We start from the raw sequence: 72,089 nt of genomic DNA, 5'->3' as shown, positions 1-72,089 counted from the left end.
GTTCAGGCCTGAAACGTGCTGCCTGAGTGTGTGAGGGAGGCAGGATTGATGAAGGGTTTGGGGTCTCGAACATTCCCCTGAAAAAGCAGTGCGAGCAAATTCAATCGGGAACCTGTGGAGCAGAGTTCAACCAAAATGGAAAGGGACACTCCAATCCTGCGGCACTTCTTCAATACTAACCCCTGACAGTGCGGCACTGCATCTCTACCGTCCTGAGACAGGACTGTACTAAGAATTCGATAGTACAGCACTCCCATAGTAGTGATCCTTCCAACAATACAGCACTCCCTATGTACTGATCCTCCAACAGTATGGTGATTCCTTAGTTATGACCCTCCAACAGTGCAGCACTCCTTCACTATTGAAGTCATTTGCTACCTTTCCTGTTAATTTATCTGCCCAGTTTACCTTCGCTGTTCTGACAGTCATCTCATTGTAATTGATTTTGATGCAAATTCCTCACTCCCAAACTGAATATTATATTCTATCATGTTATAATTGCAGCATCCGAGAGGATCTTTCACTCAGAGGTCCTCCCTTGAACATGCCCCATTCCCATTTTCAGATCCAGTGTAAACCACAATAACAAAGTCAGAACAAGGAGCATACAGAGTCCAATTGGCCCATTGCGCCTGCTCAGCCATTCAATTACATCATGTCTAATCTTTTCATGGGCTCAGCCCCACTTCCCACCTTCTCACCATCGCCCTTAATTCCTTTACTTTCCAAAAAGTTATTTATCTTCGCTTTAAGACATTCAATGAGGAAGCTTCAACCATTTCATTGGGCAAGAACTTCTATAGATTCACTGCCCTCTGGATGAAGAAGTTCCTCCTCAATTTAGTCCCAAATTTGCTCCCGCAAAGGTTGAGGTTTATGCCTTCTTGTTCCAGTTTCACTTGCCAGTGGAAATATTCTCTCTAATTTGATACTATCTATTCACCTCATAATTTGATATGTTTCTTTTAGATCCTCCACTATTCTTCTAAGCTGCAATTTATATATTCCCTGTCACCTCCGCCTTAGTCATAGGTCAATCCCTTCAACTCCAGCATCAAACTAATGAATCTCTTCTGCTCCCTCTCCAGAGCTAGTACATCCTTTCTCAATTAAGGAGACCAAAAGTACACACAGTGGCGTCAACAGCACCCTGTAGCATACACGCCCATTTGCAATGAAGGACAAAATTCTAAATTACCTACTGGACTTGTATATCAACCTTCTGTATATCTTGTGCAATTCCACTGAGGTCCCTGTCCGCAGCAGCTTGTTGCAATTTTTCCCATTCAAATAATAATCTTTTAAAAATGTTATTCCTACTAAGTTGGATGACATCACGTTTATTATCGTGCATTCTTTCTGTCAGATGTTTGTCCAGTCATTTAAACCATCTTTGTTCCTCTGCAAGCTTTCACGGTCTTCTGCACACGTTGCTCTACCACTCATACTAATGTCCTCTGCAAACTTTGACACACTACACATGGTTCCCAATTCCAAACCATCTATACAAAGTGTTAATATTTGTGGTCGCAACACTGATTCCTGAGATGCAACACTCGTCACTGATCACAAACCAACAATGCTCATTTATCACCACTCTGCTTCCTGTTAGTTAACCAATCCTCTGTTCATGCTAACAGATTGCCCATAACGCCACACAACCTTGTCTTATCCAGCAGCCCTTTGTGAGGCACCTTGTCGAATGGCTTTTGGAAATCTGGATACACTACATCTACTGTGTCCACATTGTTCACAGTGCTTGTCATGTCTTCATAGAATTTCAGTAAATTAGTTAAGGATGATCTGCCTTTCATGAACTCATGCTGCATCCGTCCAATGGAGTAATTTATATCTCGGTGTTTTGCTAATTCTTCCTTGATAATAGATTCAAGTATTTTTCCCACTGTTGAAGTTAATATCACCTCCCTATAATTCCCCATCTTTTGTCCACCTCCTTTTACAAAACAAAATCATTGTCACATTTGCTGTTCTCCTGTCTTCCGGAACTGCCCTTGAGTCCAGCGAATTTGGGAAAATTACCAAATTCTGTCCCTATCGCTTTTCGTACCTTAAGACGCATTTCATTTAGGACCAGTGGAGTTGTGTTATGTTTAGCTTCATTAGCTTCACCAACACTACTTCTTTTGTGATAATGATCGTTTGTAAGTCCTAACCTGCATTACCCTCCTTGACAATTACTGACATGTTATTCGTGTCCTCCACGGTGATGACTGACAAAAAAAGCTTTTCCATGTTTCACACATTTCCTCATATCCCATTATTAAATCACTCTTCTTGTCTTCTAAAGGACCAATGTTTACCTGAGCCACAACTTTTCATTTTATATACTTGAAACGTTTGCTATCAGTCTTAATATTCTAAGGTAGTTTACTGTCATAATTTATCCTAGTTTCCCTTATAACTTTTTTGTGGCTTTTTGTTGTCCTTTGATATTTTCCCAATCTTCTAGATTCAGGCAGGTCTCTACCACTTTGTATGCCTTCTCTTTCAATTTGATAGCCTCTCTTTTTGCCTTTGACATCCATGGCAGGTTATCACTTTTCCTCCAGTCCTTCCTTTTCGCTGGTATATACCTTTCATGAGCACTTTGAAGAATTGTGTTTGAAAGTCCTCCACTGTTCGTCAACTGACCTCCATTAAAGTCTTTGCTTCCCGTCTACTTCAGCCATCACCTCCATCAACCTATTGTAGTCTCCTTTGTTTTAGTACGTGATCTTGATGTGGGATTTTATTTTCTGAGTTTCCATCTGTATTCTAAACTCAACCATACTGCAATCTTACCTACCAACAGGATCTCTGACTCGGAGATCATGAATTATTCCTGTCTCACTGCACAGGACCAGACCTCGGATAGCTTGTTCCATTGTTGGTTCCGTTACTTACTGTTGAAGAAAACTATTTTGGATACATTCAATAAACCCCTCCTCAAGTCTACCTTGATTGACCTGGTTCAATCAATCGACATGTAGATTAAAAATCCCAGAATACTTACCATACTCTTTTTACGGGCAAATGGTACATCATTGTTCGTTGTGTACACCACTATGATGCTATTATTTCGTAGCCGACAAACTATGCCTTTCAATGACTTTTTAGAATTTCTAATCTCCACCCAAATGAATTCAATCTTATTCTCCACAGAACGTACATCATCTCTCACCATCGCCCTGATCCTTCAATATGAAAGCTACATTACCTTCCTTACCTTCTTTTCTGTCATTCTGAAGCGTCTGAATCACCTGGATATTAAACTCCCAGTTGTGATCATCGGCAACCATGTCTCTGTAATGGCGACTAAATCATATTCCTTCTCAATGATTTGTGCCATTAACTCACCTACCCTGTTTCAAATGCTAACAGCATTCATGCAAAGTGCCTTTATGGTAGTTTTTATAACCTCTTTTTGAATTGTAACATCTCTATTAATAATATCTCCTGAGCTGTCCTTCCTTTCAACTTCTTTCTTAGTTAAACTCTGCGTAGTTAAACGCTGCGTAATTAAACTCTGCACGCATGCACACATGCGGCTTCCCTGTCGTTTGCCCCTCCCATCCTCCCCACCAATGCACTCGTGTGAATTCCAAGTGACCACCCTATTTGTCCTTTTCGCTGCAACACGGGTTCTATATGGGTTCAGACGTTGACCATCCCTTTAGGTCAGATTCCCTCGTTCTAAAATTGATAAAAATACCCCATGAAATGGAACCCCTCTTCCCACACCACTCCAAAAGCCATGTGTTTCCTTGTTAATTTTCTTATTACTAAGCAAAGTTGCAAGCGGTTCAGGTAGTAACCCAAAGATTATAAACTTTGAGTACCTGATTCTTAATTTATTTTCGAGGGCTTGATAATCCCCAAACAGATCATCCCGCTGAGGCATGCCTATGTTGTTGGTCCCAAAGTGGACCACAGCAACTGGATTATCCTCCTCCCTCTTAATCTCCTTTCAGGCCGGTCAGCGATGACCCTCTGCCGAACTAGGGTAGGCAACAGACCGTATGACACCTGTGATCCTCCTTACAATGTATACCACCAATCCCCCAATTAAAAATCCCCTACAACTCTCAAATGGCTTTCGCTGCCTTCTTTTTTCTCTCTGATTTCTCTCCCTTATCGCTCCTTTCACTCATGATATTGATACAAAGCATCCATTGAGACCACTACCGCCATCATCTGGTTTCAGATACGAATGATCACAGTGGTCCTGAATGCAATCTGTTTTTCTCTGGGTTTGGTTGTCTCCTGAAAGTTCCAATAAAGTTCATAGATTTTCCTTTATTTTCACAACATTGTTCTTTCATGTCCTTTATAAGTTCTGCTGTTTTCAGCGCACAGTATTGACGATAAGGATGTGTAGAAAATAGTGATTTTAAGGGTTTCACGATTTTTCTTTAATTGAACATCCTGGCATGTACTCTCCTCACTTTATTCTTGAATGTACAAACTTTCTGACACTTTCAGACTTGTCGAGAAAAAGTCTTCTTCCTGTCCCCTTTGCCAAACTTCACATGACTTTATTTAAAGCAGACTTCCCCTCATTTAGAACTTCGATTCCAGACCGATTCTCGTCTTTTGTTTTCCATACAAACTTGATAAAAACGCAGTCTCTAATCTCCAGCAAATGCAGTTCTCACTTTTTCCTTGATTATAGTGGATTTGTGAACTACAAGATGTACTTTAAGGATTCTCCTGCCTCTAAGCCATTCACGTTATCATTATTCCAATTAATAATCGGAAAGTTGAAATCGCCTAAACAGATCCATATGAATTTGACAATTCCTGGAAATTTACCGACATATATACTCATTTGTTTTCCGGAAATAATAGAGGGCATATTGTACATTCCATAGTGATGTAATTACTCCTTTTTGGTTTGTTTTTTTATTAACTTTTAATTGGATAACTTAACTTAAGGAAATTCTTCACGCTTTATCATTCTGTTCTCGTGGGAATTTATCACTGATCAATATTATGACTTGCCCTCCGAGTTTTACTCCTTCTCTGTATCGCTGGAAGCCGGTACATTCTGAAAAATTGACCTACCTATCCCTCTGCTTGCCTTCAGTGACATTAATGACTTCAATCCCTTTCTCTTAACTTGTAATATCAAATTCTCCGTCTTTGTTCTTCAGACCCCTTGCTTGAAAATTTGTATCATTCAATCTTAACAATTTGAATTTTGCTTCACCGTGACTGGCTTTCTACTTATTAGAACCTCTTAATTTATTTACGGACTCTCTTTTCTCGATCATACTCTGTAACTCCCCCTGATGACTCATCCGTCGAGATATCTCCCCTAACCATCTTAGTTTAATCCTACCACAACAGAATGACCAATCATTACTGGAGGGATTCAGTTCTCATTCTGCTCAACGTATTTTTGGTATGGCTTTGCTGCTACCGGACCAAAAATTGTCACAATGTCCCAGAAAGCAAAATCGCCAAGTTGTTTTTTATGCAGACGAAAAACAAAAGTAAGATTTATTCTTATCGAGAAAGACCTATGATGTACTTTCATGGTTTGCAAAACAATTTAAGACAAATATAAATAAAATCTATGAGTAGTGCAAAGAACTTGAAAGGACTTGAGAGATAAGAGGGGGGTTAATGTGAATGGTCGGGGGAATATTCATCCTATTAGAGCAGCCGACCAACTGAACAATCCTTAGAAAAAGGATTCTTGAATGATCATCAGATAAATCATAACATTTAAGTCTATGGATCACATGCTCAAAAGTGGAAAGAGTTGGTAGACCGTAGTTTTGGCAGAGTAGCCTCGATGGTCCAAAGTCCTTATTTTTTAGCGTGTGATTCGATGATTATGTCTTATGATACGAGGTAACCCCCCGACCCCTCTGGCTCGCTAACTTACACTAGCAAGACAGATTAGATTTATCCCATGTAGTAATATGAACATTTGAGATGCAAAGAACTATCGCAAAAGTCACGACTAAAAGTAAAAATTAGCATCTTGTTTTAAGTCAATCAGGGAACATTAACTAACAACTGATTACAACTCATTTATCTCAGCGTATCGATTACCTTCCCCTCTACAATACTGGTATGATAAAAACACCTGATTAAGCTTTGCTGAAGAATTCAAATTTCAAAAAAACAGCCAGTTGTTGAATCTTCTCTTGGCATCTTCCTCTGTAGGTTTGCTTTCCGGGTCGGTGTTGATCTTTTTTTACTGTGCAATTCCTTCTCCAGGCAGGTAGCTCTCAGAGACTTCTGATGAGCAGCGTACATTTGCTAGTATTTTGGCAATTCTCTCTCAACTGATCAAGTTTCTTTTTCTGGTTTTATATCCCAAAACATCAGATCACTTCAATGTTTTAATATTGTCAAAATACCAAGTTCAAATTGCATTAGAATTTGGTGTCTTGGGGCATAATGCAAACTGACTGGTTGAATTTGCATTTGCTTTTGTCTCACAGCAACTCAGTCCGTGCTAGTTGTGCTGACCAAGCGTTTCATTGTTATCTTGTTCTGGGCTCTGTGCCTCTCTAAGTCCTTGCTAGCTTTCAACTGTCTTAAAGGTACAGCACCCCTTACGTCATTAATGATTGCAAAAGAATAAAAATCGTTACAAGTCAATTATTTTTTCAGGAATGTGGAAACCTACAATATTACTCGCTGAAATCACAGAAACCCAAGCTCACACGGATGTTATGTATCATACTTCATATTTAATATAGCACATAATTTATTCAACATGTAATACGTATCACACAGTTTACATTTCAACATTTTGCAAAGGTGTCCAGCACACTGGCCAGCATCTTGGAACAGCAAACTACGTTTCAGTAATGTTGTAAATAAAATATATCAAGTTGCATTTCAGCTTGATGAATCCCCATTAGAATTGTAAAATGTTTGAGATATCCCTTTTTTTAAATGTGGAAATGGAGACAGGAAGAAACAGTAGAACAAAGGCAAGAAAAGGGCACAAGGCTCTGGTAGAACAATGTTGCTGGTTATTATGTGTGGTGTGGGATGAAAACACAACAAAAATATCTGGAGAAAGTAATATTCTCTGGAATAGAGCAAATTTGCAGGATTCTTTCCTGGAACTACTAAAGGTTGACGTGAAATTTGATACGTCCAGTGATCATCTGTGTCACAGGGGAACTTGTCTCATAAGAAGTCTTCTTATAGAGAAAATGGCATTGTATACATCATTACATCTGTATCATTAATGCACATTAGAATTGAAGTGTGCCTTATGAGACTTGACAATCCAAAATCCAGTTTCAAAAACAAATTTTTCATAACCTTTGGTTTTCTACAAATACCGTGTAGTCACTTGGCAATGATTCCTCCTTGGTCAACATAGAGCTCCGTTTCATCAAAGTTTTCGTCATTTCATTCCCGCCAAAAAAATTGTAAGTTCTGAAACAAAACAACAAATTCATGGCCTATTCCATAGGAGAATATAAAGCTTAGAACTTGGGCTGGCGTGATCGGTCAGGGGTTAGCATTGCTACGTCACAGTGCCAGGCAGCTGGGTTCAATTCCCGTCTCGGGAGACTGTTTATGTGAAGTTTACACATTCTTCCTGAGACTGAAAGTGTTTCCTCCCGAAATCCAAAATATGGGCAGACCAGGTGAATTGTCCATGCTAAATTACCCGTAGTGTTAGGTGCATTAGTTAGTATTAAATGAAGGGAAATTGGTCTGGGTGGGTTTCTCTTTGGAGGGTTGGTGTGAGTTGTTGGTCCAAATGGCCTGGTTCCACACTACAGTGAATCTAATGTAGAAAAACACATGAAGGCCCTTCAGCCCACTGTGTGTGTGCTGTCCATGTCGTCGTAATAAACACACACCATTTGTCTGCATATGGTCCATTTGTCAATTCGTTGGCTTTTCATTCATCTATCTGAATGATTCTTTGGTGTCCCTATCGTACCCATTTCTAACATTTACCGTGGCAGCATATTCCAGGCCCTGTTCACGTGCTGTGTAAAAAGATTTTTTTATTGTAAATACCCCTTAAACACTTTACTCACCCCTAACAACTAACGTTAAGCTATGCAGCCTATTATGTGACATTTCCACCCTGGGATAAAGGCTCTGACTATCGAACCTATTAATTCATCCCACCATTTTGCAATTAGATCAGGTTTTCCCTTGGCCTCCGAACCCTCCTGAGGTCATTAATCCAAGTACATCCCTCTTCTACTGATAACTAATGGTTTCCGATCCATGAAATATCCTCGTAAACCTCTTTTGCACGCTTTACAAAGACTTCATATCCTTTCTTATATTTGCAAATGGAACTGCATGCAATACTCCAATGTGGCTCAAATCGAACATGCTTACACGATGACTGGCCAACTATCGCAGTGAAGGATCATACCGATGTCAAAAAGGATAGCATTTGCCTTCTTTACCACCTTATGCACTTGCATTGTCACTTTCGGGTACAAATGGTATTTATCCCATCTAATACTTCATCCAACATGAAAAAGGAAATCTGAAGTAAGTTTGAAAAGCATCAAATTGAATTCAATAAAATCTACAATTAAGTTTAGATTTAAATAAAATTAAACTAGTTTGATGGATATCATGTACCAATTTAAACCGCTGAAAATAACATCGAGTTTACGAAAATGCTTCTTCGAAGGAAATTTGCCTGTCTTCCCGGGCGTGGTCTACATGTCATTAAAGAGATATAAACATTCCGGTTGATTCTTAAGTGGTCTTTGAAGCAGCTTGGGAAGCCAGTCATGTGTGCGAACAATTGTGAAGTATAATAGGCTTTGAATTGCTCATTGAGAATTAAAATATACATTTCTAGTGTGTGGTATTGTATACATATCACCTACGCATATAAACATAAAACTCAATCTATTTCTCGGTCACAGTTAACTGTCAGAATCAACATAGTGGGATAATTAACAATCGTAGCCGCAACTTTTTATGAATAGTATATACACCATTATTGGCTTCGTCGGAATTAATTATTTTCTGACACATTTGACGTGAAAAATTAATTTGAAAATGATCACTTCTAATCTGGAAGTTGTGCAGCTCATTAAGCACGCTGACATTGTTGATTTGGGTTCGGAGATGTCACTAATGTCGTACAACCTCTGAACATCATTGGTCATCATAAATGTGATAATTCCTCATTTATTAAGATGTAATGCGTCACTTGGTATGGTTGGACTGAGCACATTGGGCTGAGGAACACCTGAATTGGCAAGGTGTGATAATTGTAATCCCTATCAAGCATAACAATCTTGTCTGATTCCTGCTTTGACAGTCCTGAGACTTCCCGCTGGCTGCAATTGATTTAAGATGCATTTGGATTCTTCGATGTTGTGATTATTCAATAGCTTACTCCAGGTCATGGGGAGTTCGCCATAGTATGTGCATTTCCTGATCTCGCTCATCCATATCAGCCAAATGGAACAGAATCTGTTCCTTTCAGCAGGTTCTGCAGAAATTGAGCATAGTTGAGAGGATGGTATGTCACATCTGTTTTGCTGAGACCTCCTATCATGTTACTAACGGGAAACAATTGGACAAACTGATCTTGTCACATTCTGTGTCAAGTAATTGTCATCTTTCCCCAACAATGCACTCGTGCAGACTTGGTCAGTAGGTAAGTCACCCTGAACAATACTTGAGACAATGGGATTGATTCAAGTTGCTGCTGCCTGGTCTAACGCCACTGGAAGATAGATCTCTGCATTAGATGACATGTCTGCACTATTTATAACGTCTGGATTTGCACAAGCTGTTCGGAGGACCGGGTTCGTTAACGGCCATATGTCTGTTCAACATAAACCCATTGTTGGAATTTATACATCACAGAATCTTGTCAGCTCGATGGTGGTTCCATTTCAGTTTCTTTGTTGAATAGTTTGTATCATTGAAGAACTTCTACTCTTCTGTGAATCATTACAGATTGGGGGCTACTCTGGAGTTGAACCTCAAGCACTTGTTGGAGAGTGTCTGTTTTTTGGTTGATATTACTCAATATATATTAGATTGAGGGACTGGGCATTCAACTTACAATATGATATGTTGGGGTCATTTGTATTATTTGCACTTATTTCAAAAGTCGATTAGGCTGCATTGTTTGCAACATGTGCTTCTTGGAGCTGAAGTTCATTTGAAATGTTTTATTGCCTCGAACTTCCGTCGAATCCCTTCACTGTGGAAACAGGTCATTTGACCCAACACATCCACAACGACCGTCTGGAGGGTATTCCACTCAAACCCATTTCCCGACCCCATTTATCTACATTTCCCCTAATGCATCTCACATACACATCCCTGAACACTATGGGAAATTAATCTAATCTGCACATCTTTGTGTTGTGATTGGAGATTGGAGCACTTAGAGGAAAGCTGTACAAACACAGGGCGAATGTGCAAACTCCACACAGACAGTTGCCTGAGGCTGGAATCGAATCTGGTCCCTTGTGCTATGAGGCAGCAGTGCTCACCACTGAGGCACCGTGCTGCATGAGGTAGAGATACTGAATGAGTTGATGTCATAGAAGTAGATTCAGATTATCAATTGAGTGTTTGTTTCTGTGTGTGCATATGGAGAATGTTTGTTTTATGTGGTTGCAATCATCTTGCACAGTTGTGAAAATTGCTGCCTCAGAGGACAAATTGCTTGAATGAACAGAACTTGACAGGCCTGGAGACAGTGTTTAAATATAGGTTTGTGAAATTGCAATATAATTCCAACCGTTAACACTAATTTTGAAGGCAGGCTGATTGCAAATATATACATGTCAAAGAGGAGGCTTAAATGTACTTTATAACTCTGAGATATGTAGCAGGCATCAGTAATATTGATGACAATGGTATCATTGAATAAAAATCGATTTTAAAAACTGCGGATGCTTTGAATCAGAAACAAGAAGCACAGATGTTGCTGCAAAGGATCAGCAGGTCTGGCAGCATTTGTGGAGAGAAATCAGGTTTAACATTTCGTGTCGACTGACACTTCCTCAGAACTGTTGGCTCCTAGGTCAGCTTATCTGCAGAAGATAGACTGAGGGAGGGGGTAAGGAGTAGGGGAATATAATCCGAAGAAAGAGATGGAATGTTGAACAAATTGATATGGCCCAGGAATGTGACTTGCAAATTTACAAACCTGCCTCACCAGGTCAATCAAGCAATTCTGAGAGATGTTGAAAATGTTCCATGAAAGTCTATGACAGGGGACGTTGATCATGAACTTGCAAAACCAGGAATTGTGAAATTGGAAATGGCATTCTTCGGGCACAGGAACGGAAGTGGGTGATAACACTGAGGAACATGAAGGTGAAGGCCATCGAGGAATTCGCAAACCCATCCTCAAAGAAGGAAGTACTACGTGTTTTACAATTGAGTGGATTCGACAGGAAATTTGTTCCAAACATTAGTAACACTTTTAGTTCGTAGTTCGGGTTCAACCTCCACTTCATAATAACGTGGATTTCGCTCTTGCATACATTAGATCATCTGTGACATAGCTAGCGTTGAATACAGCTGCAGCATCACTTTCGCGCTCCGATTAACAAAGGCTCGTATACCATATGCCTTCTTATCGAGGTCACCCACCTGTTCTGATCACAGACTTCTTATGCAGATCAACGAGGTTGACAATCGGGTAGGATAAGGGCTGTCTCACGTTGAAACACTACTCTCTACAATTTCCCCACCACGCCAATATCTAAATCTTCCGTTATTCTCTTGAATTGTTTCCTGTATTCTGATTTGCTTTATCTTTGCTTGCAGTTGGTTTGCTGGTTCATCATCATGTTTTGGTATACATGGTGAACTGTACCCTTATGCTGGACCAGTCAACCTTATATTTATCTGTACAGTAACTGCAGAAGACAAATTGGATTGGTTCATGTGCTAATCCCGGTTTGTACTGGTCCAGGTTCTAATTAGCAAAATAGAAGGAGTATACGAAATCCCCAGAGAAAGTTGGCGATACTTGTTTAATTGACTGCTAAGGCTGTATACGTAATACTGAGCAGTTAGTTATTTTGCATTTGAAGAAGATAATCACATTTCAGACACACAAGTATGCGAACCCTCTTTCTCAGAACCACTGTCTCCCACATACACACATGAATACACATGCGCACGTGTTTTCTCACATTCTCTTTCACAAACTTTTTAAAAACATTCTCATTGTATCAATTACATTAACTCAAAGTCACACACGCTGTCTCTCTCGATCTGTCTCTCTCTCACACACAAATGTAGTCACATGCGTGCTCTATCAGACATGCAGAAACTCCTCCTTCGCAGACATACGCTGGCCGTTATCCAGGAGTTCGTGTTTTCATTTTAATGCTTATATTTTGACGGTTCATGAAGACTTAGCTGCAGCTAAAGGTCTTTAAGTAATTCTTTGTGGTTCCAGGCATCTGTTCCGCTCTCTGTGTCGAACGAAGTCCAATTGATCAGTGAATTGAGAGAATTCGTACACTTAATGTGCAAATCCATGACAATTTTCGGGAATAACGGGACTTTCATTTTCAACGATTGTCCCTCTGAGAGGTAACCCTCCAGTAGTTTACTGAGGATTGTGGACTATCGTGGCTGTTCAGGCCATGTGTCCTGTCAGAAGAGTCTTCAAATCTCTGCCCTCAATCCTTTACTTCTGGGTTTATTAGTTGAATTAAGAAGGACTTATGCCCGAAACGTCGATTCTCCTGTTCCTTGGTGCTGCCTGACCTGCTGCGCTTTTCCAGCAACACATTTTCAGCACCGAACTCACTCAACAGGACAGGCTGAAAGTTAAGTGTGGAGAACAGGCTGAAGGTAGATACTGAAGGGGGCCAGAATTCTTATTATAATAAGTTGTCCTGTATTTCCCTCACAACTGCTTTCCTCGCATTATGATGGGCTCTTGCCCGAAACGTTGCTTTTCCTGCTCCTCGGATGCTGCCTGAACTAATGTGCTTTTCCACATTAATATATATTCTGCATTCTTCACCTGACCCATGAGCCTCGCCCTTCCTGGAGACAGATGGCAAGGGAAGACGCGCGCCTCCTAAAACATCTGTCAACCTAATGTTCACTCACATTTTGTCTACTTTGCGTCATTCCGACCAGAGCTAAAATGCTGGTCTGCAGCCTAGGCACGTGCCTTGCACGACAGACAATTGGAAAGACTGCTGGCTGGAATTTGTTGACTATGATGTCCTGAGATTGTGGTAAGTTGACGAGGAGCCATGCTTTTTTTCTTTATTTTTTGAGTGTCCTCTACTGTCCATCAGTCCTACCGGTGTGTCTTTGATCCTAACTGTTTGTCTTGTTTGTGTCTGGCTTTGTCGGTACTGCAGCCTGCCTTGCATGCGGTCACTGAAGGGGATATGAGTGCACAGCACCCCAGACTCTGCGAGAGCAGACAGCCCACAGGCACAGCTCTGCCTTTCTCCCTCAGTGAGAATGGATCACAGCCACTGATTTTTTTTTCTCACGGAGGTCACAAAACTGCTAAGGTTACACGTATGTTTCAATTTAAATAGGAGATCCTCTTGCTGCAAGAGTGTTTTGCTGGAAAAGCACAGCAGGTCAGGAAGCATACGAGGCACGAGTAGGAAGATCGACAATTCGTGCCACAGCCCTCGATATCCAGCCCCACTGCAAGTCCGAGCTCTGGTCCCAACTCTAATCCAGTACCAGATCCTAGCTCCCATCCCTGCCATGCCTTCACCATTCCCCTGGACATCACCCTCACTGGGGATAAATGTTCAGTCCACAGTAAAGGCTGCACGTTTGCCCCTCTACGGTCCAGATTAATGTGGTGAAAACACGCTGTGACCTTGAAGTTATTCCTCCTCCGTGCCCACTTTTATAACCTAGACACGTTCTCCCACCTCCAACACACCTCATCTTCCTCGACACCCCGTGCTAATCTGTACCTGCCCTTGATCACTTAGTTTCAAACTGCCGCTGTGACATCAACTGCCTCAACCTGTCCAACCGCCTCACTCAATCTATGCTCTCACCCTCACAATGCGCAGTTCTGCACTCCCTCTGCTGTAACCCGAACCTCACCATCAAACCAGTGGACACAGGGGGTGCAGTGGTAGTTTGGTACACTGACCTCTATCCCGCTGAAGCCAGGAACCAACTCGAAGACATATTCTCCTACAGTCTCCCTGATGATGCCCTCAACCCCAATCACCAAACCATCATTTCCTAGACCATACACAAGCTCATCACCTCCGGTTATCTCCCACCCAAAGTTTTTAACCTCATAGGTCGGTATCCACGCACCGCCTGATTCAACCTCCGACCCTTGATTCACAAGCCGGAGTACCCCGGCTGACTAAAAATCTGACCCTATTCCTGCCCTACCAAGCTCACCCCCACCTATCTCGATGCTGTCCAATCCCACTGGCCCAGGAACTCCCTACATACATTCTGGAGACCACCCACCCCTCGACCTCCTCCAAAACCTCCGTTTTCTCGGCCCCAACTCCTCATCTTCACTATGGACAACCAGTTCCGCTACACCTCCATCTGCCATGATCAGGGCCTTCAAGACCTCCGTCTCTTCCTCTCCCGATTTCCTCACCAATATCCTTCCATGGATACTCTTATTCGCTTTGCTGAACTTGTCCTCACTCTCAACAGTCTCTCCTTCCAATTCTCCCATATCCTTCAGATGAAAGGCTTCAGCCCGAAACTTCGATTTACCTGCTCCTCGGATGCTGCCTGACCTGAAGTGCTTTTCCAGCAATACAGTCTCAACTCTGATCGCCAGCATCTGTAGATCTCACTGTCTCCGTGTATATTCGCTCAGGTGACCCCAGAACCGGACTCACTGATAAATAAGGTGTCTGCTTGTTATCTGTCAGCCGCATAGAGAACATGGCAATCACAGAGCAGCCTTATCTAACACCGCCACCCAAACCCGCCCAGACCACAAGACTCTCGCAGTCAGGTACTGCTGCCCTGAAATCTCCAGACATGTGCAGCACGATCATTACAGACATAGTGATCAGTTTCATAGAGGCCATTGGGCAGAGGACTATTGGGCAGCCTCAAGTCAGCAACACACGAATCGGTCCACTCTCTCCCAGCCCTCCCACACAAAGCAAAATTGGTTTTCTCTATCGTGGCAGCCTCAAAACGCTGCCTACACTGTGGCTGAACCATATCCCCAGACTTCAAAATCCTCGGGCTGCCTCGCAAAGGAGCCGATGCAGGCTGCCTCCATACGCCTCTCCCAGTCTCTGTCAGCAATAGACAGAATGCACGCGAATTTGGGGGAGAGGATTCTCATTTCAGTCTTGCTTGACCCTGGGCTCATCCACTGATCTGCTCCTTCCTCTGTGGAACTTTCCTGTTGTTCGAATATTGGTCCCACCATGGCTCACTCTGTAGTACCCATTTTACAGTCGTTATCTCATTTGTCAACTTTTACATAAATTCTGTCACAGTCCTGGCTACATCGACAAAGTCTGCATCATGCCCAGTCGCCTTCCTGGGCATGTAAACTGTGTGAATGAAAAGCTAGCATTTCATTGCTCTCCACAAATGGTTACGCTCAAAATCCCTGACACACATCTTTCCATGCTTCAGGCTGCAACTTCCAAATGCCCAGTGTCCTGTGCGCCTTCAGAGTACATCTGTGCCTGATCATGTTCGCACTCACCTAAGCGTGACCTCCTTGACCCCCTCCTTTCCTTCTTGCCAACAGCCTTTCTATCCTCCACTGCACCCTGCATCTGCTGAGTGGTATTGACAGAGCTGCCTTTGCCAATTGAATTGCACTGCCTCAGGCCCGCAAGAGCAGACATTACATTACAGTGTGCTTGTGTACTTTCATCTCGCTCTGACAATCCTTCTGGCCCTGATCGGACTGCATTTTGTTAGGACGACAGGAGGTTGCAGCAGAAGTCCAGCTCAATGCAGAGTAGACTGCACTGCTCTGTTACGATTTGGCTGAGATTCCACATGTTCCTCCCATGGTCTAGAGCCCCTCGCTGCCCAAGAACTAGTAATCTTTGACAGTGCTGCTACAACAGCGACCACTCTAATTTGCCCCCATTGACCCTGTCAGAACTCCCTCACTTCTGATTGCCTAACTAGCGCAGAATGAGTTCTGCGAGGGTTGCGTTCTGATATCGTTGCTGGCCACCTTCAATAAACAGAGCCCAGTTACTGACCCCTTTTACGAAGCACCCATACTGCTTTGCAACTTTCCAGCCTCGGTGTGGACACAGAACTCAAATCATGCAGGCCAAGTTCTATCTTCCCCATCACATACCATAACGCTCAAGCAGGGAAGTGTCCTCCCGTCAGTACGGCAATACAATCTATCACCGTCGGCAACAGTGGGAATCAAATCAGTCATTGATTCCATCTTACAATATGGCGTCTTAGTGCCTACGACCAGCGCCTACAATATCCCTGTGCTGCCTATACTAAAAACCACGAGGTCAGGGATATTGGACTTCATTCATGACCTACAGGAAACCAATTCTGTCGTTGTTCCCTGCTCGCTGGTGGTGCCTGAAACTAATGTCATTCTCAACAGTATCACTGCATCGGCCACTTGCCTCTCTATTATCGTCTTCTTTTCAACCTTTTTCTCCATGTAATTATCCCCTGAGAGCGCGGACCCTTTTTTCCTTTACTTACCGTCGCTGCCAGTGTACATGCACGCGGCTTGCCCAAAGGTATACGGAGAACCCCGCTATGTATGCCTCTGCATACAACGGACACGTGCAACTCTCCACTTGCCAAGCCAAATCAAGCTCCTTCTGTGCGCTGACGATTTATTAGTGGTCTTTACCTCCACTGGTTCATGCAGACAGGACACTGTTCTCTTATCTCATTGCCTGACTCAGGATGGACACAGAGTCTGCATGGACAAACTGCAACTCTGTCAGAGGAAAATACAATACCTGGGATATGAACTGTCACACAGTATCACAGCACTGTCTAAGGAGCAGGTGACAGCCATTACTAAGCTCTCCCCAAACGGATCCAGCTGCCAGCTTTTCTGCGGATGATTCAATATTGCAGGCACTTGATTCCTGATTACTGTGTCGTTGATTCACCCTTATGAACGACATCCTCACCAAAGTAGCCAGCAAATGGGCGCTAGTCACCTACGATGGAAGAGGCATTCACAGACCTCAAATAACAGCTATTCTCAGTTCGTGCTCTGGGGCTTGCTGACTAAACACAGCCATTTCACTGAGAAAGTGGGACGTGTTCACCATCTTGAAAAAGGTTAATTGGGATCTCTGGTGCCCTAGAGCTTTGTATAATTGCCACCAGCTGTAAGGGGAATACAGGCCTGATTGAGAGCTATGGAAACCATTGCGGTAGAGTTAGGGACTGCCAGCCCAATTACGATCGATGCACTGTTTTATTTCCCGATTTGGTCTCCCTGCTGTTTTACACAGCATCAAATCAACATTTCATAGCCACTGGGCGAACAGGCTCCGAGGTCATCTTGCTCCCTTGGACCAACCTCTTCCTTCAGAACGTCCCTGCTTTAAAACATTCATTCGGTCACCCAGGAGCTCTGCAGACAACAATGATTGTGTGGACTGAGTGCAGCCGTTTGTTACTCCACGCCCTGATCTCTCTGAGACACCACGAGATAAGACTGACCTGTTCCACTTCACAGATGGGTCTTCTTTCAGAACCTCAGACCATCAGACACTGGCACAGGACGCCATCTGCATCCCCTGTGAGACTCTCCTGTTTGCCTGCGCTACCGGATCAGACATCGACACAAGCTGTGGAACTGTTCGCTCTTACCAGAGCCTTTATTATCTCTGAAGACACCTCAACCAACATTTATTCGGACTCCAGGTATACATTCGGAGTCGTGCACGACTTCGGCAATCTCTGGAATGCAACGGATTTATTACATCAGTAGGGAAGCCATTTCACCTCACTCAGTTAATTGACAACCTGCTGAAAGCAATCCTCCTACCCTCTGTCGTGGCTGTTATATATTGTGTTGATAACATCGCGGCCAGTGACTCCATCACTCGCGGAGATACCTCCGCTGACACAGCAGCTCCAGAAGCTATTTTTAACTCCACTACAAAGGTACTGGAGACCCGCAAGATACGGGAATTTCCAGAATCACTTTGACGCCACTGACACTGCACGAGTCGCTAAACAGGCTGCTGGAACGGTCGACAAGGACAGTTGGATCCGCCGGGGGGCTTGGGAATCACCATTTCTACAACGACTGATGCACCCCATAAGGCGGTCTTATCTAACCAAAGACCCACGTCCATGTACTCGATCTGGAAGCCCACAGCATGGACCACACAGCGAAGGGGGGGATGATACATGTGGACAGGTAATCTTCGTATTGGATGGGATTTGTTGCCGTGGCCCCAACCCTAATGTCACGCGGTATGATTTGGCTCCAAGACATTGCGGGTTAGCCGAAAGCCAATTATGACCACATATCTATTCCTGAGGGACCCTTCACCCTCCTAGAAGTCATTTTTTAAAAAGAAAACTCCTAAACAAGGCTTTAAATATATTTTGGTGATTATTGGAATGTTACACAAGAAACATTCAACATGAACGATGACGCGAGGACAGCGTGTAAATTTTGGACGAACGGTGTTATTTCGATATTCAGAGTTCAGGCTAACATTTAAATGGACGAGTGGACCTGGGAATATCATGGAATCATCACGCTCCATATCAGCCCCAGTTATCAGGTGAAATGGCATGCTTATAACTATCCGACTGACATTATCCAGGAATCAGGTCAGTCCTGGCCAGATGCCTTGCTTTAGCCCTTTACACAATCCGTGGCAAGTTAAACTGGAACACAGGGCTCACGCCTTTCGAAGTTCTTCCGGGAAGACCCCTGCCGACAGTGACCAGGCTCACAAAACCCCCCACAGGTACAGCGCTACGCTGACATAAGAGTCCCTGCTGGGTTACGTTCAAGCCCTTAATAGGGCCATTTACTTTAACCATGATTTGGGAAAGGCAGCAATGCCGACACTCCACCGTGAGTCAGTTCATACGTTCCAACCTGGGCATTACATAATGAGCTGAAAACGTTTTGCCGGAAAAGCGCATCAGGTCGGTCAGCATCCAAAGATAAGGAGAATCAACGTTGCGGACATGAGCCCTTCTACAGGAATGAGGAGAGTGTGCCAGGCAGGCTAAGGTAAAAGGTATGGAGGAGGGACTTGGGGGAGGGGCGTTGGAAATGTGATAGGTTGAAGGAGGTTAAGGTGAGGGCGATAGGCCGGAGTGGGGGTGGAGGCAGGAAGGTCAGGAAGAAGATTGGATTTTAGGAAGGTGGTGCTGAGTTCGAGGGTTGGGACAGTGTCAAGTTCGGGGGAGGAGAAATGAGGAAACTGGAGAAATCTGAGTTCACCTCTTGTGCTTGGAGGGGTCCTAGGCGGAAGATGAGGTGCTCTTCTTCCGGACGTCGTGTTGCTATGGTCTGGCAATGGAGGAGTCCAACGACCTGCATGACCTTGGTGGAGTGGAAGGGAGAGTTGAAGTGTTGAGCCACAGGGTGGTTGGGTTGGTTGGTCCGGGTGTCCCAGAGATGTTCTCTGAAAGGTTCCGCAAGTAGGCAGCCTATGTCCGCAATATAGAGGAGACCAAATCGGGTTCGGGGATGCAGTAAATGATGTGTGTGAAGGTGCAGGTTTAATTTGTGGCGGATATGGAAGGATCAACACGACGGCTGGAGGAAGAGCGCCTCATCTTCCGCCTAGGAACCCTCCAACCACAAGGGATCAGCACGACATCTGGAGGAAGAACGCCTCATCTTCTGACTCCGAACTCTCCAACCACAAGGCATGAACTCAGATTTCTCCAGTTTCCTCATTTCCCCTCCCCCCACCTTGTATCAGTCCCAACCCTCGAATTCAGCACCAAATTCCTAACCTGCAAGCTTCTTCCTCACCTCTCCGCCCTCACCCCCATTCCGGCCTATCACCCTCACCTTAATCTACTTCCACCTATCGCATTTCCAACGCCCCTCCCCCAAGTCCCTCCTCCCTAGCTTTTATCTGAGCCTGCTTGGCACACTCTCCTCATTCCGACAGAATGGACCATGCCCAAAACGTTGATTCTCCTCCTCCTTGGATGCTGCCTGACCTGCTCTGCTTTTCCAGCAACACATTTTCAGGTCTGATCTCCAGCATCTGCAGTCCTCACTTTCTCACTACATAATGATTAATTCACTGGAAAACGATTTTCTCATCGAATTAGAAAGACCCATAACTGTTGTTTCTGACAACCCGGACAACTGTCAAATTGAATAGAAATCCAGCATGAGACCTGCTGCAAGCGAGCTCCACCGCAAACAGCAACAAACAGGAAACACAGCCAAAGTCAGCTCCGCTCCCTGAGGAAATTCTAGCTGACGGCCGCTATACTAATCATTTATCTCCTCACCCTGATCATCCTGCCACGGGATGATTGGAACTGGGGGCAGGTAAAGAGAAATGTTAGGTGTTCACGAGTTACGGGTCAAGCAGATTAGATGTTGTGTTTGCGCTCATGCCTCCATGTACTCCCAAGAGTGAATTCCCCTGAAACCCATCCCCTTCAACAAATCAGAAATCAATGGCGGCTGGAACGCGACAAGTCCCTGAAGTAACCTCTCTCAGCTTGTCACCGGGAATGGAAAGTTACGGGTGTAAATGTTTGGCCCACGGGAAACCCGCAGGGTAGCCATTAAACAAACTTTAGGGATGGGTCTTCGCTTATGCAACCTTTCCAACGATACCCCGGCACTACCCCTCACAGACTCGACCAGACAGTGCAAACCCCTGTAATCTATCATCCTCAAAAACAGCCATCCAATCAGATGGAATGCCGGCTGGCGCCAGTGCATGAACTCGTTGGTCCTCACTCCCGCAGCAAGGTGGTCCACAGGAGAAGACAGTTTACTGATCCTTCACGTCCTCAACGTTACCATCCAAAATACCACTTTCACCAAAGCCTAGAGAGAGTTCCAGACCGACAATTTGAAAATCTATAATGGAATCTATGCTATTTCTGGCCACAAAGCCTACCTTTCATTATCCTGACCCAGGAGCTGTTATGTTGTATATGCGGTGCAGTCTCATTTGCATATCATTCCCTGTATTTCCCTTTACCATGTCACAGGAAGCGAAGCCTCACCGATCTTGACCTGGTTCTCTCTATCCTTTCACCCAAATATGCAACCACTCGATTCAAAATAAAAACTCATCAGCTGGCCCCCACCTTGGAGGAGGTAGCCAACGAACAGCTGAATTTCAAAACTGTTGGCATCCCCAATGGCACCCTGCAAAACTGGATGATCCAGGGCTATCTGCTGTTCGAGAAAGTGGGCGCATGCACACTCATCGTTTCCAATTGCTGCACTTAATGACCCAACCCCAGTGAGGACATCAGTGACCCAGCCTGGCATATCCAATGCACTACCGCTGTACTGCTCAACCAAAAACCAAATGGGACCTATAGAACTGGGCAAGATCTGTGACAGTTGTCCTGGAGCACAGCCTTGCGACAGGGATTCATATTCGTCATTACTATCATTGTCGATATCGCACTTGTTGCATGGATATTAAAATGCGTTTAAATCGCCAGCGTTTGTCCTCCAAGGTGCTACCCCTGCCCCCTTACCATGCATCAATGAAGGCCCACTCGAACAATCACTTTGCAACCGACACGGAATATGCAGCTTTGGACTCGGACTCCAAATACAACCCAACTGATGCTGCCCCGACGGCGTCAGATAACCTTCTGGTTCTTGCGACACACCCTCTTCATCACAAACCCAGTTCTCAGACAAAAACAAAAAAAGGAGGAATTGTCGGAGAAAAGAAAATGAACTCCTCTGCGTGCCCACTACTTGATTGCAGAAGCCATGTCGGTTGTTAACTAAACACAACATAGGCAAAATACCTCAACTTGACGACAACGAGCTCAGTAACAAAACAGCAAAACAAGCCATTTTCTAAACAGCTACCAGACTCAATGAATACACTCCTGAGATGATCTGACAACAGTTTTCCTAGCTCACAATAGCATCATCTCGATCGAAGTGATGTGAGGACATCCCCAGTCTCCTCAAGTACTGAACCCCACAAAGCCTCCCTAGACTGAGTGACACCGGACACGACGGAAGGTTGCACACCACCCTGCATGAACATTGAAACGAGGATACTGGAGATGAGCATCTGCACGAGACGAGGAACGGGCATCCCTGTTACAATTACATTTCTTTCCATTCAATATAATTTAATTCATATTGTCTTGGAATTAACAATGCACGACGTGAGCACGGATGTAAAACTATGCACACTATTTGTATCTACAGCACGGGATAAAGAATCCTGGAATTATCTGTGCAGTATGTCCATGCTGTACCACTCCTAGCAATATCTCTTGCCCATGATATCATCAGAAATAAACCAGTATTCGTCTATTTCACAAGATCTGTGTGTGACCTCTTTTTGTCATTTACGATTCTCCACCAGTATTGCTTTGTCATACTTAAAGCACTCAGTTTTCCAGTTTTTCCATTCAGTGCCAATCAATAGATGAAATTGCATATTCGCATTTGTCTGAACTGAATCTCATCGGGACACTCCCATTCTACAGTCTGGCCAGCTTAACATGTTTCCATGAGAGTTTCTGGTTCGACTCTGTTCAATTAAGCCTTAATGTCCTCAACAACCCCATTGAATTTATTCAGTAACGGTGCTGTTGTCAAAAAACACAGACTCTTCACATTTTCTGTGCATTTGTCTACAACATGTTTGGACAATATATTTCATAGCAGTCAACACAATTCATTAGGCACAAAGCTAAATACATTCCTTTGGAACAAACAAGCTCTGAAAATGATTGCTGGCAGCCTTTATTATATTGTTGGTCATCAGCAGTACATGCAGATTATTGTCTTCTACAAGCTGGAGAATTTATTTATTCTATCATTTACAGTGGCTATATGTATCAATCAGACAATGCCATTGGTTTTATATGAAGTGATAGAAATGTGCAAAAATCGTTATTATTTCACTTTTTAAATTTGCAGCAGACAATTAAAACAATGTCCTTGAATGAGTCAGCAATATCAGAAATGGTCCGGGTTTTCATTCAGCTGGGATTGATGAAGCTCTGTCTTATCAGTTGGCTCGTTACACGACAGGGTACCGCACAACACTGGCTATTCCACAGTGATTACCTCTATCCTTAGCAATTTTGATGTACCCGTCTTCACCCCAGTCTGTTCCCCAGCTGGAAAATAAGGAATTCGATTGGTGTTAGAATCAAAACGCTGATAAAAGGGACATGTTTGGATAAGCAGCTGATTTAACTCTGGTATACAATTGGAATTATTTTAGGGACTGAATTCTGGAATTACTGAGCTAGATAATGAGTTGGAAAGAATAATTTGCATCAGGCTGGAAAGAGACAATTGTTTCCTTTTGCATCAATTGCTGATCTGTACAGTACGTATGGACTCACTACAACATTTAAAATGACGTGAGGTGAGATCAATATCAGGGATAGGTCTGCAGCTGTAGTAGATATGAAGGGGAAAGTGAATCGGGACGAGTGAGAGCTTGAAATATGGCCTCTTGGAGATTTCCTTCTTGCCTTATGGAAGATGAGATTTTCTCAGTTTTTTTTTACCATCATCGTTTGGAGATTCCCTGCCACTGGATCGAGTCTATGCAGAGCATGAGTTGATTTGGGCACAGGTTATCCAGTGTCTCCTAAACTGCAAGGATACTTCGGCCTTAAAATTTGTTCCATATCCGGTTACCCTGCCCAAATCACATTTCCAGCTTTACCAAACTATTCCAGCACCCATTACATTGTAATACTGTCTACCTTATTAAACAACAATGTGTATTTTTTATAAGCTACCCACATACTGTTTCTTCTGTGAATTCTGGGAAATCATGTAGAAATGTGTGTAGGTGTCTGTGTGTGTGTGTGTGTGTGTGTGTGTGTGTGTGTGTGTCTGTGTGTGTCTGTGTGTGTGTGTATATTCACCCGAACCACAGGACTTATTTAATCAAAAATTTTGTATCCAGTCTGGACCTGGAGATGTGACTGCTTCTTCCAAATATGACTGCCGTGATTGTAATAACAGCAGCCAGCGACGCCTCATAGAATCAATCGCTGAAAGGAGACAGACGGTGATAGTTGATGGAAAATATTCATTCTACAGTTCAGTTATTAATATTGTACCGCAAGGATCAGTTTTAGGATCCACTTTTGTTCGTTGATTTTTATAGAAATGAACTGAATGAGAGCACAGAAGGATGGTGGATTAATATGCGGATGAAATTACGTTCGTTAGAGTTGTGGACAGTTACTAAGGATGTATGGATTGCAGAGATAAGTAGATAAGCTGCAGAGCTATGACGAAAGGTGGCAAATGCAGTTTAACACGGTAAAGTGTGAGGTCATTCAGTTTGGAAGGAATCAAATGTAATGGGCGAATGTTCAGATTCGTGCTTGTGTAGATGAGCACAGAGATCTCGGTGTCGAGGTATATCGATGTTTGAATGTTGCCTCCCAGATTGATCGCGTTATTGGGAAGGCATTTGGCGTGTTAGCTTTGATTGTTAAGGGGATTCAGTTTCAGAAACAGGAGGTCATGCTTCAAGCCGTACTAAACTCTGTTGCAACCACTTTCTGGGTAATATGCACAGTTTTGGTAACCATATTACAGGAAGAATGTGCATGCTTTGGAACGGGTTCAGATGAGATTTACTGGGAAATCGCCAGTAATGGAGGGAGATAGTAAAAGGAAAAGCTGAGGGAGTTAAGGCTGTTTGCGTTTGGAAAAAGTTTGAGAGGTGAATTAATTGAGACACATAAGTTAATGAAAATATTTGATAGGTTGGATCGTGAGAGGCTTTTTTTTCCTTGAATGGCGATGGCTGGCAGGAGGGCTTTAAAATCAACAGAGATAGATATTGGACAGGTGTCAGTGGTAGTTTCTTTCCTCAGATTGTTGTAGGGGCTTGGAACTCTGCCTGCAACAGTCGAGGTATTGCCACATTTCAGAATATTTAAATGGTCATTGACCAGGCATATGTACGAGAATGGAATAGTGTTTGTTACATGGGCTTCAGATTGATTCCACAGGTCGGCGCAGCATCGAGCGTTAAAAGGCATGTACTGGGCTGTAAAGTTCTGTGTTTTATATACCAGAATTGGGGCTGTTAATCTGATCCCATCAGTGCTCTCGTGACAAGTGATTCGAACTTTGTCCTTGCTTCCCTGTGAACAGGTTGGACAGTTGGGTTTGGGATCTGACTTTGCCGCCCATTTCCCCAGTAAATTGCTTTTTGTTGTGCATAGCTGTTAATTTTAACAGTATGTTTTTATTTTGTACTGGTAAGTTTAAAAAATGATTGTGATTCAGGAATAATGACACTCTGATGCCTGCCTCTGTATGAAGCAATACTTCAGTCAAGAAACGTGCACTTGTAAGTGCAGCGTTTCTTGATGATGGGACACCTTGCTCAGACATAGTTTTAGATATCATCTCAGACAGCACAACCATTAAGCATTCACTTCCAGATAAACACAGAGTAACGTGCTCGCTGAACAGATACACAGGTTGCAGCAAAGAGACAGGAAATTCATTCCATGCCACTGTCCCTTCTCCGTCTGTGATCAGGTGTTTGTTATTTCAAAGAGTACGGACCTGTTTTTAACCAGCCAATACTTCATTCCATCCTCAATTCCAAAACCAACCACCAGCACTTCATCGGTTACATATCCATTGCAATTTTCATCATAGTAAACTCCTGTAAGGAGACACATATTAAATGGTTTATCTGTGAAACATTTAATTAGTCTTAATTTAGCTTTGATTAATGAATACTGACATGTCTGTTTGTACTAACTTTCTTCAAATTGATCGTCCTCACTCTGCACCATTACATCTGTTGACTTTAATCAATGTTTCCCAATGACATCGCCTCCGCCATTCTCACTTCCTCTCGGCACATCCTTCAGAGTCATAGACCTTTGTCGCGTAGAAATGCTTCGATCTGGTCGATCGAAATAGTCCATGCTGAGCACATATCCTCAAGCAATCTAGTCCTATTTTTCAGCACTTGGCCAATATCCCTGTAAACCATTCCTATACATCTCCCCATCCAGATGCCTTTTCTAATGTTGTATTTGTATCACTCTCCACCACTTCCTCTGGTATTTCATTCCAGACACGTACCATGCTCTGTGTGAAAACATTGCTCCTTAGTTAACGTTTAAATCTTTTCCTTCTCACCTTAAACGTACGGTCTCTAGCTTTGGACTCTCCTCCTCTTTATTCGTCCCATACCCATTATCGTTCATGAACCTCCATAAGCTCACCCTTCAGTCTCTGTCGTACCAGCAAACAAGGCTGCAGCCTTCTCAGCCTCGGGCGAAAGTGAGGACTGCAGATGCTGGAGATCAGAGTCCAGATTAGACTTACGCTAGAAATGCACAGCAGGTCAGGCAGCATCTGAGGAGCGGGAAAATCGAGTTTTCCGGCACAAGTCCTTCATCAGGAAGGGCTTTTGTCCGAAACTCGATTTTCCTCATCCTCAAATGCTGCCTGACCTGCTCTGCTTCTCCAGCAAAACTCTAATCTAGGTTCTATTCAGCCTCACTCTATCCCTCAAATACTTCATCCCTTGCTAAGTCCTTGTAAATATTTTCTGGATCCTTTCAAATTTAACAAAATCTTTCTTATAGCAGAAAGTCCAGATTAATATAAAATTCTAAAACTAGCCTTACCTATGTCTTTTACAGCTGGAACATATCAACGCAAAGCATATACTCAATGCACTGACGAATGCTGCTTGCACTACCCTGTTTCCGTGTGACTCCAAAATCATGGAACTATGCATGCGGGCCCGAGATCTCTCTTTTTTAAATAACACTCCGTCAGGCCCTGAAACTTATTGCATACATTTCTTTACTTGCTATAATTGTCTCCTGTCCATTCCTGCTTGCACTGGACCACCATCCCTTTTCTTATTTAACTTCCTTGTTGCACCCAATCACAGACTATCTGTTTTCCAATTGAAGGTCTGACCTTGATTACATTCTTCCATTTTATATAATTTTTGTTGTTGTTTTTATATCAATGATTGATATAGTATCGTGCTGAGATTATTTTCAGAGTGGAAATAATTTACCAGACATTAGTAGAAGACACTGACCATGGTATCTGACCGTGTGAAATATCAGTTTGCTGCCATGTGTGTTAACACATTCTGACAACTTACAAAATCCTACACCTGGGGTAATGAAGGAGCTCCACTCTGCATTCAGTATTTTTCGGGTTTGTCTCCAATTGTGGGTTGTACAGTAGAAGTGCTTTGTGATTTGAAATGTTGATGGAGTCAATAGGGAATGGTCCTGCACAGGGGGACGACCTGTATCATCAAAACAAGGAGCATGTGCAGGCGTCGATCTACCAATTCAGACCACCGTCTTTGAAAGTCATCTCGAGTTGCCACACGAGAGGAGATCAAGAACAGAATAGATACATCTGCTGACAGAAGAGCTGGAGCAGAGAGTAAAGGACTTTCAGCAGGAGGCCAAGAGATTTCAAGTCGAAGGTCTCGCCCTTCCTCTTAATCCAGATACAGTGCGTGTAGCGTCTTCAGTTTACAATTAATAAAACGCTGACATGTGCAGGCACTCAGCAGCACATCAGGACAGTTACACCTCACTGTCTGTTCTCATAGCTATCGCCCAACGTTTTGAGCTATTTGCATCACACCGAATGGAGCAGGTCCATTTCTCATTACCATTCCTGAGCTCAGTTTGTGGTATGATCGAGCTTTAACTCGATGATATCTGACAGTACTATACGGCATGTAACACGGGGGTAGTGTAGGTAGGAACACGGGTAAGGATCATGGTCCATGGTAAACTTTGCACTAATATTAATACCAAAATAGGGACAGTAAATGTGTCTGTAGATTTATGATTTCTAATACCTTTTCTTGAACAGTCGATAATCTGATTCAAAGACATCATCCAGTGCTCTGCGACTTACCTCCTTTATAATGTTGAAAGGATTTCAGACTTGCATTAATCACAACAGACATCGGTCCTATCTCTCTCACTGCTTGTTCCAATGCTGCCTCGCCTCGAGAAACCCATTTGCAGCCAGTGATTTTAGCAGCAATTTTATCTGGTTTAAATCTGCAGTCGTCTCCATGCTAAGTTTTAAATAAAATGTTCAAAAGGAATACTCATTAAGATCAGAATAAAGTAATTTTTTCTTTGCTTGACTCGTTTCTGCATTCCGACTTTGGCAGCCAATTTATTTTCCCAAATCTGTGCAATATTTGTTCACTGTTTGTTTCGAAAAAGGCACATTTTGCGTGACTTAGCACGAAAACAAATTGTTTGTTCTAACTCGTCCACGCCGGTCACATATCCTGACGTTTTGTACTCCCATTCGCGACCACTTGGCCCTGAACACTTCCAATCCATATACCCATCTCCGTACCTTTTTAATTTTGTAATTGTACCAGCCTCCGCCACTGCTTCAGGGAGGTCTTTCCATACATACATGAAACTCGGCGCGAGACAGTTACAACTCAGATCATTTTTAGGGTTTTCTTGTGTCAAACTTCATGTTTATTGCTCAATGTATTCGAAACATTCTACACTGAGACCAAGCAATGGTATTAGAAACGACTTGAAATGTGAGAAAATAAAAAAAATGTACTTTGCCTTGACAACTCAATATCCCAATCAAGCTCACCATCTCGTTAGCTCATACCGAAACAACATTAGAAAGAGTTGAGGCTCTTCACAGTTTTCGGTCGACTCATCTGAAACTTGTGATCATACAGTAGTGAATTAAATTCTTCACATGCAGATAAACGTTTCCCAAACCGTCAATAATGACATCATTCGAGTCATTGGATTACGATTAATTAGTCTTAGTCTCAGTGCCTATTCAAATATTTCCCCTTTCATTTTAAGGCTCTGCTCTCCACGTTTGGACTCCGATCCCATGGCTAAAGCATTCTGCTCTTTATTCGATTCATGTATTTCATGATTTTATAGACCTTGATAATGTCACCACTCAGCCTCTGTTCCTCCGCTTGGAGAAAAGCCACAGCCTATTCAGTCTCTCCCGATAACTGTAACCCAATCCGAGCAAACACCTTGTCTATATTTTCTGCATCCTGTGAATGTCAACAGCATCCCCCCTTTAACAGAGCAAACAAACGCGTGTACAGTTTTACAAAAGTGGCCTCGCAAATGTCCTGTACAGCTGCAATATGACGTCCCAATACCTGTATCAATGTTTTAAAGTTTTAAAATGAACAATAAAGGTAATTATGCCAAATGCCTCCTTCACCATACTATCTATCCTCGGCTCCACTTCCAGTGAATTATACACCTGCACCCCTCGGCCTCTCTGTAAATTCTTGGATGATGGAAATGATGGAATATATTGATAGTTTAAAGTATGGTCTCAATGCCCGTGTTTAAACGAAAATTGGACAATTATAAATGTGGTGACTTTGCTACTCTCTGATGGAGTAAAGATTCTGGTCAATAATTTTCAATTACTTCTCAACAATGTTGCAGTTCCTTCAGTTTCAGGACACAGGGCAGAACATGATGCCCACTCTGGGGTGAGATTGATACTGGGAGTGATATTGAAATGGGTGTGTGTGTGTGTGTGTAGCAGGATGAATTGCCACATACACCCAGATTTAATTTCATGATGGCTTAAAATGTAGTTGTGGCAGACTGTGTCAGCGTTCATTCAAACTTGGCTTGGAGAAGGTGTGATGAGTTGCCTTCCAGAACATTTGCAGAATTTTTGATCGGTACTATTCTGTTCGAGAGGGAGTTCAAGGCTTTTGACCCAAAGTCGGTGACGGAATGACAATAAATTTCTGAGCCGGGATGGTGAGTGATTTGAGGGGATGTTGCAGAGAGTGGTGGTAACTGTACCTACTCCCCTCCTTGGCGGAAGTGGCCTTCGGTTTGGAAGGTTCTGTCTACAGTCCATCAATCAACTTCACATCTGTAGCTTGTGGATTGTACATACTGCTATCACTTTGTGATGATATTGGAGGGAATTAATATTTGTGGCTGTGATGCCAGACAAATGGAGTGAATGTCCTGGATGGTGTCAAACCGACTCAGCGTCCAAACATAGAACACTGATCAGTGCAGCACATTGCAGGCCCTTCAGACCCCAATGTTGTGCCAAATATTTATCTTAATCTAAGGTCAACCTAAATACATACCTCTCCAATTGCTGCCGTGCATGAGCTTGACCACCGGTCGCTTAAATATTCTTAATGTTTCTAACTTTACTAACAAAGCTAGCAGTGCAGTCCACGCAGCAAAACCTCTTTGTGGAAATAACCTACCTCTGATATCTTCCCTTTGCTTTCTCCAATGGCCATAAACGTATGACCTTTCCTGGCAGCCTTTTTCCTGGGTAAACGTCTCTGGTTACCTTCCACTTCTTTATCCAAGCCATTTACATAAAAACAACATTCCTTAAACTAAAATCTTTATCCAAACAATCCAAAATCCTATATCTGCGAACATTTTTCAGTACCTTGCTGACCACAGACGTAAACCGACCATACAATAATTTCCAGGTTTTTTCCCTATTTACTTCCCTGAAGAGAAGTACAATATATGCCTCCCTCCAAACATGAAGAACTACTATGGAGAGTTTGGATTCAAAGATCATTGACAGAGGTGCAGCAACCTAATTCCTCACTTCTCGTAGGAAATGTTTTGATCTGATCTGGCCCTCGAGATTTAATCATACTCACGCTTTCCAGAATTTCCACCAAATCCACATTCTCAATATCAATCTGCTCAAGCCTATTAAGCTCTTCCCCAGTATTGTCCCCAACATCAAGCTCCCTCTGTCTCATGAATACAATAGCAAAAAAACTCATTTTGCTTCTTCTCTACCTCGCCATGCTCAGTGCTTAAGTTCCCTCCACTGGCTTAGATCCAGCTTATGCTCTCTCAGATCATTCTCTTATTCCAAATGAACGTGTGCAAAACATTTGGATTTTTTCAAATCCTTCCCGCCAGGGCTTTCTCATGCCCACAACCAGTTTTCCTCAGTCCATTTTTGAGTTCTTTCCTTTCGACCCTGTAATCTTCAAAATATGCGCCAGATCCTCTTCTGCTCTTGTCATCCAGGGCTCCTTCCCTTTACAATTCCACACCGGTCTCATTGGGACAAAGTTATTCAACGTAGCAAACAAAATGCTCCACATTTCTGTTGTGCATTTCCGTAAAGCAATTATTCCTAATTTACACTCCACAGCTCCTGTCTAAGAGCAGTAAAACATCCCGTCCCCAGATTAAATTTCCTCTCATTAAGTCAGTTTCTATTCCTCCCCGTGGCGACCTCAAATTTGAGGCATTTATGTTCTCTGTCACCAAAATGCTCTGCCGCTGAGTTATCTGGCACCTGGCCTGGCGAATTGCTTCACACCAAATCTAATATGGCCACCCCAGTCGTCATATCTACTTATTGCGTCAGGAATACTTCCTGGAAACACCTAACAAAATCATCTCCATCCAGATAATATGCACCACGGATTTTCCAATTAATATTGGGGAATTTCAAATCACCCTTATCAGCAAATTCTGTTATATCTGCAAGTTTCCAAGATCTACTACCCAATCTTTCCAATGTCTTAGGAGGCAACCAATAAAATAACTGTTTCTTTCTTTGTTGTCGGAGCTGCAGTCATCCAGGGAAGTGGAAGTATTTCACCACATCTTTGTCTTTTGTTTAGTTGATGGAAAGGCTTCAGAGATATTGATAGTGTGCGATTCAGTAATGGTTAAATTCTCTCCCATGTTGGATTATGTCATTGCCTGGTACTTGTCTGGTGAGAATGTTATTTGTCATTTATCTTCGCAAGTGGAGATATTGTCCACACTTTGCCGCATTGGACAGATTTCTTCAAAATATGATAAATTCAAATGGTGCTGACAATCGTGTAGATATTCCCCCTGCGTACCTTTTGGATAGAAGGCCAGTGATGAAGCAGCTGAAGATGGCTTTACCAAGAAGGCTACACTGAGGAACTCCGATCGACATGTCCTGAGCAGAAAGACATCAAATAACTGCAAAACCATTCCAGTGTGTTCGATATAATTACAATTACAGAAACGTTTTCTAACCATTCCCATTCACTACAGATTTTCTTGGGCTCCTTGATGTCACGTCATGCCTTAATGGAAAGGGGTGTCATCCTCACTTTAACTCTTGAGATCATGTCGTTTCCCCAAATGTGGAGTGTAAATTAGAGACTAAAGGTATAATGAATCACAAGCCGAGTATTCGTGCTGGAGTTCAAACTGAGGCTGCCAAATTGGCGATTTATAATACTGAGCAGTTCTGATCCCAATGCCAATATAATTCATTCAGCGGTGAGTTAGGTGCTCAACATGAGAGGACAGCGACATGAAAGTGTGTTCAGAATTGCTTGTAGATTTAGGGGTCTGGAAATATCAAGTACCAGTTGAGGAAGGTTACACCTGCTGATATGTGACTTTACTGCACCACACCGCACCCCAGCCAAACACACTGCTACACAAAGCTGTGTTTTGATCGTCACCTCCACTCCTCTCACTCAATCACTTACTGTTGGTCTGTTACCCAAGATCAATACCAGCCCTCAGGTTGCTGTTGTACGCAATGTTACTGTTTTCCTGTTGAGCAGGGCCACTGGCCTCTGACTGGTAATGACAACTCCTTGGCGATGTCATTTGTGCAAAGCCCTTCTCTTTTCCATCTCAGTGCCCGAGTGACAATACGTACACTGGGGCTTCATGAAAAGAGGAGACTCTGTTAATGTTGACTTGCCAGCCAGTGAGTGAGAGCCATCACCTCCATAAAACATAACCAGAGAATAGGTTTAGTTTAGAGTGATGCCCAGTCACCATATCATGTATGCCTGTCATATGAAGAGAGTGTTTCTTTCGTTCACTTGTTTATTTGGCCAATGAAACGCTGGAATTTGGAGAGCAGAGTGGATGGGCAGACAATGAACTTAAAGTCTGTGTGGCCTCAGGAACAATTAAACAGTGTTGGCAGAAAGCCAAAACAAAAGCGACAGCTGTCCTGGATAATAACGCACAAGTTGTCTACAATGAGTCCAGACATGAGAGTGTGGAAGAGCTGGGGTAAGGGCTTGAAGAGTGAACTGAAAAACAAGGTGAAGCTGTGTGGCATTGAGACAAAGAGCTGGGATTTGCAGGCAAGAGGCTGATCCCAATCAAATCCAATACTTGGGACAATTGTGATGTGTAGAAAGACAACAACGGCTTCTGGAAGAACAACATCAACCGTAAAGCAAATTACGCAAAAAAGTCTTCTGAGTATCGATTCACGCCAAGTTTCTTAATTACACCACAATATGCCAAATGTCAACCCAGCAAGTTGCACGGTAAATGACATTCCTAAAGAGTAAACACCTCTCTTAACAAAGGACCATATTTACACACAGACCTCCCAATGACATGAGCACACAATTCGAAGATTTCTCATCAAACGTTTATAACTTCTTATCTCTCACACTCCAAACGTAAGTTGTTCCTTTTCATGTAAAATTGCAGCTTATATTAGAGTGACTGACCAGCCCAATGGGGTACATGGGAGAAGCAGACAGACTAAAATAGTTACCTTTATTCCTGACTCTTCAGATCTGTCCATCGCTGTGTTAGGATGTTAACTGTTGTAGTGGATGGTGCACGTCCCCGTCTGAAGGACAGAACATGCTGAATGCTCCGTTGATTCAGCTGAACGTCACATCCAAGTATCAGAGAATCCACAGAATGTCGAAAGTGCCCATTCGGCCCTACCGTATCCTGCAACACTGCGTCTCCCAGGGCTTACACACCTAACCTATAATTCCATGTGCACTATAGTTAGCTTAAAATAGACAATCCCCCAACCTCCACATCTTTGAACTGTGGGAATGGTGAGCATTAATTCACAGAAATGGAAGTACTCTTAACTCCTCAGACATATTGTGCGAGGTGTTGTGTCAAGATGTAGGAGAGCATTCCAAGATAAGGTTGAGATGACTTGGAGTGCGGAAAGATTATATCGTCCTTGCTAAGTGCTCCATCATGGACATGCTGGTCAGGCATGTGTCCCCTTCTCTATCACCGTCGGAATGAAAGTCGCCCAATCTTTGGCAGCATCTTGACTCCGCTGATGCCTTGGTCACAAGGAGGTCTTGATGGACATCAGCAAAGTAGATGGCACTGATGCTGCTGGGCATGACATTGGTCCAAACACGATTCTGTTGTTACCACGAGGCTGCTTTAGATATCGCTTATTAATGCAGTCACTGCAGTTGCTGCCGGATCTTGTACTGGGCCTAAGCTGCATTGCTACCTCCATGAATCTGTGATGGAGACCTGCACTGACAGGAACCCAAACTCACGTTCTCCTAATCTCCATGAATCTGTGCTGGATACAGATCATGACAGGAACCCGAAAACACCTTTCCCCTCTCTCCATGAATTTGCGCTGGACAGCGATACTGACAGAACCCAAACTAATCTTCACTCTTCCTCAATTAATCTATGATGGATGCAGTAATGTCAGGAAACCAAACCCACCTTTGCTGCCTCCATGAATCTGAGCTGGATACAGATACTGATAGGAAACAAAACTCACCTCCGCTTTGCCTCCATGAACCTCTGCTGGATACAGACACTGACAGCAAACTGACCCACTTGCACCCAACCTCCATGAATCTGTGCTGGATGCAGATGCTGCCAAAATCCCAGACTCACCTGCACAGCTAATTTTGTGAATCTATGATAGATACAGATATTGCCATGAACAAAAACAGAGCTCATCTGCTGCCTGCACGAAACTGTACTGGATATGGACACTGCCAGGGATTTAGACTCATCACCGCCTGAGCAGACATGAATTATCGTCAGGACAGGAGCCATCAGGAACTCAAATTCTCTCGGCGATCTCCGTTGTGAGTCCATGCTGCTCGACACACTCACAGTTTTGGCTGCTCTTCACCAAGAGGTAATTAAAATAAACTCCAAGAAAACTTACAAGTGAACGCAGACAGGACCGATGAAATGAAATAAAACGAAATGAGAATGAACCCCGACTCCACCACAATCTTACTAGAAGTCTTGGGGATTTACCTTTCCTGTGTAAGGGTAAGTTTCAACAGAGTTGATGCCTCCAAATTGAATCACTTGATCAAAGCCATGCAATGCGGTTCTATCATCGCATCCAGCACCTCCAAAGTTACAATCAATCAGATTCTGTTCACTGAGCGAAACCAGGTTTCCATGTTTTTTTGCCCACTGTCCTTCGATGCCACCAGTTGCACTGAAAGCCCAGGAAGAAGGACATTGACCCTAGTGTTGACAGAAATATAACCACATTAAATCATATTGATCTAAAAACGATAGCAAGTTTGCATCTACATTCATTTGGCACACAGTCTCACACTAATGGTCTTAGTCTAAATGTTTGTTCAGGTTTCTCAGAATTACACAGAATCTGTGAATATCGCTGTGCCTGGGTTCGGATTTGATTTGATTTATGTATAGTCACGTGTCACGAACAACAGTGAAACTATTTGTTTATGAGCAATAGAGGCGCATGATAGTATGCGAGGATGAAGAGATCAAAAAAGACTTGGACAAATGGTACATTGCAGAGAGTGGTCACAAGGCAAATTCAATGTCAGCAAGATCAGTATGATTTGCGCTAGAAAGTCTCATAACCGTCTAATCACAGCTGGGGAAAAGCTGTTCCTGCACCTGCTGCTGGATGTGTTCAAGCTTCAGTATCTTCTACCTGACGGAATGCATGTAAGGAGAACATTACTGTGGTGAGGTAGGTCCTTGATGATGTTGCCTGCCGTTTCGTGGTAGCGAGATGTGTAAGTAGAGTTCATAGATAGAGCATTCGATTACATGATGGTCTGGGCTGCGCACATAACCTTCTGTAGTTTGTTATGATACTGAGCTTCGCAGTTGTCATACCAGGCCTTCCGGCCCACACAGTATGGGCTCAAAATTCCTGAGCTCTCTGAGGAAGAAGAGGCATTGTTGTATATTTTTGAACGGCACAAACACATGGTATTTTCCGGAAAGTTTGTCCATTTTGGTCAATCTAGGAAATTTGACATTTTCCATTCTCTCAACCTCATTCCCATTTATGTGGATGGAACAACTTGAGGATAGACAAGTCCCCCGGGCCTGACGGGATATATCCTAGGATTATGTGGGAAGCAAGAGAGGAAATTGCAGTACCGTTGGCAATGATCTTCTCGTCTTCACTGGCAACGGGGGTGGTACCAGGGGACTGGAGAGTAGCGAATGTTGTGCCCCTGTTCAAAAAAGGGAATAGGGATAACCCCGGGAATTACAGGCCAGTTAGTCTTACTTCTGTGGTAGGCAAAGTAATGGAAAGGGTACTGAGGGATAGGATTTACGAGTATCTGGAACGGCACTGCTTGATTAGGGACAGCCAGCACGGATTTGTGAAGGGTAGGTCTTGCCTTACAAGTCTTATTGAATTCTTCGAGGAGGTGACCAAGCATGTGGATGAGGGTAGAGCAGTGGATGTAGTGTACATGGATTTTAGTAAGGCATTTGATAAGGTTCCCCATGGTAGGCTTATGCGGAAAGTCAGGAGGCATGGGATAGAGGGAAATTTGGCCAATTGGATAGAAAACTGGCTAACCGGTCGAAGTCAGAGAGTGGTAGTAGATGGTAAATATTCAGCATGGAGTCCAGTTACAAGTGGAGTTCCGCAGGGATCAGTTCTGGGTCCTCTGCTGTTTGTAATTTTTATTAATGACTTAGATGAGGGAGTCGAAGGGTGGGTCAGTAAATTTGCAGATGATACGAAGATAGGTGGAGTTGTGGACAGTGAGGAGGGCTGTTGTCGGCTGCAGAGGGACTTAGATATGATGCAGAGCTGGGCTGAGGAGTGGCAGATGGAGTTCAACCCTGCCAAGTGTGAAGTTGTCCATTTTGGAAGAACAAATAAGAATGCGGAATACAGGGTTAATGGTAGGGTTCTTGGTCAGGTGGAGGAACAGAGGGATCTTGGGGTCTATGTACATAGATCTTTGAAGGTTGCCACTCAGGTGGATAGAGTTTGTAAGAAGGCCTATGGAGTATTATCGTTCATTAGCAGAGGGATTGAATTCAAGAGTCGTGAGGTGATGTTGCAGCTGTACAGGACTTTGGTTAGGCCACATTTGGAGTACTGTGTGCAGTTCTGGTCGCCTCACTTTAGGAAAGATGTGGAAGCTTTGGAGAGGGTGCAGAGAAGATTTACCAGAATGTTGCCTGGAATGGAGTGTAGGTCGTACGAGGATAGGTTGAGAGTTCTCGGCCTTTTCTCGTTGGAACGGCGAAGGATGAGGGGTGACTTGATAGAGGTTTATAAGATGATCAGAGGAATAGATAGAGTAGACAGTCAGAAACTTTTTCCCCGGGTACAACAGAGTGTTACAAGGGGACATAAATTTAAGGTGAAGGGTGGAAGGTATAGGGGAGATGTCAGGGGTGGGTTCTTCACCCAGAGAGTGGTGGGGGCATGGAATGCGCTGCCCGTGGGAGTGGTAGAGTCAGATTCATTGGCGACCTTTAAGCGGCATTTGGATAGGTACATGGATGGGTGCTTAATCTAGGATAGAAGTTCGGCACAACATCGTGGGCCGAAGGGCCTGTTCTGTGCTGTATTGTTCTATTGTTCTATTGTTCTATTGTTCTATTGAAGCATGTCGTTCTCGTTTCCTTCTGAAGGCAGTTAGGTGTTCTTTAATTTTACCGAAATTGAGAGAGAGAGAGAAGTTATTCGCATTGCACCACGTCAATGATCCCTCAATCTCCCTTCTGTCTTATCATTCATCGTTGTCAAATTTCCCTTCTTTTACAGTGCTGTCGTCAATGAACGATTAGATGATGTTCGTTCGGAATTCGTGTGTGTGAAGGGAGTACAGTAACTGGTTGAGCACTCATTATTGAGGGACACAAGTGGTGAAGGTTATACGGGAGAATGTGCAGTTGCCTATCTTCAATGATTGGTATCTGTGGGTCAGACAGCTGCGGATGCTATTGTAGACGATAGAATCATGAACAATGTCACAGGGTATTGAGTTCAATGTGAAGAGGATAAGAGTGTTGAAGGCAGAGGAATAGTCAATGAGCACAGGTCTGACAAAGGTGTCCTTGTCCAGATGTTCAAAGGGTGCATGGCGAGAGATATTTCACCCACTGTGGACTTGTTACTTTAATCAGCAAATTTTAAGTGACCGAGGCAGGCTGGGAGAATGGAATTGATGTGGACCCTCACCAGCCTTCCGAAGCACTTCATGATTATTGTGCTTAGGCCACTGGTCGGTAGTCATTAAGGGAGAATGCATGAGCTTTGTTTCCTCACTTACAGAGATTATGGTGGTCTTGTTGAAGCAGGTTAGGACTTCAGCTTGTAGAAGGGAGAGTTTGAAGATGTCGGAGAATATTCCGCTAGCTGGTCCACACTGGAGCTGAGAGCCTGGCGGGGACAGTGTTTGGGCCAAGCAGGATCCTTCGGGTTATTCCCAGGAGGACTGATGTAAGTTCTATAGCAGTAACCAACAACATAAAGCATTGACAAGTAAGAGGATTACTTGATTATGAAAAGTCTTCTTAACAGCAAAACTTGTCTCATTAGGTAATTTCCTCTCTTGAAAAGTTCACAAAATGCATTGACTATCAAGGGAATATTGCATGGCTCTCAGAGAGGGACAGGATAAACGTTTTTTCCGATTTGTTACAAACGACCATGGTGTTCGATCAGACCAAATAGCATCTCAGGACAAATTGCACATGCTCCAGTTGTATGGGCCTTGCCCATGGATTTTAGCATCCAGCATTTTCTCGTCACTGATAACCATGATGGCACTTTCCTGATACACTTACTGTGAGCTATGCAAGTACAATACTGAATTGAAGGGCACACCAGCAACTGGCATTGGAAGGTTGTTGCAGGTAAAGGTGTCCAGCTGACAGATTGGATCCAAATTGCATTCACGGAAAATCAAGGTCAGATTCAGATCCCAGTCCGGGGATCGACCATAGTCGGGTGCGGGGTTTCCGAGGCGGGGGGAGTTGTCCTTGCGTCTGCAATCCGGAGACTTGGTTTCAACTGTCCTTTGGCTACAAAGTACGGTTTTTGAGAACTGTTGTCACAGGAAGAAGATTTTGCAAATCTTCACTTCTGAGGGCTGTGCGTTGAGAGATCGGGGAGATTGCAGTTGTGAGCGAGGATGGGTGATAACACTATATGCAATGGTGAATAAAATGAATCTAGGATGGGAAGGGATTCCATTAAGTTTTTGGATGAGGTGTGACAATGTTAGCAGCACAGCCTTACCTCTACAAAACTTGTTCCTCTTCGTTCCACATGCGACACCAGGCTCCCAGTACACACGTTGATCCTATGTGACCATGACGTGAGGCATCACGGTGGTGCAGTTATATTAAGGCTTCTCTCCATCGAGGCGGAAACAGGCAAGTGGGATGTCAAGCTGGTACCACTTTATCGAAAAGGATCAAATAACATACGAGTTTTTTTTTTCACGCTTGCCACTAAACCTCCATTGTCTCAGATTGAATGAATACCAGTTTCTGAGTTCGGCAGCATTGTTGCGGCCTGTGAGCCCTGCAGTGGTTTGTTCAGTCAGCCTCGCAGCATTTTTGTCTGGCAAGCGTGAGGGAGCACTGACAATGCCGAGCAGAACTGGGCAGCAGTTTGGAGGTGGAGGCTCAGTCACTTCTATGATATCTTGAGTCTGGGTCTTCGGGGTGACCTGTGTGTGCCTCCTCCTCCAGCAGGGCCCTGTCCCTATTACTTGTGATTAGAAAAGTGGCACCTCTACTACAGGCCTGTGGAGCAGTGGGCGATGGGGTACAGCTTAGTGCCCATGGCCAGCAGACGCTGAGGGTGCTGGGCCTGCTTCTCCTTGGCAACTGCAAAACTGTCCTTGGAGGTTAGATGATTCATTGATTGGGTATCTGGGTCCCCGCAGTGATTCTGCATCCCTGTCGTCTTTCAAGTGTACATCCCTGTCTGCTGCATCTGCTGCTCCCTGGTACATAGAGATGTTTTCCGACACCACGGTCTCTTCTGCCCGTACCTGGTCGCTGGCAGCCCTCCGAATGCTGTGGGAAATGACACAGTGAGGTGCTTACCATACTGTGCTCCCACATCCTCAATAGCTCACATTCCCAGGGAGCTGGTAGTGTGTGCGGGACGCAGCCTTACTGATATTTCCTCTGAGGCCGCAATAATTTCATGCTCAGAGAACGAGGAGATGTCTTCTTTCCCTGAAGGTCGAGAATAGATGCTGATGGAACCGACAGAGCACGAGAGACATAAGTTTCTGGGACTAATGCAAAGACACACTGAAGAATTAATGAGACTGATAGAGTGCTAACAAAGCAGTGATGAGTAGCATTTACTCGCTTAGTGGAATGTGGGTGTATCATGTTTTCTTGTGAGAAACAGGAGTCACTCCTCACATGTTGAGGAATCTGGTCTCAGACACCTCTCCACCAATGCAAGACCTCTCTGTCCTCCAGTGTTCTCTCATCTCCTGGAATGACAGAAAGGGAAGGATTGAGAGAGAGATTTAAGTTATGCATGGCTGTTGGTGTTGGTACATGACGGGGGGTATTCCGAGGTTGTGAAGTGGCAATGCCAATGCGATGTTGGTTTTGAAGATGAGGAAGATGTCAGTGACAGCATAAATCTGGGTAGGATGGGGTGCTGGGGCTGGGATAGAGTGAGTCGGAGGGGGAAGGTGGGTGGTCACAGCGATTCTGACACATAGCATTCTGATGGCATGTTGGTTGTTTTCTGCACTATTCTCTGGCCTGTTCGAAAGCATTCCTATCTGAGCAGGGCAATGTTACCATGCTCATGTGGGTTCACAGCAGCTTTTTCATGATGGCTCAGCTCCCAGGATATCGGGCACTAATCAGGAATCTATTGAATTGCTCCGGGAAGAATATGTGGGAAAATTAGACTCGGAGTGGATATGTGGGATGTTATAGCTGCATTGACGTAGCTACCGAGATGCTTTTGATAACGATAGTGAGAAATCTCACTGAGCCTCATGGTGTTCTCGCACCCAAACATTCAATGCAACTGACACTTAGTGAATTACAGTATAATCCGATCTTTTACAACTCCCATTTGTACACAATATTTCATATACTGACCAGCAGGTTCTCCCCTCCTGTCGATCAGCCTTGTCCAGTTGGAGAGAATGATTGAGAGAGGTACAAGGCCCAACAGAAGTGAATGTGGTTTTAAAATTTGGGGTGTCGAGCATATGATCGAATATTCTTTGAAGAAGACTGGACATGGTATCACAAGGAAGCTTGGCACTGCAGCTCGCAACATTACCATTGTTGGGTTGTGCCAATTTACATCTGAACTTATATTTATTACATCGGAATTGTACAGGATGACTTCAATTTTACAATTAAATCTAACCATTGAATTTGTTTTTGCAGTAAGATTTCTCTAGATATTATGAGTAAAAGCACGAACATTATCATTGATACATATACCATGCCCCCTTGAATACCAGGAAACAAATGCAACAAGAAAACAGGAGAAGCAATTTGTGTAAAAAATGATCTACTGAAACGGAGCCTTTCCTAACAATTCCGACAAGCTGATCAAAACGTCCAATTCTGTCGAGAAATTAATGTCTGCACTTAATAATCTTGAGAGCTTTTTCTGATTTGTTTACCTGGTTTTTCACTGGAGTAACTAAACCTTCTCTTCGCCAGTCAACTTTTGCAGTTCTTCGTTCAAAGTAACTTTCTTTAGATGCACTATTTTCATCTGTTTCATCAGCTTCAATTTCAGTCATGTCAACAGCTTCGATTCGGCGATGTCCATTCATGAGCTTATTGAACTCTTCATTGGTCTGAAAATTCAAACACATTGGTGAAATAATTGGCTTTTAGTGGTGATTATGTAGGAGAAGTGTCAATAACGTAAGAGAGCTACATTCTACATAATCGCTGACTTTAGCATGAAGTGCGGGGAAAGCAATGAGGGCATTCATTACTCGTGTTTAATCTTTGACTGATTAAGTGAGCAGCAGGCAAATAAGTGGCCATCCATTTCGTCCCAATCCAATGAAAAGTTGTGTGAGAAGGCTCGAGCAGCTCAAATATCTCTGCTCGATCGTTCAATTACCAAAATGGCAATTGCTTTATACATGTGTTTCATTTTGCAAGAATCAGTCCGATAATGGTCTATGATCATTAAAACCTGACAGGTCAATTTCATCATGGAAGGATAGGTTAACTCACCTCAGATTGGTGGGGTTTATTGGTGTTTGAGATGAACCTTCCCAATCAGGAGGATTTCACATTCCATCACTGGCCTGATCTGAATACCGGATAACACGTTGGTCTTGAGTTGACCTCATTGCCCATGGACTATTAGGTTTAGGTACGAAAATGAAATTGCTCTTTTTCAAGAAGATACTGGATTGGAATGGTTAGAAAAGGACCAAATTTGGTGCTATCTATCATCAAATATCGTATCATCAGGAACTGTGGATATCTCCATACCCAACTCAGCTTGCAAACTGGTAGTGAGTCATCTGGTGTCTCTTTTTGATGGGTAGGAAGGGATACATGTCGGTTTGAAAGGGGAATGAACATGTCCCATCCTCTGAGTAATAAGTGTGGCCCTCGGTACATGCAAAAGTCAGAGTTGCGCCTGCCTTTTTGCAGGCTATATGGAGCATGCCTTGTTCAAGTCCTACTCTGACCCCTGTCAAAGTTCTGTCTCTGATCCATTGATTGTTGCTTCCTACTCTCTCCCAGAATTAGAAATAGTAATCAATTTTACTCCGAATTTCCACCCTTCCCCCAACTTCACCTGGAATCTCTGAAAATCTTCCTTTCCTTTCTTGAATTTAGTGTTTCCATTTAAGGGCTAGACCATCTACTGTCTCCCACAGTTACGTTGAACTACGTCTCCTCACACCCTGCGATCTGCAAAGATTCCATTCCATTTCCCAGGTTCTCCACCTGTACTGCATGTTCATCGGTGTCACCACCCACTGGGGTGTTTGTCACATCTTCGTTTTTCCTTACCGAAGGACTCCTCTCAATGCCGTTGACAGGCATTTCAGCTGTCTCACTCAGTTTGCGCAATTGTTTCCTCCCCCATAAGAACATAACAAATAGCAACATGAGTAGACTATTGGCCCCTCCACCTTGCTCCATCATTACATTCAGCCTCTCCCTATCGCTCAAATCCTGCAGTCCTGCCAAAATACTTGTAAATCTTTTTTGACCCCTTTCAAGTTTCACAACATCTTTGTGAGTGGAATGAGACCAGACTTGCACGCAATATACCAACAGTGGCCTAACCAATGTCCTCCACAACAGCAACATGACCTCCCAACAGCTCTATTCAATAACATGACAAATATAGGGGAGAATAACAAGCGCTTTCGTCACTGAACTATCTTCCTGCAAAGACATTCAGGCCTCAGAGAGAAGGAATTCCTCTTCATCTCGATTTCAAAACGCTGTCAATTTATTGTAACTCGATGATGTCAAGTCCTAGCCTCTCTCATTCGCGTCAACATCATCTGTGCACTCACCCTGTCAAACCCAGGAAGAACATGTAAATTTCAAAGGGATCACCTGTCATTCTTCTAAACCCCATTCACTAAAGTCCCAACCTGATTCGCCTTTACTCGCTGGACAGTCTTTGGTGCAGTGGTTCCCCTCCATCCCAGAAGGAAAATAGGATTATTTCTGTCTTCACTTTCCATAATCCCATTCTCTGTTTTCTGTTTAGCGAATAAATCCTCAACCAATGCCAATATGTTACGCATTACACCATAATCTTTTATTTTGTTTAGCAACAGCTGGTGTGGCCCTGCATGAAATGTCTTTAAAAATTGCAAGTGAACACAATCTATTGGCTTTCCTGTGGTAAAAAAAAGTGTTGCCTGTTTGTTCACTTATTAACATTTGTCTGCACATAGGTCCAGCAAGTTATTAAAGAGGCAAAAGAAATATTTGTCTTTAATGCAGAGCAAAGACAGCATCAAAGTGGGGAAGTCTTGTTGCGATTGGACCAAGTCAGTCAGACAGCACAGAGGGCACTGTGATTAGCATTGATTTCACTCTTTGCGGAGGAATATTTGGAAGGAAAGTTGAAGCAGGTTAATCAAAACTATTCCTATGAAGAAGAGAATTATCACGAAAGAAACAGTTTGACAGACTGGGCCCACTCCTCATGAAGGATGAGAAGATTGAGTGCTGAACTTACTGAAACAAATAAGATTCGAAGGCGATTGACAGGGCTAATGGAGAGAGGATGCTTTTCTTGATGGGAAAGGTCAGTACAGAACAATGTCCTGGCATAGACATTGACGCTACTATTTACTTATCTATGTGACTGAACTCTGTGATCTGCCTGTATTGTTCGCAAGACAAAGCCTTTCACTGTGCCTTGGTACACATCACATTAAATTCAATTCGATTCAATTCAATTCAATTAAGTTCAATTCAGCTCAATTCAATCCAATTCAATTCAATTCAAGCCAATTCAATTCAAATCATTTCTTTTCGATTCATGGGATGCTGGTGTAATGCTGATGTCATTAGTCACATTTTTTGGAAGTGCCGAGAACAGGGGAAATGACCAACTGTCCTGAGGAGCACTAATACAGAGAGCAGGATTATTCTTTAATATGTTTGGAAAGCAGGTTAGTTTATCTGCTGTGGATAAAGTTTAGTCAGCAATAGGTAGGACAGAGGCAGAGATCCAGCAGTCTCAAGAAGAATATTATAGCCGAAGGGAGCAGCCTCCACAGTACAGAATGCAACTCAGGCGTCCAGACTTCATAATAGACAGCATCGATAAACGCTCAACAACACAGAGGTGTATCCATGGTGTGACTGCCGTCCATAGAGTGTGCTCAAGCCAGCCGGTGCTGTATAATGCAAATTAGTTGTACAAAATATGATCATGCAAGTGAGCAGAAATTGTCAAATTCAGGGGATGGCCAGTCATTAGAGTTGTCTTCCAAAAGAGAAATGGAGACTTGAGTCATTGAATATATTCAAACTTGAGCGAGATTATTTTGATTTCCAGATGAGTAACGGGTAATGGAAGCCTGGAATGAGAAGGAAGGAATCAACAAATTGGAGTAAAGTGAGATCAGTCATTGAGTGTACTGAATGAGTGAGTCAGCTTGGGGGACCAAATGACCAAGTGCTGCTCCTGTAGCTGAATATAACCTTGTACCAGCTTCACAATTTCACAGTGACCGGCATCAAATAGATCGTAGACGATATATCCTGTACACACCAGATCTCCAAACTTGTTCATTCCCAATTTAGATGTGCGTTTCCCCAATGAGTGCTCGAGGTTGTGTTGTTCGATGTATCTCATATTGTCCTCCCATATCATTCTCCTGTAGCTCTCCTCATCCTGAATAAACAGGTTAATATAATTAGACTCCAGCTTCTTTCATTCATAAAATAATACAGAAGCATTAGAAAACGGTTTGTGAAATCTGAAATAACATTTTCCTGTCAGGATTCATCGTCCCACCCAGATGTGAAAATGATTACTCAGGTTCCCCAGACCCAACTCAACATAACGCACCCACAGCAAAACCTGTCGAGCTGCCAGTCTGAGAGATTCATGCTGAAAGTGAATTAAAATTAAATAGCTGAACAAGAGTCCATGCCTGAAGCAAGATTAGGCCAGTGGCAAGCATGGAATTCCTTGCAAAACAACTGTGGCCACTACATGGGCAATTACTGTCCATGTATGTATCTTCTTTACCTGTTGTGTGAGAGAACTGCGTTAAGCTGCCAGCATAGTAAACTGGGTTTCGGCAAAGAGATGCTTCATTGAATGGGCCGCTTGGAATGATCAGACGGCTCCCCCATCCCTCAGTCTCCAAGATGCCCACTTACAAATGCCTCTTCAACACCAAGAATGGATCTTAATCTTCTAGAGTCAGATTTGTGTTTTTTGTCGTAAATCCAACAGGACTGCAGCGGGATCCTAGTAAATTAAGATAAACCAAGTCGCTGCTGATTCACTTTGTATTTGGTCAGTTCATTAATGAAGATAGAAACTTGTAGAATACCATTGAATTTCAAAATCAATATTTTCTCAATGTCACTTCACTCAGCAGATGCCTCTCATTGACTGCAACTACATATTCTCAATCTCTGTCAATTGTGTGCAGTCCATTCTTATTCTGAATGAGCTGAACAGTACAGACTCTCCTTTTACCTTGGTGTACTGGTTCCCACGTTGTGATTTCCAGTTTTTCCAGTCTTCGTCCAATTTTGAATCAAATGTGTCTGTTGAGACTGCAGCCAGAATAGATACCTCCACACTGCACAGCAACAGCCAGACGTTCATGATGCACAACCTCATACGCAGGACCAGTAGGTTTTAGATAGGGAGTGGGCAACTATCAAGTTAGCTGTTTCCTTATTCTGAGAAGAAACAATACACATTGTACAAATAATACAAACAATCAAAAAACATTTCATCCAATGCTGAAAGTTTAATGTAATTCACCTTCACGAGACATCGTCTGTGGACTGGAATCTTCCAGCACGAGATTGATCAAATTAATGACGTACCAAATTGAAGACCAAATATTGGAAACAACACAGTATGATGAAATTGTACTTTTCCATAAACTGCTTCCGTGTGATGAACGTTATTTGAGTCACGGTCCACAGTTCATGTCGTGATAATTATATTGCAATAAGTTCTTAGAAGGTTTGACTGTGGGATTAGCAACAGGAAAAGATGTAAATGTATCAGTATCTACTGTCACTTTAGACAATGCAAAAAACATCCGAAGACTACATGTAAACCGCGAGTTGAAAGCGAAGGAAGAAATTGAAACAAATTCAATCAAAATGAAAGATACAGGTAAAACAAATCAAACCGAAAAAGCTCGTATGTCCTCAGTAAAAAGATAGAATTAATAGTTCCCAAATTGAATGTGTGCAGCATTTTTAAAATGTTGATGTAAAAAGTCACAAAGAAATTGATATGACATGAAAGTTGTTTCAGAGATGTGGTTCCAAAATGATCACGGCAGGGAACATTCAATTGAGTATTCAAGAATCCTTCATGTTTATGAAGTCAACGAACATAGCGGAGGGAATTTTGCCAGCTAGTTTGATAATCTTCAATGTGAAAAGGGGATATTGAAAAGAGAGGCAAGTGTTTGTTTTTTTTTTACACAGAGTCTGGTACATGCCTGGAAAAGGCTGTCAGTTGATGTGCTAGAAGTAGATGCAATGTCGAAGTTAAGAGACATTTTGACAGACACATGAACAGGCAGGATATGGAGGGTCACATATCATGTGAAATCAGATGAGGTTAAATTAGAAAATCATCATGGTAGGCGCATGCATGGTGGTCTGAAAGGCCAGTTTATTTGCTGTACTGTTTCAAGTTTAAAACATCGGATATCAGTGAAATAGTGAGAAATGGTTTTGTGGATGTTTATGTGTGGTGATGAGAAAGGAAAATAAGTCTCTGTTGGGTCTCATTCATGTGTTTCTTAAGAGTGTAGATGGAGAGCACACACCAAGGAACAGTGGGACTTTGTAAGAAAGGTACCGAATTAGTCATTAAAATTTTAAATTTCACGTTGATTGGATGAATCAAATTGATAAATACAGCCTTGCGGTTGAATTCATGGGGTGTAATTATAAGAGTTTATTTCGAAGAATACGTTCTAGAATCAACTGGAGAACAAGCTATTTTCGTCCTTGTATGTACGAAACGCGACAGGATCATCAATAATAATATCGTAAATGATTCGTTCAACAAAAGTGGTCACAGCTTTCCAGAATTTCATATGTAATGTAAAATTGAAAATCTTGGATATCAAGGTAGTGCCTTAAACTGAAGGAAGATCAAGCACAAGGAGATGATGACAGCGTTTACCTGAGTGGGAAACGGAAAAAATGTTGAGAGGGAAAAGACTGGGTTAACAGCGGGATACAGTTAAGGTAATATTTCGGTGTTCGTATCAAGGAACTATTCGATAATGCAGAATGTAAGAGAAGAATGTACCATTTATGGATAACTACCAAGTTCAAGGCGAGTCTAAAGATATTGATCATCATCGATTAGGACATTAAAAAAAGTAGAAACTGACAGATGACAAACAGAGATGAAGAGAACAAGAATATGAATGTTAATGACAAATAGAGAAAAGAAACTGAAAGCAAGGACTTTTATCCTTATTTAAATGAAGAAGCTAGCTGAAATATTGATTATTTCCATGGTGAGATTTGCGTATGGATAACGGGAAAGAAGAAAGTTGCAAGAGAGTTTGAACAAATATGCAGTTTCATGTTAAAAAGACCGAAACAAAAAGATTCAGAATCAAGAGGTAAAGGGAGGGAACTACCTTGATCGCTGAAGGAACAATTACTCAGAAAGCAAATGAGATTAAAGTCTGACATTCACTTGGATCTGAATGATTAGACCTAAACGTTATAAATATATTTACTGCAGTGATAATGGCTACGATAGTGGCAATATTACTGCGGCTCAGGAATTGTTTTCGCTACGGGAAATCTGCAAAAATAGGGCAACCCACAAAAAGGAAGAGAATAGCAAATTGGAAGATTTATGCAAGTTAGGAAATATAATGTCATTGGCTAAAATCGAACAAAAAGTAACGACTGTTACCGCACAGCAACAGGCTTATCGGCCCTACAAGCCTGTGAAGACACATATTGCCCGTCACCAATGATCTGTCTTCACTTCGAGGACCCATGACAGTCAACCTCCGTTCCTATTCTTGTTTTCTACCAGGTACTGCCATTGTGTCTGCTTCCAGCAACTCTTTCGGAATGCGCTCTCAGCACTCATCACTTTTTGTGAAATACTTGCCTCTTTTAAAATGCACGCCCGCTCCGCATGTTTCCCTGAGTAACTGACCCCTCCCCCCTGGGAAAAAGGTCTCCTAGTCACCATTCGATCCATGCCATCCATGTCCTATTATCTGACAGGTCACCCCAAAAAGCAAACCCAGTCTCCGTGATAATGAATATAACACATAGAAAATTACAGCACAGCACGGACCCTTCGGCCCTCGTTGCAGCGAACTGTGGAATAAAAGTAAAACACATCTACCCTACACAATAATGCATTCATCCGTACGTTTTTCAAATGACCATTTAAATGCACTTAACGCTGGCGGGTCAGCTGCTGTCGCAAGCAGTACATTCCTCACCTTTACTACTCTCTCAGAAAAGAAACTACCTCTCTCATTCGTCCTCTCTCTAAGGTACAGCCCCACAATTTAAAGATGTCCCGTCGTGCTAGCCATTTGAGGAATAAAGGCTGTCAGTCTCCACTCTGTCTCCCTCTCTGACGATCTCTTATGTCTCAATTAAGTCACCTCTCAACATTCTTTTTTCTGACAAAACAGCCTCAATTGCCTCAACCTTTTATCATAAGACCTTCCATCCAGACCAGGCAACACTCACGTAAATCTCGTCCGAAGCCTCTCCAAAGCTTAAACACTTTTCCTCCAATTCAGTGAGAAGAACTGTACGCAATATTCGAAATGAGGACACACCACAATTTTGTACAGCTGCAACATTTCCTCGTGGCTACGAAACTCAATTCCTCTGCCAATAAAATGAACACAGCCCGTATGCCTTATCAACAAATTTCTTAACCTGCATAGCTATTTTCACGGATCTCTGTACATGGACACCGAGATCTCTCTGCTCATCTACACTTGCAGGAATCTTATCATTCGCCGAGTAAATTTATTCCTGTTAACCCCTCATACTTTTGCGCGTTGACTTACATTTGGTTCCGCAGCCCATCTCTGCAGATTATCTTTCTCCCTCCGTACCTTGTAATGTACATGAGCACTGTCCACAACTCCAGCGACCTGAATGTCACTCGCAAATTTACTATCATATGCTTGTCCGCCCTCATCCAGATTATGTCCAAAAATAACAAACAGCAGTGTCCCCAAAACAGATCCTTGCATTACACCACTACTAACGGAATCCTAGTAAGCACATTTCCCAACAACCGCCTCCCTCTATCTTCTCTTAACGAGCCAATCTCTGATCGAAACCACGAAATCACGCTGAATCACATGCCTCAGGACTTTGCAGAATAGCCAGGCATGGGGAACCTTATCAAAAGCCTTACTGAATTCCATGTACACCACATCATCTCTTTACCCTCATCCAACTCGTTGGTCACCATCTTATAGAACTCAATAAGTTTTGTGCGGAATGGATCTCCCCTGCACAAAACCATGTTGACTATCCCCTATCAACGGATTCGTCTCCAGATGATTATAAATCCTGTCGTTGATAAACTGTCCCAACATTTCACTCACAGGAAATGAAAGGCTCACTCGTCTATAATTATAAGAGTTGTCTCTACTAGCCTTCTTGACCAAGGGGAGAACATTTGCCATCCTCCAGTCTTCTGGCAGTATTCCCGTCGCCAATGAAACCTCCTCCTTGTTTCCCAGGATCCGAGGATAAATCCTATCCAATCCAGGGGACGTATTTATTTTCACACTTCCAGAATTGCGACACCACCTACTTGTGAACCTCAGTCCTATCTAGTCTCTTAACTTGCATTTCCGTATTCTCGACAGCCTTTCGCCATAGCCAAAATGTCCCCCATACCAGGCAACATGTTAGTAAACATTTTCTGTACACGCTCCATAGCATTGACATCCTTCTGGTAGTGTGGTGTACAGAAGTGTGAACATTATGCTGAGTGCGGCCTGAAGTAAAGTTCTGTAAAGCTGAAGCATAATCTCTCCACCCTTACATTTACTGCCCTTTCAATGAAGCCAAGCATGCGATATGCATTTCTCTAAATACCTATCGATATACGCTGCTGCCTTCCATGATCTGCGGACCCAGAAACCCAGATCTCTCTCCATACTAACTCTCCTAATGATTCTTCCATTCACTATATATTTTTCATCTGTACTTGACCTTCCCTAATGCATCAACTGACCTTTTTCGAACTCAACTCCACCTGCCATTTTTCTGCCCATGCAGTGACTGATTTATATCCTGCTGTCTACTCCGAAGGTCATCCTCACTGTCCACAAAACCACCAATCCTTGTCGTCCATAAACTAACTAATTTGGCCAGCTATGTTTTCCTCCAAATCATTTATGTAGATCACAAACGACAGGTGTCAAACCACTGAATACTGTGGAATTTCACTTGTCAGAAGCCACAATTTTGAAATGAATTCTGATTAATTCCACAGCTATACTCTTCCTTGTTCGGGTAAGCAAGGTCTGTTTATATCTTGCCAGCTCACCCCTGAGACAATGTGACTTCACCTTTTATACCAATCTGCCATGAGGGACCTTATCAAAACTTTTACAAAGTTTTTTGTCGACAGCATCAACTATTATTCCCTCATCAATTAACTTTCTCAAACCCTAAAAAAATCGACCACGTTCGTGAAGTTTGACCTTCCCAACATAAATATATTGAGTCTATCCTTCATAAGACCATTTGCTTCTAAATGCCTACAGATCCTACCTCTGAGAATCTTTTCCCATCGTTTCTCTGCAAACAATGTGAGGCTCACAGGTCTGTAATTTCCATACATATCACTCTGACCTTCCTTAAACAGTGGGATAACAATGGCTACTCTCAACTCCATTGGATCCTCACCTGTTGCTTCCCCTGGTGAAATGCATGACAACACAAATATTAAGTAAAGTCACAAAATGGCGAAGGACCATGGGTTTTCACTCTCTCAGTGGACGCAGATGGCATGTCATAGTTAAACATAGGGGTCACCATATCTCAGGAAAGGGCTTAGCTCAAGAATGTGGGACTTTCAAGGTAACCGTATGCGATATGGAAAGTAAAGAATAACAGCACCTTGAAAGATCACACTTTCAGCAAGGTCAATCAACGTCGTTTTCTGAAAGGAAATTCCATTTGTTCAAACGATTTTGAGGATATAACTGCAGGTTGGAAATCATAGGAAGCAGGATAGTATTGGGATTCGGTAGCTAAAAATGTTCAAAAATTGTTAGAGATGAAAGATGCAAGAGCTCACACTGACAGAGTTGTATATCAGCGGAAATAGGGAGTTAGCGAACAAATAGCAGACAGAGAGTTGGGATGAACAGATAACTTCTAAGTTGGCAAATTGCAATGCGTGGAATGCCGCAGCAATTGAATATGGAACATCATCTGTCTATTAGCTATAACGGTAACATAATGAATGAACAGAGTCTTTAACAGCCAAATCTCACGAAATCTGCAATGTAAATTGGGAAGAGGACACAAACTGCGTGCAAAGTCACGGAGAGAATTTCTCGGGAGACAGATATTTGGGAGGTGGAATAAAATATGGCAAAGTGGTCGATTCTCCATTTCGTTGAGTCAGCAGGAAAGCAGAACGTTATTAAATTGAGAGTAGAATGTAGTTGGACTCAGGGATGCAGGACAGCCCCAAATAAATTCTGAGGAAACTCAGAAAGTCTGCAGAATCTATGGAGTGAGAAACAGAGTGAATGTTTTGAGTCTGGTTTGACATTTTCAGAATTGAAAAGGGCTGGATCTCCATGCCGTGCAACAAAACATGCAGTCACAAAATTATGTGTATCGAAATTAATTTGACAATTGTTAGTCCATTTTGCCCATTTAATTTGAACAGTTCCCATAATTTACTGTTGCCTACTTCGAAACTTTCCTCAAATTTAGAAATTGTGCTTTTAATTACAAAGAACAATCTATTAAAATCAACGAGGATTAAGTGAGGACTGTAGATGCTGGAGATCACAGCTGAAAAATGTGTTGCTGGAAAAGCGATGCAGGTCAGGCAGCAGTCAATGAGCAGGTGATTCTCCTTGGATGCTGACTGACCTGCTGCGCTTTTCCAGCAATACATTTTTGAGCAACAATCTGTTAAACCAAAACTTGAGTAAAATGGCCATCATCCTATTCTTTAATTCACATGACCTGAAGACCAGTGTTGGTTAGGTGGGCTTGGATCGGCGCAACATCGAGTGCCAAAGTTCCTGTACTGCGGTGTATTGTTCTCTGTTCTATGTTCTATGAGATCTTCATTTCACGCAGAGATCTCTGAATCAATCATTCTGTAGATTATATTTTCAATCAGAGTACAAGACTGTGATGTAATTCTTATTCATGCCCAATACTGCCTCACTGTTTCTGATTTCTCGTATTGTCAGAGATATAGACAACAGGGGTATATACAATGTGTGCGTGAAGTCTTCAGTTCACATATGATGCGGGGCGAGAGAGGCACGTCAGTTGGAAGCTGGGTTTGAGGAATTGGCTCGCTGATGGGTTAAAGATTGGTGGGTGATGGCGAAGAGTATACAGTGTTATGGGTCCGTAAGTCAGGCTGAAAATGACGAGGAATGCTGCGAACTGCAACATTTGATGGTTATTGAGTGTTTAGGATTGTGACTTCAGGGGGTCATTTGTTTCACAGCGAGTCAGAGCGTTGTGTCAGTGTGAGAGATGGGGCGGGTGGTGCTGCGATTAGTTGCGGGAAGGATAGTTCTTTTGGATGGGTGGTTTTCCAATTTGGTAGATGACACAAATTTAGGAGTGCAGTGGAGAGTGAAGACTATCCCACAGTAAATGGGACGTTGATCAGATGAATCAATGAGCCGAAAATGACAGATGGATTTTAATTTCGGTAAATGTGAAGTGTTGTATTTTATTAAGGCAATTGAGGGCAGGGCTTATACACTAAATAATATACCCTGGGGAGCGTTGTTGAACCAAGACACCTATGGGTGCAGATGTAGAGTTTCTTGAAAGTGGAGTCACCAGCAGACAGCATGGTCAATGAATCACCAACATGTACAGCATGGAAACTGGTCCGTCGGTCAACATTTCCATGCTGAGCAGGTAGCCTCAATTAATCGAGTTCCATTTGCCAGCACTGATGCATATCCTTCTAAACCCTTCCTATTCACACACCCATCCAGATATCTTCTAAATATTCTCATTGCACCAAACTCCACCACTGGTATTTGTGTTCATGCCTTCTCTAACATATGCAATACTCTATTACAGTCGTTAAACAAACCTCCCACCAAATAATTTCTGTCCATTAAAATTTCAAATCTTTGTTATCTTCATCTATGTCAACTCAGTATCACGATTTCCCTGACCAATATCCTCTTTCAGTGTTGGATTTATATGAATCTTTTCCAAACTGTGCCACCCTACCTCCTTTCCACTTTTGTTTGATGACTCAGGAGATAGTCAGCTCCTATATTTGGTCACTCTGCAGTCATATCTATGTAAGCATAACTACACCATAACCGTGTATATGTATTTACACAACTGCTTAATTTACTTTACTACAAATGCTCATCACAATAAACACAAAGTCTTCACACTTGTCTTTTCAATGTTTTTCATCTGCTTAGCTTTACGTTGGCTGCTTTTGGTACCCCATGCATTTTCAGTTTTCCACTTTCGTGGACAACTGTTACATTTGAAATTTGGCTTCTTAATTTTGTAGACGTTCCTCACAATAATTGTACAGGACCAATTCCTCGTTCTGAATGAGTCATTGGTACGTACAACGAGAGTGTACTGCTGAAAAAGTACAGTCGCGCAGACTGCTGTCGAGGAGCAGGAGAATCGTCGTTTCGGACACAAATCCCCAATCAGGAAATGTTCAGCACCACAATCTCGACTCTGGAAGCCAGCACCTACAGTCCTCACTTTGTCATGTTTGGTATTGAAATGTCAACTTCAAAATAATGATCCCTCCCCCCTTCCATTCTATGTTCCTTTTCTTACCTGAACAGCTTTCCTAATCCTTTCAATGGCTGGACAAGAGTCTGGACTCTTGCTCAATACTGCAGAAAAAAAAACATTCAATACCCTTCATTATACTGTTTCCTCATCCTACATTTCATTATTCTTCTCCAGAAGGTAATGTCTTACTCAATTATGGTGCAGTGGTCCGTGAGGTCATCCATCCCTCAATCATCAAACTCCTCCAAAGAAGGTGGAAGAACCAAACATCTGCTGAATAACAGGAAAGGCGTTGTCTCCTCCACCTCTTCGGTCCCCAGAGCCATGCCACCTGCACCCTACCTTACATCATTATTGATCAAATTGGAAGACCATAACCTTAACACTGTTGCTGCCACCTCAAAGAAAGTATCAAATGTACATTGAAACCTCACTGGTGCACCGCATTGTCTTCATCTTGGTCAGTAACTTATGACCTCTCAGGAGAATATCTTCAAGATTAACTTATCCTTTATCCAATAGCCCGCATAAATCCCACACCCGACAGTCACCACACATCACCTGTTCTGCCATTACCATTTCATGAAACTTCAATTTTTTAAAGTAATTGATAACGAAAAAACTATGTACTCTCACTCAAAATTATTAATGCTCTGAATCATAAAAAAACATAAGGGAAAAAGTATGAAAATATATCCTGGATTTTTAAAAGAAAAATCAAGTGAACAATCGCCATTCAATCACTAACCCATTTCTCTTAGATTCCATGTCATTTTTTCATAACTTCATGCTTTTGGGGTTTGGAAGTGTTCACAGAGCTGACTTTTTGATGGCTTTCTGAAAGTCAACTTTCAGCTCCTGTTCAGCTGCAGAGTGACAAATTAATAAAAGAAAGGATTGTCTAAAATCCCTCACTCACCGAAGTCTCCAATGTGCACTCGGTTTCAGATGTACTACACAACTTCTTTGGAGGACTACAGATTACATATGTAGGGAGATAAAAAGAGATCTATGAGTTCATTCCAAATTCCATTGGTATGTTTGCTGAATCGACACCATGGTTGAGCAGAAGTGATAAGTAACTAGTTAATATATTCACATTAAGTTTTTACAGTACATATGCCCACAAAAGTCACTGACTGTAGCCGATAAGCAGCATTTTTAAAATTCCACATCCTGCACAGACAACTGCAGAAAGATAGCAGCATTTTCGAACATAAGACGACTGTGTCACCAGGGATTTTTTTCCACAGACCAAAGTGCCATCCTTGAAAGCCAGCAGCTCTCCAATACTCAGTGTGGCCAGATGAATGGTTTCTAAATTAAAAGGTGAAAGGAATGTTCTCTGTCTGGCCTGACAAGCTGGCAGTGTGACAAAGCAACTGAGTCAAATAACTAAGATTAATGAAAAACTCAACAATGCAAACATTCCACATGAAGTAAACAGAGCGATAAAAGTGATTTTTGACAATATTCCTCTGGCGTGAATGTGAAAATATTGTATCTTCGATTTAACCACTATAACTTGTGAGATCTTTTCAATCTATGAATAAAGTCAACCAAGACCCACATGTTCGGAAGAAGGGTCACCGACCCCAAAATATTATCTCGCGTTTCTCTCCATAGATTCTCTCAGACTTCCTAATGTTTTCCAGAAATTTCTGTTTGGGTTTGCACTGAAAACTGTATTCACATTCCCCTTTAACAGAATCTTTTCGTGTAATGCCACAGGCCTTTGAAAAGTGTAAGGTTGACTTTGAGCTGACTTGATATTTCTGATTCAGACAGCGTAAAATAAACTTTTCAGCAAAAAATGCCGATCACAAAAGATAATTTTGATACAGAAAAAAACGTGAACACGCTTAGGACATTAAACGCCAAAGACTGATCTGTTTTGCAGTGCTACACTTACACATAGAGCAGAGTTCTAAAGATTCTATTCTGAGTCTGTCATTGCGCTGTGCGTCTCGAGTTCATTCAAGCTCACCTTAAGAAAGTCAACTTTTTTTATTACAACCCGAAAACTTATCAATACATCCACTCAGGGCAAATGAATGCCACGAGAAGCTGTATAATCGCATGGGTTGCAGCGTGCGGATGACACCGCCGAGATTATGAATGTGAATAAGTTTGAAAAAGGACAGTGATCATTATTTGTGCGGAGGCACTGTCCTTTTACAATGTCTTCATTTATTCAGAATGCGTATACTGCTGAAGGAATAACTGTTGTTTTGTTTTCTAGGTTTAATCAAGGTCATTTCTTACTTACAAATTTCAATTTCAATTTACAAATCATCATTCAAAAAACGCGCATAAATACTGTCGCTGTAAGAGCAGAACAGAGATTGATAATGTTAAAACTATGAATACACCCCCTGAGTCCCCAAAACCTGTCCACGATATAATAGGGACAAGTGAGCCTTATTGACGTATCATTCCCCACTTGTCCAGACAGGTGCAGTTCCAAATCCACTCAGCAGCACGATGGCACAATGGTTAGCACTGCTTCCTCACAGCGCTAGGGGCCCGGCTTCACATTCCCGCCTCGGGAAAGGGCCCGTGTGGAGTTTGCGCATTTTTCCCGTGTCTCCGTGGGTTTCCTACGGGTTCTCCGGTTTCCTCCCACAGTCCTCCGATGTGCAGGTTAGCTGAATTGGCCATGCAAAATGACCGAAAGTGTTGGGTGAAGGGATAACTTTAGGGTTGCTCTTTGGAGGGTTGGTGTTGGCTTGTTTGGCCGTAGGGCCTGTTTCCACACTGCATAACATCTAATCTGTAAACAAAAAAAGAAGCAGAAGTTGCATGAAAAACGTAGATCTGGCTGCATCTGTACAGTGAAATCCATGTTATGTTTTTTGTGCGCCGTAACACGTTTTTAGAATCCACGGATATTTGACAATTTGCAACCATTCATGCAAAAGCAGCCTACTCAGTTGGCAACATTTCCACAAATATGCATGCCTTCCACCACCGATAGTCTGCAGCAGCAACATGTACTGTCTGCAAAATGCACTGCAGAAATTTGCCTGAGATCCTGGCACAACATATTCCAAACTGGACAACCACTTCCACATAGAAGGAAATGGGCAGGAGATGTAGATGGATACAACCAATTGCAATTCACGTCCAAAGCACACAACAACCTGACTTGGAAATAATCATTGCTCCTTCAGGGTCACTGAGTTCAAAACCTGCATTACACTTCCTCATAGCATTGTGCGATTAACAAGGTCATCACCACCTCCTCATGTTTAAAAGAGGAGAGGACAATAAACATCAACCAAATCAATAAGCGCTCAATCCTGTGAATGAGTATTAAGGAAATAACAACTGGACTGAGACCCGATATTCACAGGACCTGCAAATGTTGCTTCCCGTGACATTAAACAGAACTCTTTCCTCCTGTACTCCCTCACTGAATGATCACCGTATCCCAGAACATCTCATAATGCTGCAGTTGAACACAGCTGAAGGTAATTCAACCAGAGACGTAACATCCCTTAGACATAAATATCCACCCTGATCCAAACAAATCGTTCTTGAAAACAAAGATTCAAAACAGGAAAAGTGTCAAAAAGAAGATAATAATTACTATTGTTAAAAGTAGACAACTTTCATGGAAAATATCGACATGTAATCCTGAGGCTACGTATGTTGAAGGATCCAGATTGAAACTTCCAGGTTAAATCTGTGCAGTATGACTCTGCGCAGTTTTGCGACCTGTTAGCTACTGTCAGTTAGTACAGAGCAGGAATGGCAGGATTTGGAACTCCATCACCTCCCAGATCAGGGGAAATGACAGAGCAGACCGAGGCAAAAATCAGAAAAACCCCTCAACGAATCGGGGTTAGTTCGGGTGAGGAAGCCTCACAACTCCTCTCTATCGTGGCTGGATACACTTCAAATCACAAATCTCAAAGACACCATCACATGTTTCATTTGAAACACCATATTCTATTCCTGTCTGTCCTGTTCCATCTGTCTACCCATCACTGAAGTCCAAAAGGAAAATAATACCTTGCATGAGTAAACTCATCTTTGAGTGATCTTGTCCATCTAAGTACAGCTGTCCCTCAATCTAGTTGAGTTGTGAACTTGTGTCAGTGGTGCGACTTTATATCGACCCAGCTTCCAATATTAATCCATCCTTCAATTCTCTGATTGACAAATAGGACCAATTCTCTTATTAATGAACTCAAATGATGATGTGGAGCAGTTGATATTGAACTGGGGTGGACCAAATTAAAAATTACACATCAGGTTAACGTCTGACAGATTAGATTTCTATAAACTGGCGTTATGTGCTTTTTAAGTATGCTCAAATCAGTTAGTGCAAGTCATTGGGAGAGGTACGTAAGAATTTTCCAACATTGCAAGCTTTCAAAGAACACTGTGTCCCAATGTGATCATATGATACATCCACTTTTTTTATTAACATCTTTAATTTCCACAAATGGTTTAACTCCCAGATTGTGGAAACAGGCCGTTTGGCCCAGGAAATCCACAACGACGATATAAAGAGGAGCTCACCCAAACCAATTCCCCCACCACACATAATTTTGTCCCTTACGAATGCAATTAACTGACACATCGCTAAACTCTATTGCCAATTTAGCATAGCCGATTTAATGGACCTGCAAATTTTTGGAATGTGGAAGGAAACTGAAGCACGCGGGAGAAACCAGACCAATGCGGGCAGAACGTGAAAACTCCCCTGGCTGTAATCGAATAAGGATCACTGACGCTTGGAGACACCTTGCTAACCACTGAGCCACCAGGCCATCTCAAAAACCACTGCTGATGAGGGAGGATCGTCAGCATTGCAAAGGGGAGATTGATCGAAGTGTCACCTAACTGTCAGCATCAAACATGTTATTTTATTTATCCAAAAGTGGACTAAATCTCCTTCTACCCTGCATCAACCTTCAATTAGATCCCCCTGTGGATAAGGATGGTGTTACCAGGGGCAGCGTGACATCGCCATGCCGCAATTATAAGGACAGACCAAGTTCATAATGAACAGTAAAGAACTTGCCATGTTTTGCAAAATAATCTTCAAATTCTAGCGGCACTATCGGCAAGACAACCAATTGTTGCTGTTTCCAAACTGTCAGTAAAAAACAACAACAACCACCTAGCTATTCTGATTCCATTTTCTAACATTTCATCCATAGTCTTGACAGCCTTGATATGATAATTTCCAAGTGGAAATAAGGTTGGCATTCAACTGAGCCCTGAAACTTCCCCTGAAACTGACCAACATTCAGAGTACATTTCTGGAAACTTACACGAGAGGAATTAATTCCTGTTATGATCACCACGAATGAGACTCGCATTGGAGAAATAATTTCATAAGTATTCTTAGAACTGATTGAATTGAAAATCCATCGGTTATAGAAGTGGGTTTTGAATCCATATTCCAAACTGAAAGAGATGGATTGCAGTGGCCACGATTTTCAAGGTACCTCCTGAGGTTTTTGGGTAATCAAAGATGGAGGGCGAGAGAATTTGTGATTGTCAGTGCTGCAGCTTTGAGACGTTTGTCAATGTTAGATTTGATTTCCTCGGTTTTCTTCGGAAGAGTAATCACTGTTTTATATTTTTTTGCATGCTCTATTAGGTTGGCAAAAGAATATCATTAGATAAACAGACATTGCTTAAAACTTTCAGCAAATATCACAGCATCAGAGTTAATTTTTCAAAACGGGTGATCATTCCTCAGAATTCCAAACCTCCAAAGAAGATCAAAGCAATTTACTTTAAAGCAAAAGAGGGAGCAGGGGCCATATGAGAGGTGAAAAATAAAGGATCATTTCGTGTTGCTCAGTCAAGATCATGGAGTACACTGCCGAACAACATGACGGGCTTCCCAACATTACATGGACTGCCGTGATTTAAGCTCATTGCCAACTCCTCTAGTGTAACTAGGACCGTGCACATCTGATGAACCAGGCAGTGAATTTTCAGAGCTGCCTACCTCTGCTATTAGTTCCATGTATCACAGGACAGCCCATTTCAGTCGAAGACGGATATAAAATCAAATTAACAGTTGGCCTTCAGAAAATTCGTGATGGGGAGTTCCTCGCAGAACGGAAACTGCGAAGTGGTTATTTTCTCTCATCATTCTCTGTTTGCTTGTAAACTATTGAGAAGTTTTTTTTTAAAAGGAAGTCCTTCGTCCAATGCTGGAATTGGAACAATGATTCGCCCGAACTGTAAGGGCCAAGGTTATATCTTAAAGAAGGTTTCCCAGTAGGGTGACTTCTTAAATTATATTTGCAATTGGGCACGTGTGTATTGCCTCATTATCGCATTAGACCACAAGTCCGTACGCTATAGGAACATAAGTAGGTCATTCAGCCCATCAAGTCTGCTGCACCATTCAGTCATTGCTGAGAGAGTCTCGACCCTGATGTCCTGACTCCATCCCTTTACCCTTGATGGCCTTGCGATTCACAGACCAATCTACTTTTGTCTTCACTCCACTCAATGGCGTTACCTCAACAGACTTCGGTGGAAATAGGTTCCATAGATTCACCACACTCTTCCAGCAGAAAATCCTACTCTCTGTTCTAAAATGACATCCCTTCATGCTGAGGCTGTGCGTTCGAATGTTCATCTCACCAACGCGCCGAAAATTATTCACCATGCCAACTGTATCTCTGTCTCTCGGTTTTCTGTAACTTACAATGAGATTCTCTATCATCCTGATAAAAGCAATTGTGCACAGTCTCAGAGACTCTAATCCCTTCTTAAATGACAAGCCCTTCATTCTTTTGATTATTCCTGTGAATCCCCTGGGAACGCCCTACAAGCTCAACATATCTTTCCTTAGATAGAGAATTAAAATTGCTCACGACATTTCCAATGAAGTCAGACCTTGGCTCAAAGAGCCTCAGAAATGAACCCCTGCTCTTATATTTATTATTGCCTGGAGGAATAGTGCCAGAATATTGGAGGAGGGTAGATGTTGTCCCCTTGTTTAAGAAGGAGAGTAGAGACAAGCTAGGTAATTATAGATGAGTGAGCCCTACTGCGGTTCTGGGTAAAGTGTTAGGAAAAAAAATTCGAAATTGAAAGGTTGTATTTCTAATCAACTACAGCTGATTAAGTTGATTAGCGTGAGTCAAAACGATTTCATGAAGGTTAGTTCGTGCCACACAAACCTTATTGAGTTCTTTGAGATGGGGACAAAACAGGCGAATGACAGTAAAGCGATTGTTAAGGTGTATATGGATTTCATCAAAATGTTTAATATGTTTCTCTACGGTAGGCTATTGTACACTATATGAAGGCAAGGGATTGCCGATGATTATGAGGTTGGGTTTGTCTCGCTAAAAGAAGACAGTGGGTGGTAGTTGATGAAAATTGATCATCCGAAAGTTCAGTTACAAGTCTTGGACCTTGCCTCAAGGATCAGTTTTGAGCCCAATGTTGTTTTTATTTTTATGAATGATTCCGAATGAGGGCATAAAGGAAAGGGTTAGTAATTTTGATAATACACTATGGTCGGTGGAGTTGTGAATAGTATTGAAGGATGTTATAGATTTCACAGGCACATAAATAAGCTGCAGAGCTGTTCCGACTTTTGGAAAATGGAGGTGAGCACGGAAATGTGTGAGGTGATTCACACTGAAAGGAGCAAGTCGAATAAAGAATACTGGGCTAAATGTAAGAGTCTTTGTGGTGGAGATAAGCAGAGAGATGTCAGTGTGCCTGTACATAGATCCCCGAAAGTTACCATCCAGATGGATAGGGTTGATGAGTTAGCTTTTGGTGGGAGAGGGATACCGTTTCGGTGCCAAGAGTTTATGCTGCAACCGTACAATACTCTGGTATCGCCCCACATGGAGTATTGAGTCCAGTTCTGGTCGTGGCATTATGCAGAGGATGTTGACAATTTAGGAAGGATTCAGAGGAGATTTACTTGGATGTTGCCTGGTATGGAGGGAAGATCGTGTGAGGGATGTGGCACTGCTAGAGGGAAGAAGATTGAGAGGTCACTTATTAGGGATATACAAGATAATCAGAGATTTAGTTAGGGTAGACAGTGAGAGCCTTTTCCCTCTGTTTCTGATGGCTCGCAAGATTGGACATAGCTTTAAATTGATGGGTGACAGATATAGGACAAATGTCAGAGGTGGTTTCTTTCCTCAGAGTGAAGTTCGGCACTGAAAGCACTGCCTGTGACAACAGTCGACTCGCCAACTTAACGGTCATTTAACTGACAATGGATTGACTTGTGGATGAAAATGAAATAGTATACGACAGATCAGCTTCAGGGTCGCTCAACAGTTCTGCGCAATGAAGGCCAAAAAGCCTCTTCAGTTCGATGTTCTATGTTCTATTCCAGCCATCTCCAAATGAATGCTCACGTTGCATTTGCTTTCCGAATTGTGACGTCAAAGTGAATGTTAAGCTGACGAGAGTATTCACTCGTATCCTACACATCTACTCTTCCTACCGAAGTCCACAGCCTCACGAGTTCCCACATTAATTTGTATCTGCCACTTTTTGCACACTCTCCTCGGTTGTCCGAGTCTACTTGCAGACTTCCCGCCTCCTGAAGACGACATATCCTTCCACCTATCTTTGTGCCATCTATAAATTCAGCGACATTGCTTTCGGTTGCTTCATCCCCATTATATCAGGATCTGTAAACTTCTGGTTTCTGTGAGCAATTCGGCACAATATATGAGAGAGAGGAAACAGCATGGGTCTGATCGAATCCGTGGTGACTACACCGCATACATAATCAAATTCATCCCTTTTGACCTTTTATTGATAAAACAGATTTCTAATTTTTGGAAAAGATGTTTTTTTCTGCCCAAGACAGGATGCACTTGACAAGCTAAAATGATAAACTGAGAGTAGTCTGGATTCTGCAGTATACTGTGATATCCAGGTTTAAGTTCAGGGTAACTTCTGGATTCTATCCAGTTGTTCCATTGATAAGAACATGAATACAACTTTTTGGAGGGGTATGGGCCAGCCAAATGAGACTAATTTAGTTTGCGATCACAATCAGCAGAGTTGTACTGAAGAGTCTGTTTCCTTGTTGTATGACTCTCTGAAACTTCGTTAAAGTTGTGAATGATGAAGTCAGATCCTTTTCCATGAGCATTGTTTTTAGGGAAAAACTTAGTCAACCAAATCTATAAACATCAGTGAAAGGGTCAAACCTGTTCGGAACCCCATGATATGCGCAGATGCGAGCATGCAACGCAGAGTATGTTGCAGCTTGGTGATCATGTTATGAAAATAAGATAAATTCTGTATCAGAATGGAATGGTAAGTTCCTTTTGTGTTTCAAATTTCAGGTTGAAAGTGTGACCAATGACATTTGATTATCTTTCTGACGTCTCTTGCAAACTACACTAACCAATAAGAATTAATCTCAGCAACGTTAGAACAGTCGAGATGTTGTGAACGGCCTCCATCTACACCTGTGTTACTAAACGGAGTTGTTTGCGAATGTTGCAACAGGACAGTGGATCGTTACTCAACAGTAGGACTATGATGGACTTGTTGAATGCTGACACTCAAGTGTAACCTCTCTACACAATCTTCCGAGTGCTGATACTATCTCTACAGATATGGAAACGAATCAAAATCGTGACGAAAGCAAGTACCTAATGTAACAATTGCATGTTAGATCTGTGTTCCTGTGAAATTGTGCCTTGCCCTTAACTGAGATGACATATAATTCAGAAACTAAAAGGAAGCGAATGTAATAATCTTTAACATTACAAAAAGTTCTGCTGGTCATGCTTGGTTTTCGGAGAAATTGGATATGTCAGACGTAAACTAAAGTAAACGCTCTTGACACGTGTATTACATTGCCAATTACAGGTCTGAATATGTGGACCCTCCTGGAAGACTGTGTCCACATAATGTGGGAGTCCAAATTTTATTTGCTGGAGCTGCACTCACTCACTCACTCACTCACGCACTCACTCATTCACTCGCTCACTCACCTTCCAGTCTTCATTGATTAGTTGGAAGGCAAGGGACAGATCAATACTCATTCGCTGTGGCATGTTCAGACTTAACAGGGCATAAACTCTTCAGTGTCAGCATTTTCGAGAAATGATAAAACTTATTGTACATCTCCAGCTAAATGAGCTCTTTTTTCCTGTTTGTTTTACTATTTGCCATTAGATGTCGAAGATGCTGTATTTTCAATGTACATCAGCCACCACATACTAGCTTGAGAAATTGGTCTCGAATCATCAATGCAAATTGCTGCTTTACTGATGGGGACAGTGCTCCCACAATGGTCTTACGGCTTCTGGAGACAATGACACTGACAGAAGGGCAGCAATATATTTCCAGGATGGTGTAGAGCATGGAGGGAAATATGAATGTGGGATTGTACATAAGTCAGTGCTGCTCTCGCCTCCTCAGTGATGGAGTTTGTAACGGAAGGAGCAAGCTCGGTGACTCACTGCAAATCATCCTGTAGACAGTACATGTGCAGCTGCAGGGTAGGAGATATTGCAGGAGGAACATAATCGCGGAGCGGGAACCTCAATCAAGTGAACTGCTCTGTGTTGGACGTTGTTATGTTGTTGTGGCTTCGACATCAGCACGGGTGTGGTTTATTCCACCATGGTGCTGACATGACGATTTTTGATTTTGCGCAGTTTCTGAAAAGTCACGAGTTGTGACAATTGTCTCAGATCCCCAGCTTCTGTCCTGTGTCGACAATCATTGAGTTAGTCTCGGTTCTCCAGTCCATCTTCTGGTCAGTGAGGAGCACTATAAACTCATGGTTGTGAATGTTCGGGTGGTTATATTTTCGGACAAGGAAACCACGATGGAAGCTGCATATCCATGAAATGGTACGTTGAGTTTCTAAATAAAAAATAAACAGGAAGAGGAGGTAACTCGACACTCCAATTGCCGAGAGGCATGAGTTGTCTTTCTGGAATGGAAAATTGCAAATATCACTCTGCTTTTAAAGGAGGCTGAAAGATGAAAATCGTGGAATTACAGACCAGTTCACTTAACATCTTTGAAGGGAAATTATCGTAATCTCTAATCAAGGATGGGTAACTTAATTGAGCAGAAAGCCAAAAGTGAGATTCCTAAAGGTGCAATGACGTTATCATTGCCGTTACCAAATTAAAAATAAATTGATCGGATCTCGCAATTACAGGTATCAGGACGTCTATTGCTTGATTTTGCTTATCATTGGAAGACCAAGTCACCGGAATAGCGTTTATATTTTCCACATAATTTCTCCCAAAATAGGGCATGTGAAGTGAGGGTGGGTATAAAAAAATGGCAGTCACTGGGTCCGGATGACCACTGTCCAGAACTGGTAGAAATAAGCCAGTATAAAGTATTTGTCTCCATTCAGTGTTTCTGAGGTTTGCATGCAAAGTATGTTCGCATTGACATTGTCATTGTACAAACCAATCAGAACAAATCTGGAAAATTAATTGAATATTGGAGACAAAGTCTAACAGGTGAAATGTAGTCTTCATTGGTCGTGATTATAACCTTTCCTTCTCTAAATTGATTTGTAGCTTCTTCATCATATGGTGTTTGGATTTCTTTTCATTATTTCTCCCTTTTGAGAGATTATTCCCTGAATGTAACAAATTCATCTCAATTTTGAAGGGAGCCCTTTGCGAAACTGTTGTTTTATTTTCTGCTCACTACACATTCCATTCTAAACATCACAGTACCGTTCTTGAGACAATGATGTCTGTTCACCTTCAGGAAAGGGCTGAAGAATGGCTTATGCCAGAAACGTCGATTCTCCTGCTCCTTGGATGCTGCCTGACCTGCTGCGCTTTTCCAGCAACACATTTTTCAGCTCTGGTCTTCAGCATCTGCAGTCCTCACTTTCTCCTACTTAATCCATTCAGCACAAATCATTTTGCAAAGCTTCCTTTACCGACGATAGGCAATTCTGTTGAATACACACTTGGAAAATTAAACCCGCACTTCCTTTGATAATGTCACTGAACCTCCCTCTAACCTTTTATTTGATGCGTTGATCCCCACAATCATGCATGGCGTTCACTTCCCGAGACCGGTGGTTGTTATGTCAAAACAATGTCCGTTGTGTGAGGAAGCTCAGGGTGATTGTGCAGCTCACAAAGGAAATTAACTATTACTATCCCAGGAAATGTTTGAGTTATTGAAGTGCTCCATTTTACCAACCGATAATATTAAATTATATCTACCATCTCCAACATATTCTTCGTCTATATCCTTCCCACTATTCGGTGGTCGTTAGATCGCACTGAACAATGCAATTATATATTTTCTTTCTCCAGTTGTAATGAAAGCACAGAATCGAACGAAAACAGTCATAAAATACCTGGAGAAAATCAAAAGTTCTGTCAGCATCTGTGGATGAAAACCAGTGTTGACATCTCTGAACTCAAAAAATCTTAAATCTCTGTCCTCTCCTCAGATACGGCCATGCCTGCTAAGTTCCTCCAACGATTTCTGATTTTGTTTCAGATATCCAGCATCCAGAATCCTTTATTTTCTCTTTATCAATCCGACGTTGGGAGGCCGTTCGACTGCACTGAATTGCTAATTAATCTCACTGATTATAAATGTTCACCACAACTCTCACAAAGTCTTCACAATTGTCTGTTAACTTTTTAAATTAGTTTTCTTAACTTTATTTTGTACTGTCGCCCATTTTTTTCTCCCATGTCTTTTCAGATTTCACTTTTGCAAACAACTGTTACCTGTGAGGTCCAGCCATTTAATTTCGTGCCATACTTCTCACAACAAGAAGGCAAGAGTGTGTTCTGGACTCTTGTTAATTCCTACAAAATACATTGTCAATACCCTTCACCATGTTATATCCTAATGCTACTGCACTTCATTCTGCACCAGATGTGAAAGCCTCCCGATATTAGGGCGCATTGGGCAGTCCGCTGAACAATCCTGCAGTCCTCGCCTTCACCTTAATGTGCTGCAAAACCAAAGATCTGCTGGACACCAGCAAAAGCGGCGTCTGCTCCACCTATTGCGTTCACAGACCGACCACAGCTACACTCTCCAGGACCTTAGTACTGACCAAATTAGAAGACCCTGTTCTATATTCTCTGAATGCCAATTCAAATAATGTATCCAAGTAATATTATATTGGTGCACCACACTGTCTTCCGTTTGACCAGCAGCTCATAAACTCTAAGGTGAACATTGCGAGATGTTTTTGCTCTGTATGAAAGACATCCTCCAATCACACCCGTTAACTGCACTGCCATTATCGTTGAATCCACCTTTAATTTTGTTACTTAATTGATAACTAATAGACCTTACTAGTATTAGTGAGAATTATTAAATCTCTTAAAATTAACCAATATATACAAAGCCATAAAGTTGCCGAAAGATATCTGAGATTGAAAAAAGTTTAAATATCACCATTTTTCTGAGATGCTCTGCTATTTATCTCTCTACATCTTTTTATAAGATAGAGAAGTGCACATATCAATTTCCTTTCAACTTCTGCTCAGCTGTACAGTGACAAATTATTAAAGGAATCTAGCGTCTAAAATCCCTTACTCACCGAAATCTCTGGATTGTACACTATTTCAGATGTACTACAAAACTGCACCTGAGCAGTACAAATTACAACTGCGTGACAGCAAAGAGATGTATGAGGTCATTCCAACCTGCATTGGTTTGTTTGCTCAATCTATGCAAAATTTGGGTAGGAGTAATAACGAACTAATTAAGATATTCACATTATATTTCGACATTAAATCTCCTCACAATGACTCTGACTCGACCTGTTATATAACGTTTTCCATTTAAAAGTTCATTTTCCTTCACCAACGACTTCACACAAGTAGCAGGAGAAAAGGACATAAGAGGACCCCGTCACCAGAGATTTTCCAACACAACAAAGTTTCATTCATGAAAGCCAGCAGATCTGCATCACTCTGTGGGGATACCAGCAGCTGTCAACCAGCCAATAAACCAAACTAAAGAACTAAGATTACGGTATAAATGAACAATGCAAGAAGGTCCTCATGAAGTAGAGTAATGAAATAAAAGGTTTGATGATAGTATCCCTCCTCGGTGGATCTGAGACTATTATAACTGTTACTGTATTCATGAAACTTCTTAGATCTTTTATGTCAAAACTACCCAAAACACACATGTTAAAAGAAGTGTCGCTGGACCCAAAAAAACTAACTCTGCTTACTCTCCAAAAATGGTGGCAGACATCCTGAGTGTTTGCAGCAATTCCTGTTTGCGTTTCCCACTGCACTCTATATTTATTTTGTTCGATATCAAAGTCACTTCGAGTAAAAAAAAGCCTAAGATTCATTTTGAGAAATAACTACAAGAGCCAGGATTGAGCAAAAGACTTATTATTTTTGTTCCAGACCAGAGTCAAATAATATTTGAAGTAAAAGATACCTTTCACAACAGACAGGAAAAATATAAACGAAGAATGAGAAACATCCTCTGCATTTCTCATTCAATGGAAATTCGTTCAAAAATAATCTTGGTTTTTCAAAGCCCAAGATTGATCTGCAAAGCAATGCTACAGTTACTCACACAGCAATGAAAGCGAACGATTCTATTCTGGGTTTACGATTGCACTCTGGGACTCCAATGCAATCATTCGCTCAAGTTTACCTTGCGAAAGTTAAGTTTTTTTAAATTCAACCCGAAAACATATTAATTTATCCAGTTGGTACACTGAGTGTCACCAGACGCTGCGTGATCATCTGAGTTGTTCAGTGCCAATGTCATTCTTGATATTAAATATAAGAACAAGCTTTAAAAAGAAAAGATAATCATCGTTAGTGTGGAAACCCTGTCAATATAAAAGAACTTCATCCATTCAGAATACCTAATCTGCAGATGGAATATTTGTTGATTTTACTGGTTTTATTCAGTTTGTATTCCTAATCCATCGGGAACTATTTTCTCTATCAAATCCACATTCAACAAAAAGCATATAAACACTATGACTACAAGAGCAGTACATAGCCGCTAATTTCACAATGAATAACCCACCTCCAGCCTTCACAAAAACTGCCCAACATCTATGATGGACCGTTCCACATTTGCCTGCATCGGTGCAGCTTCAAAGACACGCGAGAAATAAAATCAAAAATTGGTGGAAACACGAGGGTCTGGCAGCATCTGTGTGTAGTGTTTGGGTCCAGTGACAATTCCTCAGAACGCTCGGATAATGGACAATTTGATGCCATCTATGACAAAGCAGCCTCTTGTTCGGCCTCACATCCATCAATATGTATGCCATCCCCCACCAATGTTCTTTCACAACAAGATGCACTGCAGCAATTCTCCAAAGGTCCTGAGACAATACATTCCAAACTCCGTGACCACTTTCCAACTGGAAGCAAATGGACATCAGATACATAGGATCACAACCACCTGCATATTCCCCTTCAAACCATTGTGCATCCGGACTTGGAAATGTATTGCGGTTCCTTCAGTATCACCGATTCCAAAACCTGCATTACACCCCTGAACAGCACGGTGCGTTTTCCTACTGCACATAGACCTCAGTGATTTAAGCTCATCACCACCTCCTCAAGTGTAACTCGTAACAGACAAAAAAAAATAAGACCTAAATCCTGTGAATGAGTAATGAAGAAATAGCAATGGGACTGAGACTTGACATTAGGAGAAAGCGAGAACTGCAGATGCTGGAGATCAGAGTCAAGAGCGTGTTGCTGGAAACCATAGCAGGGCAGGAAGAATCTGCAGTTAAACCGCCACCATCCACCACCTGTTCCTCCGCTATATCAATGACTGTAGCAGCGCCAATTCGAACGAGGAGGCTCGACAGTTCATCAATATTACTAACACCTTTCATGCAGACTGCAAATTCAACAGGCGCATCTCATACATCTTCCTCCCCTTCCTGGACCTCTGTATTATTGCCTTCAGCGACTGACTAATCATGGACATCTCCTAAATTCCAACCAACTTCCACAGCTACCGAGACAGAATCTGTGTCCAGGGTGACCAATTCCACTTTCGAAAATCCCAGAAGACCTTCCTCTTCCAAGTTCGCAATTCCCCTTCCCATCTGGTTGGCGTTGCCCTATCGCACATGTCATCCATTTTCCACCCCACCGCCCTTGTACCCCACCCCTCCATTTACAACAAGGACAGAACACCATCCGGTCCTCTCCTTGCTCTCCACCAACCTCCCATATATCGCAACATTCTCCACCACTTCTTTCATCTCCAAACGGACCCCGGCACCAGAGATACATTTCGCTCCCCACCCCTGTGAGTGTTCTGGAGTGACCATGTCCTTCACAACTTCCTCGTCACGTCCACGCCCCCAAACACCCCACTCCCCACTCCTGGTACATTCCCTTGCCCCCTCAGGAATTGCAAAATCTACGCCCACACCACTCCCTCATCTTCGTCCAAAGCTCCAAAGTATCCATCCACATTCGACAGAAATTGCGCTGTGCCTCTAGCAGTGTCACACCTTCGTCCCAGCCCCACCTCCTCCCATTTATCTCTATGTCACCAAGCCCACAAGCCTCATTTCTCATGAAGGGCCTATGCCCGAATCGTCAATTCACCTGCTTCTTGAATACTGCCTGATCGGCTATGCTTTTCCAGCACCACTCTCTTGATTAAATAAAACAAAAAGAAATGTTCGAAGTTAGACAGATTAACTGTCATCAAGAAAGTAACTGCTGTCGCGGAAGACTGTCAATCAAAAGCACTAAGTATTAGAGGCATTTGTTTGACATGAAATATCTTCGCTGTAAAAAAAGAAGGAAGACGACCCAGGAAGATCCTCCAGCCAAATGAAGAATGGTACCCCTGAAAGCAACCGTTGTTTGGGTTCGAAAATACCTTGGTGGGTTTTTTTTAAAAATTGGAACAATATATTGTTATCGAGTTGGAAGGAGATAAAAGCAGTTTAGGGAAAAGATGCGTTAAGGTTTAAATAGTTGTAGTTTATTGACAAATTGACTGTGCTTTCTTTAAATAGTGGAAATTGGAAGTTATCTATCAATCATATTTTTCCCGATTTCGAGGAGCGGTAAGCTTTTCCAGATGTTTAGTTTAATTAATGGATGGGGTCATGGCCTTATCGTAACAAGTGTGTTCGAACTGGTTTATACTGAACCATAAATAGCTAGACGAAATTTCCAAAATACACTCCAAATTTGAGGGTAATGTTGGCAAGACAACCAATT

At 42.4% G+C, this 72,089-nt stretch overlaps 1 protein-coding gene across 2 annotated transcripts; it reads right to left on the bottom strand.

Annotated features, from left to right (window-relative positions):
• Positions 1-23,097: 23,097 nt before the first annotated feature.
• On the bottom strand, positions 23,098-55,783 carry LOC140466516 (procathepsin L-like). Of its 2 annotated transcripts, XM_072561993.1 has the most exons (8): positions 55,643-55,783; positions 46,370-46,511; positions 45,428-45,550; positions 41,826-42,005; positions 35,197-35,415; positions 28,046-28,211; positions 25,691-25,793; positions 23,098-23,256 (listed from the first exon to the last, which is right to left on the bottom strand). In XM_072561993.1, the coding sequence occupies exons 1-8, from the start codon at positions 55,660-55,662 to the stop codon at positions 23,157-23,159; spliced, it is 1,053 nt and encodes a 350-aa protein (XP_072418094.1). In that variant the 5' UTR covers positions 55,663-55,783; the 3' UTR covers positions 23,098-23,156. The 2 variants fall into 2 exon arrangements, with proteins under 2 accessions (XP_072418094.1, XP_072418095.1); XM_072561994.1 differs by lacking the exon at positions 55,643-55,783.
• Positions 55,784-72,089: the final 16,306 nt, after the last annotated feature.

This window comes from Chiloscyllium punctatum, chromosome 43 (assembly GCF_047496795.1).
Source record: "Chiloscyllium punctatum isolate Juve2018m chromosome 43, sChiPun1.3, whole genome shotgun sequence".
NCBI lineage: Eukaryota > Metazoa > Chordata > Chondrichthyes > Orectolobiformes > Hemiscylliidae > Chiloscyllium > Chiloscyllium punctatum.
This window is presented reverse-complemented; position numbering and strand designations above follow the sequence as displayed.

Bases quoted from the DNA above. Each gene is read 5' to 3' on its own strand.
- LOC140466516 (XM_072561993.1), bottom strand. From the start codon at position 55,662: ATGGAATCTAAGAGAAATGG. The intron at 45,551-46,369 runs GTAAAAGGAGAG...CTGTTTATTCAG, and splicing joins GTGGGAACCAGTACACCAAG to GATGAGGAGAGCTACAGGAG. The intron at 42,006-45,427 runs GTGTGTACAGGA...TTGAATTTTCAG, and splicing joins TGAACAAGTTTGGAGATCTG to ACCAATGAAGAGTTCAATAA.